This window comes from Pristis pectinata, chromosome 1 (assembly GCF_009764475.1).
Source record: "Pristis pectinata isolate sPriPec2 chromosome 1, sPriPec2.1.pri, whole genome shotgun sequence".
Lineage (NCBI taxonomy): Eukaryota > Metazoa > Chordata > Chondrichthyes > Rhinopristiformes > Pristidae > Pristis > Pristis pectinata.
Window position 1 is genome coordinate 70,264,359 of NC_067405.1, and position 71,933 is coordinate 70,336,291.

Consider the following 71,933-nt stretch of genomic DNA (forward strand, 5'->3'; position numbering starts at 1 on the left):
TGCAAGGTGCTGTTACAGTAAAGAACTTCCCAGACTAATGAGGTCTGTTCACACTGGAGACTCTTATTTAAGGTATTAACGTTATCCCAACATGGAGTCAGGAGCAAAGTGAATCACCTTCTGCTCCAGCACAATAACTTATCTTTCCCTAAGTTATTCCTGGAGGAATAAGCAATGTTTTCCATTTCCCAGTCCATGACCTCCCTACTTTTGTATTCAATTCCCCTTGCAATAAACAATAACATTCTTTTAGCTTTTCTAACCACTTGCTGATTCTGCATACTGGATTTTTGTGAATCATACACTAGGACACCTAGATCCTTCTGCATCTCAGAGCTCTGCAATCTATCCCCATTTAAATGATATGCTTTCTTTCGGAAAAAAATCCTGTCAAAATGGAGAATTTCACATTTTCCCACATCATACTCCCTTTGCCAAGTCTTTGCTCACTCACTTAATCTGTCTATATCCTCTTGTAGCCTCAGGTGAATTCAAAACAATCTTATTGGTACAATTTTAAGTGAAATGATTGAAACTACTTGATTAGTTTACAGTTTTGTAGACAACAATGTTTATTTTACTGTTAAGCTTTCTTTAGGCCTGTTGTAATCTTGATTGTTTTGTTTAGAGACACCAAGCACAACCAGATATAGTTTCTAAGAGAATCCAAGCAATATGTAATTTGTAACCTAGTCTGAATCGTGGAATGTTACCTCAGATCCAGTGTGTTTATTGGCTGTAACTCCCATTGGTAGGACTGCAAAATGGGTTCCAGTTCAGTTTTATTTCCTGGTAAAATGACTGGTTCCATTTTGAACCAGTCTCGTGCTGGCTGCCTTCACTCAATGATGGTGCAATATTGGAGTATGGATTCCGAATATGGAGCCAGCAATGATGGGGATCTTGACTCTGCATTAGAGCAATGTGACTTGTCCAATCTAGAGGCTCTGGCAATAAAACCCCAGTGCAGTGCTAAGGGCATGCTGCATTGACAGAGGTGCTGCCCATTGGATGAGATTTTGAACTTAAATCGATCTGTCCTCACTAGTCAATCTGAATGATCCCAAATCATTATTGTCAGAACAAATGAGTTCTTCCTGCCTGATATTTGACATTAAACCAACTTCACTAAATCGGATTAATCAGTACATTGGTGTTCACTGTTTGCTTGCCACATCGCCTTCACTGCAAGAGTGAATTGGTCCCACATCTGTCTGTTGTGAGTAAGTTGTCTGGGATGTCCTGAGAACATGAAGGAAAAGCCTGTAGTTCTATTGGTCAGCTCTTTAAGGACAGAATAGGTCCAACCAAGGCAAACTGAAGCACTGCCTCCCACAGGACCCCATCTTCATGATCAGGACAACCTCCATTTCCCCACCTACACTTATTTCTCTGGTGGCCCTGCACTCTGAGCCCTCATTTCACAGGGCTGCATCAGGACGTGGCCTTTACACCCATTCTGCTGCTCAACAGTCTGATGTTGGCACCACCACCAGTGCTTCAGGATGGCACCCCTAGAGCAGACAATCAGCTGCTGCACTCAGTTGCTCAAATAGACCCCATTTTGTGAAGCGATCCTTAAATACATGTCTACCTGTAGAATTAGATGAAGTGACACACTCAATGAGCGGCAAAAGAGAGGGTACATCAGAATTGCCAGAAGGAGATCATCAGTGTGAAGCCAAGACCTGCACACTGATGTGACCGAACATGATCCATTCCTTAATTTTGTGCTCACTCTATCTGTGTGCCTATCTGTCCAATAAACCATTTGAATAATCTGCAAAAACACTGGAAATATTCAACAGATTGTGCAACATCCATAGAGAGTTAAACAGTTACACATTTCTTTGCAATATTTTAATATCATTAAAAACATTTGTGTGTGACACAAAATCCCATAAACAAAGACGTCTTCAATTGCAATGTTCCCAGACCAACATGGTTGGGTTTTCTTGTGTCAATTTCAGCGGCACTGCTCTTCCAGTTCCTGGAGAGTGTTGCTGCTTAAAGAACAGAAGCTACAACAATGCAAGGGGTGGGTGGGAGTCTTCCCCTGTGCAGAACAGTGGACAATTGTGTCTGCAGAAGGCATCTACTTTCAGCAAGGGGACACAGACATCGTGCTGGGTTACAGCCAAGTTCTCCTGACAGGAGGTTTCCAGAGAGGTCTCTGTGAGGAGGAAGACTTCATGAATGTAGTCTATGTACACTTGCACTTTGGGAAAGTTACTGTGATAACAAATCCCTGTGTCTGCACTGAGTGTTTCTGTGGGCTGAAAGAAAAGTAGCTGAAGTCTTCTTTCCTTGAGTATGGAGCTTGGTTGGACCTAACTAATGGGCCAGTAGGCAGCAAACAGTGAGATGTGGTGGAGATCAGAAGTGATCCTGAGGCTAGGAAGCTGAGAGCGATTGTAACCTTGCCATCCAGTGGCAGAGCAGCGCAGGCAGACATGAGCCTAAATTTGAGATCGCAAGAGATGATAAATCTGAGTGAGGACAAAGAATGGAGCCCGAGGGCTGATCACTAACACATGGCATGAAATACAAGGGACCTGCAGGACCCAACGCACACAGCACCATGGTATGGATAACCATTCAATCCACATAAGTTGCTTTGCCACTGTCATCTTTCCGATGGACGGCAGCCAAAGGGGATGCCACTGCCTGATTCCAGTTAGTGTCTGACCACCAGACAATGCCTCATCCAAGTCAGTGTCCAACACCTGGGGAGCAGTCAAGATGCCTCGGTACTATGGCAGTCTGCTCTCTCATCTGCACCTGAGCCAACCTGACAAACCAAAGGGCGGCTCCTGGCCAATGAGGACTCTCCCCACACATGGTGTAGTTTATGATTCTATGCACGTGGGCGGCCTGCAAGCTACAAAGGTTGTGTTGCCATGTGGTGGGTGATGGAGCAGACCAATGGTGTACTGAATGCACGACTCTGTGGCTGAGATCACTGCTGTACTCAACAGGAAGGGTTTCCCGGTCTGCTGCACGTCCCCCGCCATTGTGAGGGAACAGGCCTTGTGTGTGAAGAGGAAGCAGTGTCAACTTTGTCACCAGTGACCCCCACCGTACCTTCCCATTGTCTCTCACCACTGTAGGGCCTGTCTGGTCACAGACAGAACAAGAGATTAAAAGAAATTTATATCCCAAAGAATGTGTTGCACAGAATCAACACAGAGACACCTTCTTCCAGTCCCCTAGTGCTTCTGTGATGGTGCAGCACTGGTTGGTGGAGGGAGAGAACCATTGTTGTCCTCCGTACCTCGGGTAGCTCTGGTCTGAGGAGGCCTGCAGTCAGGACAGAGAGAAGGGTGCCTCTCTACCCACACAGGTTCTGCTGCAGACAACGCGGGTGCCAAATATTCTGCGTGCAGCATCGAGGACTGTGGAGGTATGCAGGATCTCTGTGGGTGGAGGGCTTGGGTTGGGACTGCATTGCCTTGTCACGGATGGCAACAATCTGGGCTGGCTGACCAGGAAAAGCAAGGCCACTGCCAGAGTGACAGAGGTGACACCCCGAATGCTGTCATCCTGAGGGAGGAGAACAGAGTCCGTGATGACGTTCCCTGGGAAGTGGGATCCTGTAATCCCAACAATCCCTTCAAGCACATATTACTAATGAGCCCCTTTCCCCACTGGGATCGGGAACAACGATGACAGTGGTGGAGTTTCCAGATGTTGGCTGACTTCTGCTTGTGCTAAGTGGAAGCTGGCAAAATGACCATCAGACCCTGTGATACTGGTCCACAAGTTACTAATGGAGTTGACCCACGTTGGAAAGGATTGGGCTCCAAGCTATAGAGTCCCTGGATTTCCAAGTCACTGATATTCCAAACAGGATTTGCAGCATCTCATTTCTTTGTGGTGGCAAGGAAAACTAGCTGCTCTTGCACTTGCCCTGGCTACAGTCCCCTCCAGCATGGAGTCTCAGTCCATCAGTTAGCTCATTCCTACTTTACGTGCAGTGAGCATTGAATCAAGGGACAGCACCTTCACCCTCTGCTTCCTCTTGCAATACTGCCCGGCGGTCTGACAGGAGAGAGAGTAGGCCTGTGCTGAGAGCAGCAGAGGAACTGGGGAGAGGGAGGTAAGAGGTGTGGGCGTCCTTACCCAAGGGTGAATAAACTAGAGCAAAGGTTCACCAATGATCCCTGGCATGACAGGATTGTCATATGAGGAGAGATTGGGTCAACCAGGCTTGGCCTGTGTTCGGAAGAATGAGAGGAGACCTCATTTAAACATACAAATTTTGACAGGGCTCATCAGACTGAACATAAGGAGGATGTTTCCCAATGCTGGGGTCTCCAGAACCAGGGGACACAGTCTCAAGATACAGGGTAGGACGTTAGGAACGGAAACGAGTGTGGTGAACCTGTGGAATTCACTACCATGGAGGATGGCAGGGCACTAGCCTGAAGGTACTTGACAAGGGGAATGCAGGGAGAGCAGGGATATGGTATTGAAATTGGGGATCGGCCAGGATTGCATTGAATGGTGGAGCAGGAATGTCGGGCTGAATGTATGTTTCTATTTGTTAGTACGAGTCAGCAGTGATAGTGAGGCAAGGGGGAAGAGGGTGTGAGATGTAGGATTGGGTTTAACAATCCCATCACCTTGTATCAGGCTCAGCACAGTCCAGAGGCTCCAGAGAGTTCCAGCCACTCCTGTGCTCCATCAGTCAACCCCTGGTGGCTGCAACTGTCCACCACTGAAGGAATTGTAGCGGTCAGTGGATAAGGCAGGCACGGTAGTGTAGTGGTTGGCATAATGCTATTACAGTGCCAGCGACCCGGGTTTAATTCCCGCCACTGTCTGTAAGGAGCTTGTACGTTCTCCCCATGTGTCTGCGTGGGTTTCCTCCGGGTGCTCCGGTTTCCTCCCACATTCCAAAGACGTACGGGTTAGGAAGTTGTGGGCATGCTATGTTGGCGCCGGAAGCGTGGCGACACTTGCGGGCTGCCCCCAGAACACTCTACGCAAAAGGTGCATTTCACTGTGCGTTTCGATGTACATGTGACTAATAAAGATATCTTATCTTAATGTGCCTGTCATAGCTGAATAGCTTTAAGATCTTTATTAGTCACATGTACATCAAAACGCACAGTGAAATGCACCTTTTGCGTAGAGTGTTCTGGGGGCAGCCCGCAAGTGTCGCCACGCTTCCGGCGCCAACATAGCATGCCCACAACTTCCTAACCCGTACGTCTTTGGAATGTGGGAGGAAACCGGAGCACCCGGAGGAAACCCACGCAGTCACGGGGAGAACGTACAAGCTCCTTACAGACAGTGGCTGGAATTGAACCCGGGTCACTGGTGCTGTAATAGTGTTACGCTAACCGCTACACTACTGTGCCTGCCCTCTACACTACATTATCTGCTACAAGCAATGCTGAGGGTGGGTGAGCCCGTTAATATGATGTACAAATCTGATATTTCCAGGGGTGTGGCGCATTGAGCAGCAACTGCAGTGGATGGAGTCTGGCATCTTAACGTGCATCCACAGACCTGAACTACTTGTGTGAGGCTGCTGCACTTCTTGACACACTGTGTCCAGGTTATCAGACTCTTGGAATTGACCACTCGTCCCTCCCACTGTGTTTGCAAAGAGTTTGCCAGGCTGTCTCCAGCTCTCCACCTCCTCCACCAAGGCCTTCAGAAGATCGGAAAGTCTCCAGATGCTCTTGTCCTCGATGACGCTGCTCTTGGCAATTTCGCAGCTTAACTTCTCATGACCCCTGTCCACCTGCATTGCCCCTCCCCTTTAAGAGGTGCCAGCTGGCTTTAAGTGCTGCGGGCTAACTTTAACTGGTGCTCACCACTGATAAAACTGGCTTCCTTCTGAGGCAAGTGGCAATGCACTGACAGTTAGTGCTCGCTGCGTAGTTGCTTAACATTGCTGCTTAATAACCCACATGACGTTAGCATGCTGCTTGCTTTGGAAGCAAGAGGTGTGGGTCCATCCTGCATCTAATTCCCATGCCCAGTGCTATTGGATTTCACCCCCAGTGAAATCACTATGATCCAAGGTTCAGCATGTTGACCTGGGCCTATTTACTGTCACCTCGAAGTTGTAAATAACAAAAGGGCTGGAGGGCTAGATAACAGACCTGGTGCAGTTTGAAGTATCCAGGCGGAACATGGATTAATGCCTTGTTCAAGGAGGAATGGATGGCAAGTTCTTTCATTTCCGGTGGGTTGTGATTCTTTGGCTTTTCTGCTGACGCAGAAGAGGGAGGGGAGGGGTCGTCTCTCCATAAGCATTCAAAGGGAGATTCTTGGCTGGGGCAGTGATTGCAGCAAGTAGAAATTGAGCAATAGAAATTTGTCCTCTGTCACATCAACATCAGTGGAAATGAATTTCAGAAACTGTGTAACCTGTCTTTACATCTCATGAATTTAGTGACTAAGGACAATCTTCTATTGTTAAAGCTGACACACACAGCTGATGCAGGGTTTCAACCCAAAATGTCGATAACTCCTTTCCTCCCACAGATGCCGCTTGTCCCACTGAGTTCTTCCTGCAGATTGTTTGTTATTGTTAATGTTTGTGTGTTTGACCTCCTGGATTGGATCTGATTCCTGGTGGATTTTTTTTCCCAGAACTCGCCCCCTTGTTGCCCCTAAGTTTTTTCCCATTGTACTTTTTTTAACCTCTCCCAGGACATTGGAGACAAGATGGGGAGAGTGTGGAGGGGGGTTGCCGACCCAGGATGCTCTGACTGTGGGTGTGGGGTAGATGTTGGACCAGCTGCTCTTCAACTACAGGTCAACTTTGTCCATTGCCCCGATTGGCACGATCGATAACGTGCTGCAGTGTTGCGGTTCCAGGTAGGTTGTATGCAGATATCTGGTGACACCTGGGGCACCAATGGGGCTCAGACACCAAAACCCACTGGTTCTTTGCAACTCAAGTTGAAAACCTATAGCACTGTGCTGTAATTGCAGTCCCACGTTACTCATATCTCTGCAGCTTGGCCCATTTAATCCATCTGATATCCTGCAGGACAGAAGTGGTGGGAGGAGAGACAGTAACATATTGAAAAAGGCATACAACGGGCTGTGCATCTGGCGTGATCAGATAATAATTCTTCTGTCAAAACATCACACAAAGAGCAGCAATCATGCTCCGATTTCCATGATGTGCTCCCGGGTGGCATCTCTCTTGAAGAACAGCAGTGTGTCTGGTTGACAGCAAGCAGATTGGAGAACTAGATCTCCATGGAGACACCACATCTTGGATGTCCTGTGCCTCAGTGGAAGCAGAGATCTGCTACGCCATTGGGAGTGTCAATGCTGGTTGCACTGAGATGCATCCCACTTGCAGACAGGAAAGAGGGCATCCTGACCCTTTTTGCTCTTTGGTATCCTTTGCATGCTGTCAGACAGACGATAATGCACCAAGCATTTCCACTTGCATCAGCAGAATGTGTGCTTCCTATTGTAATCCGCACCTGAGCCCTCTGGCACTGATGTGAAATCTCTTTCTCTAAGAAGTTGCCCACTGGATTTCATTTGCCTTTGCTCCAGGAGCCTCAAGGTGTAATGCACATGACTCCAATCCCACCTGTTCAACCCTGATGGTCCCAGCTGGTGCTTGGTAGTGTTGGGAGTCCTCCTCCTCTCTGCAGTGGTGCTCCTGTCCAAAGATGGGTGGCGGTGAGGAGGAGTGATGGGTGGTAGTTGTGTGGTTCCTGGATAGTGGTATTCCTTCAGACTCTTGCAGTGATAAAGATGAAAAGATGAATGTGGTGATGGTGAGTGAATGGCACTGTCGGGAGGACAGTCCAGCAGATATGCTGTCTCAATAACATGCTGCAGATACCTGCTGATCTTCCTTACGTAAAACGTTCTGAACAGCAGCAGGGTCAATGACCTATATCACCCTAATTCCCATACTGAGGAGGGCCCCCTCCTCCAACCTGGTAAGTTAGACAGGCACAAGTTACTGGTCATCTCGTCCTACAAATCAGAGGCAACTACAGTTAATATCAAAGTGTTGTAACTGCATGATTTTCATCCCTCAATAATTGTTCAAATATGTGTTGAGATTGCCTGTGTGTAGTTTGCACGTTCTCTCTGTGACTGTTTTGGTTTCTTCCGGGTGCTCCTGTTTCCTCCTGCTGGAGAGACAATTAAAAATGTTGGGGTGGCTCAGTCCCTGTTGTGATTGCCCAGCACTTCCTCCAGTGAGTTGTGTTTTGTGACTTCCAGCAAAATCTGCACCCACAAAGCAGCATCCCATTAAGAGGGACAGGCCTGGGTTCAATTATTATGGAAGGGGAATAAACTGAGGAATGCCACATTCACCAACAGTGTGTTTGGTCTAAGCTGTCCAATCACAACAATGAGGTCTGAACACACATTTCCTGTTAAACTCCCACCACCTCAAATGGGTACAGTTGATAGGCATATTGTAAGTCTTGTCTCTAAACGCATTACTGAGGTTGGAAAAGCTTATCTGAGAAAACATTATCTTGAGTAAATAATTGCAGGCTGTCTGTTAAACATTAATAATCCAGCTTTCACAAGCTCCGACAAAGATAGGATTCAAGGTGAGGTTTGTCAGGAGGTTTCACTGGGTGGTATTTAAATGCCAAGAGCCCTTCTTACTCTGTCACTGAACTTTCCTAGTTGTTTCCCGGGATGGCTCAGATTTATCACAACATTGGCCGGCTTGCGTGGTTCCTGGTTTGCTTGCAATGGTCTTGGATCCCAGCTGAGAGTGGAAAGCTGCTGACTGTTCCTGTCGACGGGAGTCATTGGCTCAGCATGCAGACTATACTGGAGGAGCTTCACGAGAGAGGACATCAAATTGTTGTCGTTTACCCTGAAAACACTCTGACGATTAAGACATCCCATCACTACACCAGCAAGACTTATTTCATTCCCTTCAGCAATGAAGAAGTGGAGCAGATACACAGAAATCTGATAAAGGTGGCTTTTTTCAATGGGACTGCTTTTGAGCAAGTTTGGAGGACAATGGAGCATATGAATGGGTACAGGCAGTTTGTCCTGTCTAACTGTGAGCATTTCCTGTTCAACGCAGAGTTGATGCAGGAGCTGGCTGAAGAAAAATTTGATGCCCTACTGACAGACCCCTTTTCCCCTTGTGGTGTGATCATTGCTGAGTATCTCTCTCTCCCCACCGTCAACTTACTGCGAGGAATCCCTTGCGGTTTGGAATACTCAGCCACTAAGTGTCCCAGACCACTCTCGTTTGTCCCAAGAACTTTCACAGGGAACACTGATCGAATGACTTTTCTCCAAAGGGTTGGAAACCTGATGATTAGTTTTTTGGATCCATTGATATGTCACTTTGTGTATTCGTCATTTGAAGAGTTGGCCACCAGGTTCCTCCAGAGAGATGTGAGTCTAGTCCAGCTGCTGGGCCAGTCTTCCATCTGGCTACTGCGATACGACTTCATCCTGGAGTACCCGAGACCCCTGATGCCAAACATGGTCCTTGTTGGAGGCGTCAACTGCAACGAGAGGAAACCCTTGCCCCAGGTGGGAGCAGTGCTGGTGTGAATTCACTGAGAGGGCATGTGTCTCTGTGACAAGTGCAAGTACAACAGTGTAAGATGGCAGGTGCACACTTCCTGGGTATGAGAAATGAGTATAATGTTGAATTATTGAATTATTTGAGTTTGTAGGTCATTCAGGTAGCGTTCAATTTAATCTGACAAATTTATCAATGTTGTTTTAATAACCAAACTTATGCATATGATTATGACATTATAAAAATGAAAGTTAGGACAAAGACCCATGTCAGGACATTCCTTCACATTTAAAATGTTACCAGTCTCACCACTATCATCAAACATTTGAGACTTTGGCACCTGTCTGCCTTTCACTCCATTCCATTTGTCGGTTGAGTATTGTAGTTAATGAGAGTCTGTGGTGATATAACACATTGCTCCAGAGCAGATTGCAATTAATTGTGCTGGGAGTATGTGCGTGCAAGTGATGGTGGCATATATTAGCCAGCACTCAGTGACCTTGAGGAAGTGGGGTTCAAATTGGTGCACTTCATGTGGTGAAGACACTCAAAGTCAAAGTCGAGTTAATTGTCATATGCACAAGTACAGGTGCAATGAAAAACTTACTTGCAGCAGCATCACAGGCACATGGCATCAGATAAGCAGCATTCACAATTTACGTACAATTTTTACAAGAAAGAACAAAATAAACAAAATCTGTTTTAGTCGGTGATGAAGAAATTGGGATAAATTACCAGGTAAGGATAGCATGTGAGTTGGAGGATACTGGGAAGGTGGTAGTGTTCCATACGGCTGCTGCCTGGTCCTTGGTAGTGATGTGTGCTTGGGAGATTCTGTCCATTCTTTGGTGACTGGCTGCAGTGCACTCTGTGGATTGTGCACACTGTATACAGTACAGGCTGCAGTCACTGTGCTTGTGCGCCGTGGGGGAATGTGTTCACATAGGTATCCAGCTAAGGTGAATCTAGTAAAACCAAAAAAAGTGCAGATGCTGGAAATGTGCAATAAAAACAGCAAATGCTTGAAACACTCAACAGGTCAGGCAGCATCGATGGAGAGAGAAACAGAGTTAATGTTTCAGATTGAAGACTGGAGGTCAGAACTGGAAAGATCTGGGTGTGTTTGATGTGGTCTGGGGGTAGTATTCTCCCAAGGAAGGAGGAGGTGTGAGACTCTCGATTTCCATTATTCCTTCATCCAGTAGTTTTGTGCAGAACAATTGAGCTCTGATGAAAGGTCATTGACCTGAAACATGGACTCTGTTTCCCTCTCCACAGATTCTGCCTGACCTGCTGGGTCTTTTCAGGACTTTCTCTTATTTTGATCCTCTGGATTTCATTTGGTGCTTTTGCCTTAAAATGCACCTTATTTTCCCTGCCCCCTTCCTCAATTCGCCAGAGTCCTTAAACATTAATCAGATTAAATGAAATAATCAGATTAAATGAACAAAAAGAAACTAGTCTGCATCTCTCCGGGGATTTTGCTCATGCTACTGAGTTCAGAGTTGGGAGTGTGGAGCCCATAGTAAGTGAGGAAGAAATGGGGAGCATGTTATGAGAAGACTTCCCCAGTGCAACTTCTTCCTTTGAATTTTTTTTCTTTCTAGGACCTGGAAGACTTTCTGAACAGTTCTGGAGAACATGGTGCTGTGATCTTCTCCTTAGGATCCATGATTTCTGACATGCCAATCTCAACAGCCAACACGATTGCAGAAGCATTTGGTCAAATTCCTCAGAAGGTGATTACAAATGGAGGCAGACTTTTGCCTGGTCAACACATGCACAACAAATTTACAAGCCGGGTACAGGCCTTTATGCTTTCCGTCCCTTCCAGTGTGTGGCGGCCAGTTGGCCATTGGTCTGGAGACCTTTGATCAGAGCTCTTGCCCGTGGTTAACACTGCTCATTCCAGGCCTGCTTTTGTTTGTGATCCAAGGTCCCTGTTACATGTGTATTCATACAGGAGGCAAGAAAACAAAACACTGCTGGAAATCTGAAGGGATATCAGAAAATGCTGTAAATATTCACAGGTTAGTCAGTGACTGTGGACAGAAAAGCAGAATTAGTTTTCATGTCAATGACTTTCCTTCAGAAACCCTTGACATTTACAAAAGAGAAAATACACAATAAGGAGCATTTGAAGATGCTTTTGTGTGTGACAATGGCCAGAAAGTCCATTCTTAGTGATGTTACTTCAGGGATAAATAATATCCAGGATCACTAGCAGAACTCTCCTGCACTTCTTCAGAACAGTAGCCGTGGGGTCATTTACCTCCACCTGAGGAAGTCTCATTTTACTATCTCACCCAAACAATTACACCTACAACAGTGCTGCACCCCATCTGTAGTGTATCAGATAGGTAAGGCAAGGCTTTCTGCTTTTGCCTCTGGAGTTAAACTTGATCCCAGTGCCCTGCGGGTCAGGTGTGCATGTTCCACATGCTAAGCCACACTGAAACCTCAGGGAACAAGTAAGATTAGGTTGACAGGAGCGAAGGATGCTGAGAGGTGACCTTACAGAAGTTCATAGAATCATGAGGGGCAAAGATAGGGGAGATGGTCACAGTCATCTTCCCAGGGTAGGGGAGCCCAAAATGAGAGGGCACAGGTTTAAGGCGAGAGGGGAAAGATTTAAAGGGGACCTGAGGGACACGTCTTCCCCACAGAGGATGGTGGGAAAATGGAACGAGCTGCCAGAAGAAGTGGAAGTGGTAGAGATGGGTACAATTACAATGTTGAATAGACATTTGGACAGGTACATGGGTAGAAGAGGTTTAGGGGGATATGGGCCAAATGCAGGCAGATGGGGCTAGCTTAGATAGGCATCTTGGTTGGCATGGATGAGTTGGGCTGAAGGGTCTGTTTCCATGCTGTATGAGTCTATGACCCTGCAGCTGACCTTTGCCTCTCTTGTGACAGGTGGTGTGGAGACACAGTGGAGAAAGACCCTCAAAACTGGAACCCAACACCAAGCTGGTGGAATGGCTGCCACAGAACGATTTACTGGGTAAGAGAGCAACATGGGTTGATAATGTCCTCCCCCATTGGTAGTAGGGTGTGAGAACAGGGACCCACAGCCTGTTCACAGGAGGGATGGATGCCTTGATTGAAATACTTGATATATCAAATTGATGTTTGCAGAGTTGTTGTTGAAGTGACCTGCAGTTTTCCTGTTTCCTTATGCTGACCAGTTGTAGCTGTCGCTGAAAAGTGGGTGAATTTGTTGCTAATTTCTTCTAATCATTGCTGAAGGTAATTGATTCAAGTTTCATTGGATAATGGCGGGAATAATTTATTGTTTTCCATCGTTCTGCGGACTAGCACATCCCAAAACACGAGCTTTCCTGACCCATGGAGGGGCACATGGAATCTACGAGGCAATCTGCAATGCTGTACCGATGGTCATGATGCCATTATTTGGAGATCAGATGGATAACACGCTACGTATGATGCGTCATGGGGCTGGGGTTATCTTGAATTTGAAGGATATCACTTCCCGGGATCTTGTGGATGCATTAAACAATGTTATCAATGACATCAGGTCAGTGATTTTCACATCGCTTGGAGATACATGAAATCTTCAAAGTCAAAAGATTTAAAATTGAGCAAAGAAAAATCTTATCCGTTGTTAGACTTCATGGCGTTCCAAAGAAGTTTCTAACCAAATGAGTGCTTTGCCAAACCTACTGCTATAATTTGTGTACGGCAAGATCCTACAAACAGTGCAGTGATAATGAACATATTATCTGTATTAATGATGTTGGTTGAGGGATCGTCAGGGACAAAAAAAACCTCCTGACTCTTTAAAATATTTTATTACCATCCTGAGACAGAGAGTGAAATCTTGGCTGAATACCCTCCCCAAAGATATCAATTCCTACAGTCCAGCAGTCCCTCAGTAGTGCACTGGAATGCATGTCTAGTTTTCTGGAGTGAGACTTGAACTCATGACACAGGGGAAAGAATGATACCTTCAAAGAATTATTGTGTGAAACAAAAACTGGCTCAGAGGCAAAAGAGAGTAATTGTTGCCACATCGCAGTAGATGGATTTATCATCTCCATGGAGCAATGCCATTATTTTGGGTTACTTATTAATGTGATTGATTCCAAACCTTCTGCTTAAATGGCCCAGTGGGCAATTACATTTAGAGGACAAGTAAGGATGGGTAATGACTGCCACATCTCATAAAAGAATAAAAAAAAGGGCTATCGTTTTTGCTTTGTGCTTAGCATAATGCCAGTCTGGGGTTTCATACAATGCCTGTCTACTTCATGCTTTGTGCCTGTTGATTTTAAAGCTGTTAGGTTTAACGCAAGGACACAAGAATTAGGAGCAGGAGTAGACCATCTGGAGCTCGCTCAAGGTCTCAGCTGATCTTTTATATCCACTCCATTTTCCTGCATCACCCTCTTAGCCTTCAATTTCCTCAATATCCAGAAATCTATGCATTTCCGTTTTGAATGAACTCAATGACTGAGGCTCCAAGGCCCCCCGAGATAGAGAGTTCTGAAGGTTCTCCACCTTATGTGTGGAAAATTCTCTCCTGCTCTTTGTCCTAATTCTGAAACTATGACCCCGGTACTAGATTCCTCAGCCAGGGAGACATCCTGCCTGCATCCTATCTGTCAAGCCCGATAAGGGTTTTGCAAGTTTAAATGAAGTCACCTCTCATTCTTCAACTGCCCACCTCAGTCATCAGGATGCCCTCCTGTGACCGATCACTCCTGACATTGTCCGTCCAGGGCTTCTGTCCTCCTCAGCTTTGCCCTTTGTCACATTGAAGAAATGGCAAAAAACCGAGTTGTTGAAATGCAGAAAATGGTTTAATCGATTGGGTGGCACAGTGGCAAAGCTGGTAGAGCTGCTGCCTCCCAGCACCAGAGACAAGGGTTCAGTCCTGACCTCTGATGCTGTCTTGTGCTGATGGTTTAATTAGCCACTGTAAGTTGCCCCTATTGTCTAGGTGATGGCAGAATTTGGAGGGTGAGGAACATTCATAGGAATGTGGGGAGAACAGTTACAAGGAAAGTTGTAAAATGGGATTGCTTTGTGAGTTGGCATAAACATGATGGGCCAAATGGCCTCTTTGTATGCAGTACAAACATTTAGAAATCTGGTTTCAAATCAGCGGAGGGTTAGAAATGTGCTGATGAATAGTGTTGCGAGAGAGAAACCTACAGTGTCCATCTTAGGCAGTACCTTGGGATCAAGGATGACTTGCTCTACCCCAGTTCTATGGGTTTTGTGGAAGTCAATGTGAGACCCACAAACTCTGCCCCAGGTAGATCAGGATATCCCTGATGGGGTGGGCTGTTGGGTAGCTTCTAAGCTGGTACATTCCTCCTGCCATTTATGCAGAGTCTTTGTGAACGTTTGTTGCATGGATTCGTGCTTCTCAATGCTATCCTGAATGCTTTTTTTCCATATTGAGTGGTCATGGGCTTGGGATTCTCACAAAACAGAGAGGAAACTTTGAGAACATCCTCCAATCTTTCCATTGGTCTGCCTGGTAATCTTTTGCTGGGACAGAGTGTTCAGAACAGAGTCCCTGTGACAGGGGTCTGGTGTCAGGCAAGCAAAAGACATGGTGCCCAATGGGACCTACAGTGTAACTCAGGCCTCGATGTTGGGGATGTTGGCTCGGGAGAGGACACTAACATTGGTTCACATATCCTCCCAGTGGATTTGATGGAGTTTGTGGAGATGGTGGTGGTAATACCTTGTCAGAACTTTGAATCTGGTAGTCCAGGGATTTTTTTTTTAGTTCAAAAATATACCTTATTCATAATACATGTAGGAAATATGATCAATACACATCTTTCCCTACATACATTGTACTCTCAATTCAATACATTTTCTTACAATGCACCAACACCACTCATGTTTCCTCTCGAATAATGCACCCCTGAAGGGTTTGAGAGGCTGTTTCACAGGACAAAGCCCCTCAATGTCCAGTGGTGGCAGGTCCTTTGACTGTGGTCCTCCCCCACAGACACTTGTGGTGACTACACCGAGCTTCAGTGCGTCCTTCAGCACATCTTCCCGCATCCTGGAATGTGCCAGTAGACAGCTTTTGTTTATGGACGTCTCCGTACACCTGAAGACCAGCAAGTTCAGGTGGACCAAAGTGCATTTGTCACTGAATTGCTGATCTTCCAGTAGCAATTAATAAACAGCTCTCAGGTCACAGAGTCCACTGTTATGCAACTGCTTGGGGCAAACCTCAACAAGGATCATTGCATCCTTTTCCAAATGTCCTTAGCTAAAGCACACACAACAAGGAGGTGGGCTCTGGTAGTTCATGGATTAGAAGCATTCAGGAGGACAGGGATGACTGCCGTCCAACAGACCACGAGCTTTGTGCCAGGTTCGAGCTCTTGATCTTCAAATGCTCTTTCCCTTAGACTGGCAAAAGTGGTGCACTGGATGTAGTGGTGAAGCTCATCATGAATGCATGAATGACTGAGAGTAGGCTCCCAGGATATGGGAAGTGGTCTATCTTTGTGAGCCCTTATTGTGGGAGGGCAGCATTGTGCAGCAGAGGCAGGTTAGTAGAAGACCTTTGTTCTGTGGACGTTAAGTGTAAGGCCACTTCATACGCTTACGTGAACGAGTCAACAATCAGTTGCAACTTGGCTTCTAAGCGTACACATACACTGCCACCAACTGCGTACAACACTTCAGTGATGAAAGTTGGGGTGACCTTGGTTTGGAAGTGGAGCTGGTGTCAGTCAAACAGTTTCCCATTAGATTAGTTTCACCCCAATGGGAAGCTTTTTAGGGATGAGGCACAGCTTGCAGTGAGAAAGAATGAGAGAAGTGTTAGGCCCGTGACACAGCCTTGCTTGACACCAGTTTGCACAGAATGATGTGTATCTGATAAAGATAGCTGCAGTCAATAGCCACGCTCATCTGCTCCTCCCTTAACCTCACTGGCAGCATTGTTCACTCTTGCTACCAAAGGTGGAACTGCAGGCTGTGACTATCTGCACTCCAGAGTCAATAATGTAGGAGCAAGTACACAGCCCTATTCAACCACATTGGTTAATGGAAAGGGATCTGATTTGCCACAAAGGTATGCATGTTGTGTGAGGTTGGTAAGTTGATCTGAACTTTGGAGGAATGCACCAGAGAGCAGGGGTTCCAACAGAGCCGAACAGCTTACTAAGCTCAACGTAGACAATGCTCTGGGCTGTTTGATGCTCAGCAGTCTTCTCCTCCAACTGGTGTAGGGCAAGAATCATGGCATCAGTTCTGTGTGAGGAATGAAATCCACACTAGGATTCAGGAAGTACATCATCTCTAATGACCTGGAGACCTTACAGAACATCTTACAAAAGAATTTAGCGGCAGTGGAGAGGAGGGAGATCCAGGATCAGTGCTGCAGTCAGCCCTAGTTACCTTGCCCCTATTGACTGCTATAACTTTGCATCTTTGAAATCAAGGCACAAAGCCTCATTTTCTCAGCAGAAATTAAAATAGGTGTAGAAAAGCTCTGGGGAGTAATTAACCTCAAACCTTCCCATTTGCTGTTTTTGTAAGTGTGTTCTTCATCTCAAGTTGAACTCACCTTTTCTAATTGAGTGTATTATTTGATCAACGCACAACTGATGATTGAAGAGGGTTATAAAGTGTCTTTTCCAAATTCCTAATATCATCATGTCCAGTTCTATATTTCTTTACAACAAAGAAGGATTGAGTTGGGACACCAAGAACTCCTTTTGCAGTTATAAAAGCAAGAGTACGCTGGAAACACTCAGCAGATCAGGGAGCATCTGTGGAGAGAGAAACAGGGAAAATATTATACGTCAAAGACCTTTTGTGTGGCACAGTGGCAGAGCTGGCAGAGCTGCTGCCTCACAGTTGCAGAGACTTGGGTTCAATCCTGACCTCTGGCGCTGTCTGTGTGGAGTTTGAATGTTCTCCCTGTGACCGTGTGGGTTTCATTCCAAAGATGTAGATTAATTGGCATTGTAATTGGACCAGGTTAGTAGGTGAGTATAGAATCTGGGGGAAGTTGATAAGAAAGTGGGGAGGATGAAATGGGATTAGTGTAAATGGGGGTTTGATGGCTAGCATGGAATAGGTGGGCTGAAGGGCCTGTTTCTGAGCTGTATGACCCTGACTTCAGAATGTTTCCTGCAATTTTGATTTTACTTCAGATTTCTAACATCTGTAGTATTTTCCTTCGCCTTTAGTTGTTGTTTGCACTTCGGCCCCAACTTAAATGAACAAGTTGCTGCTTGCTGAGAGCTCAATGACTACCAGCCGGTGGTTTCCTAATGCAGGGGAATCTACAACCTTAAAAATAAGGGCTGGCCCCTTTCAGTGAGAGATGAGATGAAATATTTTCTCTTGGAGAATCACGAGTCTCTTCCTCAAAGGACAGTGGAAGCGGAGTCTTTGAATATCAAGAGACACTGGATAAGTAAATTGGTGAAAGGTTACCATATGTCGATGGGAATACAGAGTTCACATTGCAGTCAGATCAACTGTGCTCATGTTAAATGGTGTGGAAGGCTTGAGGGGCTTCTTTTCCTAATTAGTACATTCATTTCTTTATAGGTTTGGCCTTTCTGAGAATGACCTAAAGTAAATTGCCCTTGCTGCATCCATTTTTGGTATCTGTGTTAATAGAGCTGCAGAGAGATACAGGGAGTCCCCAGGTTACGTAAAGGTTACTCTGCTGAGAACTCTCTGTAAACTGAATTTTCTGTAAATTGGAAATAAACAATTTCCCCTAAAATCGCAATGCAAAATCTTTAGCCTTGACAGTCGTTGGGGAATGATTTGTAAAGAGTTTGGGGAAGGTCAGTGTAGGTGAAGGGATTTGTTACCAGTAGGTGAACTGTGTCAGATGTTTGTGTGAATGCAACTGCCCAGGTGGATTGACGGGAGCAGGGGTCGGGGCGGGGGACCTGATCTGCTAATCAGTGAGAAAACTATCGGCAGTTTAATAAAAGGAAGTCTCTGCAAATAAGAGGTGGCTCAGGGTTTGTAATGCTTGATCTTGGAGAAGGGTGATATCTGCATTGTTTGCTGGTGAAGAGATTCGAGTACTATACCCAAGAGCAGAGTCTGGGAGAATTTGCATGAAGTCAGATTTTTGTAAGTCAGGTTTTCCGCAACCCAGGGACACCCTGTACAGCACATAAACAGGCCCTTCAGCCCACTAAGTCTGCCATAGCCATCAACCGCCCCTTTTTTACACTAATCCCACACAAATTCCATTTTATTCTCCCCACATCCTCATCAACACCCCCCAGATTCTACCACTCACCTACACATCGGGAGCCATTTACAGTGACCAATTAACCTATCAACCTGCACGCCTTTGGGATATGGGAGGAAACTCATGCAGTCACTGGGAGAACGTGAACTCCACACAGACAGCACCGGTGGGTCAGGATTGAACCCGGGGGTCTCTAGAGTTGTCAGGCAATGGCTCCATAGCTGTGCCACTGTGCCACCCAAAATGTAAAGAAAACTGAAATAAACAACACAAGTCAATTAGATTTCTGGGATCTTTTGATGAACAGAGACATCTAGGGGTCCAACTCTATAGTTCCCTGAAAGTGGCAACGTAGGTCATTAGGAGAATGAGGTGGAGAAGAAGGCATATGGCATGCTTGCCTTCATAGGTTGGGCATAGAATATAAAGGTTGGGAACTTTACAAAACACTGGTTAGGCCACACTTGGAGTACTGTGTGCATTTCTGGTCACCACACTATAAGAAGGATGTGCTTGCGCTGGAGAGAGTGCAGAGGAGATTTACCAGGATGTTTCCTGGATTGGAGGACTTTAGTCATGGGGAGAGATTGGATGGGCTGGGCTTGTTTTCCCCAGAGAAAAGGAGGCCGAATGGTGACCTGACAGAAGTAGGTACAATCATGAGAAGCATGGAGAGTTTAGATTGTCAAAATCTTTTTTCCGATGGTAGGGGCATCAAAAACAAGAGGCCGTAGGTTTAAGGTAAGAGGAAGGAGTTTGAAAGGAGATCTGAGGGGTAAGTTTTTTACTCACAGAGATAGTTGATATCTGGAATGTGTTTCCAGAGTAGGTGGTGGAATCAGAATCAATCCCTACATTTAGGAGGCATTTAGATGGAGAGTTAAATAGGCGAGACATAGAAGAACACAGTCCTAATGCAGGCAAGTGAGGTTAGTGTAGCTGGGCAAAGAGGTTGGCATGGACGGGATATGGTGAGCCGAAGGGCCTGTTTACGCGCTGGACGACTCTATGATACCAAGGGTATCATGTAAAACTCATTTGTTTGAGTTTGAAGCAGTTGGAAGCTTAAAAAGGAGCCATTACTGTGCTCATTTCGAGGTTCTGAGAGGCAGGAGGCAGAGCAGCAATCATTAGGAGCCTTTATGACTGGCTAAAAGAGCTTTTTGACAAAGCATTTCTTATTGGCTAGCTGTGAGACACATCAGCAAATAAAAGGAAAGCAGGCTCGCGTGGAGTAGCTATTGTGAGAGTGGGCCAGTGTTTGAGTGGTAAGTAAAGAGACTTTGGCTCGTGAGTCTTCAGTGAGCAGAGGCACAGGTAAGGTTCTTTGTGTTTCCTTTTTACTCTTAGAGCATTCAGGATGCAAGTTAGGGCAGTGGCATGCTCCTCCTGCAGGATGTGGGAGATCAGGGAGTCTTCCAGTGCGTCTGAGGACTGCACCTGTGGGAAGTGTGTCCAGCTGCAGCTCCTGACTGATCACATGAAAGAGCTGGAGTTGGAGCTGGATACATTCAGGACCATCTGAGGTGCTGAGAGTATCATAGATAGGAGTTTCAGTGAGGTAGTCGTACCTAACGTACATAAAGTAGTTGGGTGGCTACCAGGAAAGGAAAAGGAAGTAGGCAGAGTGCAGGATTCCCCTGCGGCCATTCCCTTGGAAAACAAATATACCATTTTGGATACTGTTAGTGGGGATGACCATTCAGGAGAAGGCAGCAGTAGCCAGGCCTGTGGCACCAGGACTGGCTCTGAGGCTCAGCACGGAAAGGTGAAGGCGGAAAGGACTCAAGTGATAGGGGACTTGATAGTTGTGGGGGGGGGGGGGGCAAAGGGTGGACAGGAGACTCTGTGGCCACAAAAGTGACTCTGGAATGGTGTGTTGCCTCCATGGTGCCAGGGTCCAGGATGTCCTGGAGCGGTTACAGACCATTGTCAAGGGGGAGGGGGAGCAGCCAGAAGTCGTTGTGCACATTGGCACAAATGACATCAGTACAGAAAGGGATGAGGTCCTGTGGAGTGAATATAGGGAGCTAAGGAAGAAGTTGAAAAGCAGGACTTTGAGGGTAGTAATCTCTGGAAGTTGAGATTGAACTCAATGCCAGTAAGGTCAGTAGACAAGACAGGCAGCAGCTTGACAGGGCGTGAGGAAAGACAGTTGGATTAAGTTACATTTATTTCAATGCAAGAGGTCTGCTAGGTAAAGCAGATGAACTTAGGGCTTGGATAGCTACGTGGTACTGGGATATTATAGCCATTATGGAAACATGGCTAAGGGAGGGACAGGGCTGGCAGCTAAACGTTCTGGGGTACAGTTGCTTTGGCAGGATGGAAGGGAAGAGAGGAGGGGATTTGCATTTTTGATTGAGGGGAATGTCACACCGGTAGTCAGAGGTAAAATTTCTGAGGAATCATCAATGAGGCTTTAAAAAAGGGTGGCAGAGTAGTGTAGCGGTTAGCATAACACTATTATAGCACCAGTGACCTGGGTACAATTCCTGCTGCTGTCTGTAAGGAGTTTGTATGTTCTCCCCATGTCTGTGTGGGTTTCCTCCAGGTGCTCCAGTTTCCTCCCACATTCCAAAGGCATACAGTTTAGGAGCTGTGGACATACTATGTTGGCGCCAGAAGAGTGGCAACACTTGTGGGCTGCCCCCAGCATGTTCTCAGTAATGCAAAAAGGCGCATTTCACTGTGTTTCAATGTACATGTGACTAATAAATAAATATATATCTTTATTGGTGGAGCTGAGAAATAAGAAGGGGATGATCACATTGTTGGGATTGTACTAAAGGCCCCCAAATAGTCAATGGGAACTAAAAGAACAAACATGCAGGGAGATTGTGGAGAGTTGTAAGAATAATAGGGTTGTCACAGTAGGGGATTTTAATTTTCCTAACAGACACTGGGAATGCCATAATCTTAAGGGCTTAGATGGGGTGAAGTTTTTTAAGTGTTCAGAAAATGTTCCTTGGGCAATATATATAGAGGGCCCCACTAGGTAGAGGGCAAAGCTGGACCTACTCTTGGGTAATAGGGTGGGGCGTGACAGTGGAGGAACACTTGGGGACCAGTGACCACTGTTCTGTTAGTTTTAAATAGTTATGGAAAAGGACAGAACTGGTCCACAGGTTCAAGTTCTAAATGTGGGCAAGGTAAATCTTGACGGCATGAGACAAGAACTTGTGAAGGCTGAATGGAGAAGGTTATTTGTGGGCAAAGGGATCACAGACAAGTGGGAGGCTTTTGACGGTGAGATAATGAGAGCTCAAGGTCTGCATTTTCCTGTTAGCGTGAAGGGCAAGGCTGGTAGGAGTAGGGAACCCTGGATGATGAGGGATATTGAGGCCCTGGTCAGGAAAAAGGGGTCAATGGTCAGGTACAGGAAGCAGGGATCAAGTGAATCTCTGGAGGAGTATAGGGGATGCTGGAATGTGCTCAAGAAGGAAATTAGGAGGGCTAAAAGGGAGTATGAAATAACTTTGGCAGGTAGATTGTAAGGACAAGAGTCCATCTTATCATACTAAGGGAACAGAGACTAGACTTATAACAGTAGGATAGAAGCTGTCCTTGAGCCTGGTGGTATGTGCTTTCAGGCTGCTGTATTTTCTGCCTGATGGGAGGGGGGGTAAAGAGAGAATGTCCAGGGTGGTTGGGGTCTTTGATTATGCTGGCTGCTCTACAAGGCAGTGAGAAGTGTAGACAGTCGATGGAGGGGAGGCTAGTTTCTGTGATGTGCTGAGCTCCTTGCAGTTTCTTGTGGTCATGGGCAAAGCAGTTGCTACATCAAGCCATGATGCATCGATTAAAAATTGGTGAGGGTCAAAGAGGACATGCCAAATTTCTTTAGCCTCCTGAGGAAAGAGGCACAGGTGAGCTTTCTTTCTTGAGGCATCTACGTGGTTGGACCAGGACAGGCTGTTGGTGATGTTCTCTTCTAGGAACTTGAAGCTCTCAAGGTTGTTATCAAAAATTACAGGGGGATCTTGATCAGCTGAGTAAGTGGGCCGAGGAATGGCAAATGGAGTTTAATTTGGATAAGTGTGAGGTGTTGTATTTTGGAAAGTCAAATCCAGGTAGGAATTTCACAGAGGGACCTTGGAGTACATGGTTCCCTGAAAGTGGAGTCACATGTAGACAGGGTGGTGAAGAAGGCTTTTGGCATTGCTGGCCTTCATCAGTCAGGGCTTTGAGTATAAAAGTTGGGAGGTCATGGTACAGTTCTACAAGACGCTGGTGAGGCCACACTTGGAGCATTGTGTTCAGTTTTGGTCGGCCTGCTATAGGAAAGATGTTCTTAAACTGGAAAGAGTGCAGAAAACATTTACAGGGATGCTGTCAGGACTTGGGGGACTGAGGCATAGGGAGAGGTTGGACAGACTAAGACTATTCCTTAGAGCATAGGAGACTGAGAGCTGATCTTATAGAAGTGTATATAATCATGAGGGGCATAGATAGGGTGAATGTACTCAGTTTTTTTCCCAGCGTTGGGAAATCAAGAACTAGAGATCATAGGTTTAAGGTGAGACTGGAAAGATTTAATAGGAGCTTGAGGGCAACTTTTTATACAAAGGGTGGTACCTATGTGGAATCAGCTGCCAGAGGAAGTGGTTGAAGCAGGTAGAATAACTGTTAAAAGACAGTTGGACAGGTACATAGGTTGGAAAGGTTTAGAAGGTTATGGGCCAAATGCTGGCAAATGGGACAAGTTTGGATGGGGCACTTTGGTCAGCATGGACCAGTTGGGCCAAAGGGCCTGTTTCTGTGCTGTATAACGCTATGACTCTATTTCAAGGAAATGAGTGGGGTCAAAGGAGAGATGATTCAGTGTGAGCACCTGTCCGGTTGTGTGGAGGGGAGCGGTAGAGGGGGTCCGGTTGGGTTTGCAAGGAAGAAGCAGCTGGCTTGCAGAACATCCCAGTGGGAGATGAGAAGGGACTGGAGGTCCATGGTGAGAAGGAGACAGTTGGGATAAATAAACTGGGGTATGTTTTACTGGTGGAAGGCCCTGGAAGAGATGTGGAGATGGGCTGGAATAAGTATCCTCTTGTGGCAGAGATTCCTCTTTCACAAAGTAAAATGCAAACAAAAAATAGATTGGTGATGCAGTGTGTAGTGCAGCTGCCTCACAGCCCCCCAGCCCTGGTTACCCCCTAACGTTGGGTGCTGTCCATATGGAGACTTCACATTTCCCCCGGCTGTTCCTGTTTCTCCCACATCCCAAAGGTATGCTAGTAGGTTAACTAGCTGCTGAAGATTACCCCTGTTGTAGGTAAGTGGGAAAAGAATGAAAAGGGAATTTGATGGGCAAGTGAGACAGGATTAATTGCAAGGCTCCAAGGAACTAAAAGGAGGAATGGGTTTGTTCTGGGAGCCAGTATGGACCCAATTGGCCAACTGAGCTGCTACTGTGCTGTAATAATTAAGTTAAGCAGCTCAGGCAGTGTCAGTTCAAAGGGATTTTAACATCAATTATGATCTGTTTATCTTTCCACAGATGCTGCCTGACTTGCTGAGTGTTTCCAGCATTTTCTGTTTTTATTCCACTTTTACATCTGCTGTGTCCACAACTGTGGCATCAGTTTGAGTGTGGCACATAGGCTGCATCATAACTGCAGCACCAGGACCAGTCAGCCCATCAATAATGCTGCATTGGCTGGTTACATCCAATGGGGTCTTCCTGCTTCAGGGACTGATTACATCTAGTTTTGGGAGCTCTTCAACGGGGACCACTGTCTTAACAGTGCAACAACTTTATGTTTCAGATACAAGGAAGCCATGATGAGGTTGTCTTCACTGCACAAGGATCGCCTGGTAGAGCCCCTGGAGCTCTCTGTCTATTGGCTGGAGTTTGTGATGAAGCACAGAGGTGCCAAACATTTGCAGACTGCAGCACATGATCTGAACTGGATCCAGTACCACTGCCTGGATGTCATCGGCACCCTTCTTGCTGTGGCCCTGCTGCTTGTCTACCTGGTGATCAAGTGCTGCTCAGTCTGTCTACGCAAAGTGAAGGGCCACAGAAAGAACAAACTTGACTGAAGAACCTTCTTGAGATGAGGCTTCCCCTGGTCATCTGATTGTCTGATGGACTAAACCTTACCTCCAGAGTCGTATGACTGACTCAAACCACAGTGGCCACTGCTACCTCTTGCCAATCTTCACATCCTTTCCCCTTCCATTGGTGGTTGTGCCTTCAGCATCTAAGTTCTGCTCTGCATTTCTCTCCCAAAACGCCTCTGCCTCTCCCTCCTCCTCTAGACTTTCCTTTCCTCTTTGACCAATTTTTGGAGACCTCCCTGAATATTTACTAATGTAGCTCATTGTGGATTGTTGTTTGTAACTGCAGCTGTGAAGCTCCTTTAGATATTTGATAATGTTTAATATACCATTTAAATGCAAGATGCTGCTATAGTAGAGAACTTTGCAGACAAATGAGGCCAGTTAATTCTGGAGATTTTCACTTAAGGTATAGAGTGTTGGCAATAACATAATCCCAACATGGAGTCAGGAGCAAAGTGAATCACCTTCTGCTCCAGCACAATAACTTATCTTTCCCAAAGTTATTCCTGGTGGATCAAGCAATGTTCTCCATTTCCCAGTCCCTAGCTCACTTGATTGTCAACCACTGTCCGATTAGGGTGGATATCAGTGGGAATTAAATATCCAAGGGTATCAGGTAATACGGAAGGAGAGGCAGGAAGGTAAGGGAGGTGGGGTAGTGCTCTTAATTAAGAATGAGATCAGGACGATAGTGAGAGATGATATAAGATCCAAAGAGCAGAATGTTGAGTCCATCTGGGTAGAGATTAGGAATAGTAAAGGAAAAACACTGGTGGGAGTTGTCTATAGGCCACCAAATAATAACATTGCAGTGGCACAGGCAATAAACCAAGAAATATTTGATGCATGTAAGAATGGAATGGCACTTGTCATGGGGGACTTAAACTTCCACATAGATCGGGCAAAACAAGTTGGTTGAGGCAGTCTTGAGAAGGACTTCACAGAATGTATCTGTGATACCTTTCTATGAAGCTATGAACCTACAAGGGAAAATGCTATCTTAGATCTGGTCCTGTGCAATGAGACAGGTAAAATTAATGATCTTGTAGTTAGGGATCCTCTTGGAAAGAGTGATCATAGCATGATTGAATTTCTCATGCAAATGGACGGTGCAATAGTTCAATCTAAAACCAGTGTATTATGTCTAAACAAGGGAGAATACAACAGGATGAGGGAGGAGTTGGCTTGTGTAGACTGGGAACACAGGCTATATGGTGGGACAGTTGAGGAACTGTGGAAGACTTTCAAAGATTTTCCATGGTGCTCAACAAAAGTATATTCCAGTTAAAAGCAACGACGGTAAGGGTGGGGAAAGCCAGCCTTGGATAACTAAGGAAATAAAAAGGTGGCATCAAGCTAAATTTTCATGCATGCTAAGTCACCAAGAGTAGTGGGAAACTGGAAGACTGGGAAAAATTTAAAAAGCAACAAAGAACCACTAAGCAAGCAATAAAGAAAGGGAAGATAGATTATGAAAGTAAACTAGCACAAAATACAAAAACAGATAGTAAAATTTTACTAATTATATAAAGCAGAAAAGGGTGGCTAAAGTGAACATAGGTCCCTTGGAAGATGAGAAGGGGAAATTAATATTGGGTAATGTGGAAGTGGCTGAGGCCTTGAATGACCATTTTGTGTTAGTCTTCACAGAGGAGGACACATCTAACATGCCAAAGAGATGTAATGGATGTGATGGGAGGTGAGTACCTTGATACAATTGCTGTCACTAAAGAGGTAGTGATGAGCAAACTAGTGGGCCTAAAGGTAGACAAGTCCCCTGGTCCTGATGGGATGCATCCCAGGTACTGAAAGGAATGGCGGAAGTTAAGGTAGAGCGTTTGTGATAATTTACCAAAATTCTCTGGACTCTGGGCAGGTCCTGCCAGAGTGGAAGACAGCGACTGTCACACCACTGTTTAAAAAAAGATGTAGGCAAAAGGTAGGTAACTATAGGGGGTTAGCTTAATGCCTATAGTCAGGGAAATGCTTGAAACTATCATTAAGGAAGAAGTAGTGAGACATCTGGATAGAAGTGGTTCCATCAGGCAGACACAGCATGGATTCAGGGAGGGCAAATACTGTTTGACAAACTTACTGGAGTTCTTGGAGGACATAATGAGCACTGTGGATTGAGGGGAACAGGTGGATGTTGTATACTTGGATTTCCAGAAGGCCTTTGATGAGGAGCCGCATAAAAGACATCCATAAGATATGGATGCATGGAGTTGGGGGTAATGTATTAGCATGGATAGAGGATTGGTTAACCAATAGAAGGCAGAGTGTTGGGATAAATGGGTGTTTCTCTGGTTGGCAATCAGTGGTGAGCGGGTTGCTGCAGGGATCGGTGCTGGGCCCACAACTGTTCACAATATGTTAACAATTTGGAAGAGGGGACCGAGTGTAGTGTATCTAAGTTTGCTGATGACACTAAATTGAGTGGAAAAGCAAATTCCACAGAGGATGTGGAGAGTCTGCTGAGAGATATAGATAGGTTAAGTGAGTGTGCAAGGGTCTGGCAGGTGGAGTACAATGATGGTAAATGCAAAGCCATCCACTTTGGAAGGAAAAATAGAAGATCAGATTATTATTTAAATGCTGAAGGATTGCAGCATGCTGTTGTGCAGAGGGACTTGGGAGTGCTTGTGCATGAATTGCAAAAGGTTGGTTTGCAGGTGCAACAGGTTATCAAGAAGGCAAATAGAATGTTGGCCATTGCTAGAGGGATTGAATTTAAGAGCAGGGCGGTTATGCTGCAACTGTACAGGGTACTGGTGAGGCTGCGCCTGGAGTACTGTGTGTAGTTCTGGTCTCCGTACTTGAGAAGGATATACTGACTTTGGGGGTGGTGCAGAGGAGGTTCACCAGGTTAATTCTGGAGATGAGGGGGTAGCCTATGAGTCACCTGGGACTATACTTGCTGGAATTCAGAAGAATGAGAGGAGATCTTATAGAAACATATAAAATTATGAAAGGGATAGATAAGATAGAGGCAGGAAGGTTGCTTCCACTGGTAGGTGAGAGTAGAACTAGGGAACATAGCCTCAAGATTCGGGGAATAGATTTAGGATGGAGATGATGAGAAACTGCTTTTCCCAAAGAGTAGTTATTCTGTGGAATTCTCTGCCCAGGGAAGCAGCAGAGGCTACCTCATTAAATATATTTAAGACACAGTTAGATTTTTGCATAGTAGGAGAATTAAGGATTATGGGGCAAAGGCAGGTAGGTGGATCTGTGTCCACAGCCGGATCAGCCATGATCATATTGAACGGTGGAGCAGGCTTGATGGGACAGACGGCCTACTCCTGCTCCTATTTCTTATGTTCTTAAGTCCTGAACTCTCTGTAGGAGGTAGGTTAAGATTGCTCATTCTGTTGTGACCAAGGTCCCTATAAATTGGTATGTACATAATTCCAATATGTGGAGTCAGTAACAAAGTGAATCACCTTCTACTCCTATCCCATAACCCAATAGCCAATTGCATTTATCAGTTAAAAGCAAAAAAATTAAGAGCAAAATATATGGTCAAGACTATGAACAATCTGTATGACTAAAGCTCCATATTCCTTGGACCTGACGTGCCTACCCTGAGAATGACCAGAAGATGGTACCAAATGTGGACGATTCAAGTTAATTTGGAAATATTGGGGCTGAATTGAAATTATAAAGATGAGTTACTAAATTAACATTTTCTATGATTATCGTTCGACTTTGAAAACATTTGCAGCAGATCCTGTCAAATTTCTGGTCAGCAGTGACCAACAGGACGTTGATGGCAGGCGACTCGATAATGGTATTTCCATTGAATGTCAAGGGTGGGTGGCTGGACTCTCTCTTGTTGGAGTTGTTCATTGCCTGTCATTTTTTTGTGTAAATGTTACTTGTCTAGATCTTGCTGTGCACAGACAGGGACTTCCACTTACTGAGATGTTGCTATTGACACCAACCATTGAGCAATCTTCAGTTTGCATCCCATTTTTGACCTTATTGACGGCAGGAAGGTTGGCTGAAGATGATTGGGTGTAGAACCTTGCACTGAGGATGTCCTGGGGCTGGGATGATTGACCTCCAACAAGCACAACCATCTTCCTTTGTGCAAGGTGTAACTCCAGCCACTAGGTATTTTCCCATTTACTTAAGTTTCATAAGATATCTTTATTAGTCACATGTACATCAAAACACAGTGAAATGCAACTTTTGCATACAGTGTTCTGGGGGCAGCCTGCAAGTGTCACCACACTTCTGGCACCAATATAGCATGCCCACAACTTCCTAACCCATACGTCTTTGGAATGTGGGAGGAAACCGGAGCACCTGGAGGAAACCCACGCAGACACGGGGAGAAAGTACAAACGCCTTACAGACAGTGGCCGGAATTGAACCTGGGTCGGTGGTGCGGTAATAGCGTTATGCTAACCGCTACACTACCATGTCTGCCCTTGATACCATACTTGGTCAAGTGTTGCCTTGATGTAAAGGGCAGTCACTCTCACCTCACCTCTGCAATTCGCCTCTTTGGTTTGAGCAATCATGAGGACCTTGGTGAAGAGTCTAAGCCATGTCAGAGGAGGAAGTTAGTGACTCCTTTGTGTTTCCTGCTGTCTATCCCCAAGCCTTCAAGAGGGAGCTGTGCTGATTCCTGGCTGTGGGGAAGACTGTGGTAAATAGAAGGTAAGTGGTGGAAAGTTGTCCTGTTACATCAACTTAAGTGGAACTGAATTTCGGAACCTGTACACGCTGCCGTGTGACTAGATTGTGTATTTGGTGCTAATGACCAAGGATAAATCTCCATCATTCACTGCTTTTCCATAGTTCCATCTGAAGGAGGTCATTTCAGGCTTTCAAGTCCATGCCATCACACTTCCCCAAGGATTTTTCCTGTAAACTCTTCTCCCAACATTCTCATCAACACACCCCAGATTGTACCCCTCACTTGCACACTGGAGCAAATTACATTGGCCAATTACCCTACTAATCCACACATCTTTGGGATGTGGGAGGAAACCAGAGCACTCAGGGGAAACCCATGCAGTCCTAAACCTGGGACTCAACACCTCCCTCTGCAACTGCATCCTTGACTTTCTGACCAACAGACCGTAATCAGTGAGGATAGGCAGCAACACCCCCAGCACAATTATTCTCAACACTGGTGCCCCACAAGGCTGCATCCTCAGCTCCCTATATATTCATGACTACATGGCCAGATACTGCTCTAATTCCATCTACAAGTTTGCAGATGATACCACCATAATAGGCCGTATCTCAAATAATGATATGTCAGTACAGGAAGGAGATAGAGAGCTTAGTGACATGGTGTCATGACAACAACCTTTCCCTCAATGTCAGCAAAACAAAAGAGCGTGTCATTGACTTCAGGAAAGGGGGCATGTACATGTACCTGTCTACATCAATGGTGCTGAGGTCGAGAGGGTTGTGAGCTTCAAGTTCCAAGGAGTGAACATCACTAATAGCCTGTCCTAGTCCAACCACATAGATGCCATGGCCAAGAAAGCTCACCAGTGCCTCTACTTCCACAGGAAGCTAAAGAAATTTAGCACGTCCTATCGACCTTTACCAACACCTCTGACACCTCATGTCTCCTCTGACACTCAACAACTCTTATCGATGCACCATAGAAAGCATCCTACCTGGACACATCATGGCTTGGTATGGCAACTAGCCCTCCCTGGGACCACAAGAGACTGCAGACAGTTGTGGACACAGCTCAGCACAACACGAAAACCAGCCTCTCCTCCATGGACTCTGTCTATACCTCTTGCTGCCTTGGTGAAGCAGCCAGCAAAATCAAAGACCCCACCGACCTGGGCCATTCCCTCTTCTCCCCCCCCCCCTCCTCTCCCATCAGGCAGAAGATATAGAAGCCTGAGGACACATACCACCAGGCTCAAGGACAGCTTCTATCCCACGGTGATAAGACTATTGAACAGTTCCCTTCTATGATGAGATGGACCCTTGACCTCTTCATGATCTTGCACCTTATTGTCTACCTGCACTGCACTTTCTCTGTAGCTGTGACACTTTATTCTGCGTTCTGTTATTGTTTTACCTTGTCCTACCTCAATGCACTGTGTAATGAATTGATCTGTACGAATGGTATGCAAGACAAGTTTTTCACTGTACCTGGGTACAAGTGACTATAATAAACCAATACCAATACTAATACCACAGGGAGAACTTGCAAACTCCGCACAGACAGCACCCGAGGTCAGGATCAAACCTGGGATGCTGGAGCTGTGAGATGGTGGCTCTACCACTGGGTGGCACTTGTGCTTGACCTCCTGGACTGGATCTGATTCCTGATGAAGACGGGGGAGTTTTTTCCCAGAACTCTTCCGCTTGTTGTCCCTGGAGTTTTCCATTGTCTTTCCACCTCTCCCAGAAGGTTGGAGGATAAGGTGGGGATAGGGTGGAGGGGGGGCTGCCTACCCAGGATGCTCTAGCTGTGGGAATGGGGCAGACAACTTAGTCCATTGCTCTTTCCAACACTGGCTTTCACCAACATACTCTAGCGCTGTGGTTCCTGATGGGTTGTGTGCAAATGTGTGACCACATATGTGGCACCAGTGGGGTTCACACACCAATGCTCGCTGGTTCTTTACAACTCGAGTTGAAAACCCGTAACACCCTGCAGTAACTGCAGTCCCACTTCACTTTTATCTCCTTGTTTCTTGGCACAGCTAATCCATATCAAAATTTACAGCATAAAAAATGCCATTTGGCCCACAGGCTCTTTAAAAGAGCCATTCTATCAGTCCTATCCCTACATTTTTTTCTTCTTGCCCTTAATAATTTTTCCTTTCCAAATGTATATATTTTTTAATTTCCCATTTTACCTTGAATGTATTGCCAATGACCTTAAACTTGTCGTGTCTTGTTACCTGCCCACTCACCAGTGCATCCCATCTATTTTCTCAAAGCCTTTCAGGATTTTTAGAGTTTACAGTAAAAGTCCAATAATCTGGCATCCCATTATTCTGAAATCTCGATGGTTTGGACTCTAGCTGCTCATTACTCCGTAATGTGAGCCAGGGGGTCCAGAGTGCAAGTGGATTGTGTGACCAGGACTAGGGGTCGAGAGTGCAGGTGGGACCGGGGTCTGGACCATGAGATGGGTGGGTGGCCGGGACCAGGGTTGGTGTCTAGAGTACAGGGAGCCAGGAAAGTGGGTGGGTTTGTTGCTAGAGTCGGGGTCTGGAGTGCTTGTATATTTCCCGCTCTCCTTAAATTCATTGGGCTCACTGGAAGTTTTAGTATACCATTGTGTAATATGTAAAAAAAAGATGAAATTGAAGTATGTTTGGGTAAGAATTGGATTAGCATCCGATAGACTGGAAAAATTGCTAGTCCAGCGCCACCCAAAGGCCAAAGGATGCTGCCAGATTATCAGAGGTTTACTGTTCTTGTTAAACATTCAAGTAACAATGTTTAGTACATTCTGTCACAAACTCTAATAAAAACCACAGATAATGTTATTTTGTTCCACACGTCAACTTTTTCAGTTTGAGTTGAATCATCAATGTGTGGAGCTACCTTCTGGACATTTAGAGAGAAATTGCGTCAGATCCAGGGGATCCTCGCTGACTGAATCGTTACACAGACAGCTGGTGATGTAAGCACCCAAGTGCACGCATATTTAGGGCTTCAATTTTTCACTTTTAATTGATAAAAATTATAAAGCACCTCAGAAAGCCTTCTGGGAAATAATATTCTTTCACAGATGAAACTACTTGACAAAAATAAATGACTACCATGCAGAAATTACAGTTTGTCTGCAGAATACCACTTGTGGCACATTCAGACGACTGCTCAATTCCATGAGTCTATGGGATGCACGTGATGGTGGTGACAAAAAAGAAAAGTAGAAGTGGGTAAAGCATCCAAAAGTTGCATGACTTGTGAGAGCAAAAGGGTTTTACTGAAGTTGTTCTGCTTTCCAGAATTATAAGGAGATACTGCACAGAAACAAGCCCTTTGGCCCACCTGGGCCATGCCAAACACTGATTCTACCCTGACCCATTTTATTCTCTGCTCATTCTCATCAACTTCCCCTAGATTCTACCACTCACCTACACCCTAGGAGCAATTTACAGCGGCCAATTAATCTACCAATCTGCATGTCTTCAGGATGTGTGAGGAAATAGGAACACCCGGAGGGAAACCCACGCAGTCACAGGGAGAACATGTAAACTCCACACAGACAGCACCCGAGGTCAGGATTGAACCTGGGTCTCTTGAACTCTACTCACCGTGCCACTGTGCAGCTCTTTTCCACTTTCACTCCAGGGTTTCTGTTGCCCAGGAGAGATTCTGTGATGTCTTTGCAAATGCAATGAAACACTGTTTTTAATAGTTTATTTACTAAACAACATACTTAAGCTACTTGCGTGCTGAGTGGTTTAACTATTGGTGCTGACTGAATGCCTTCCTGTGACCCTGTGACATTGTTGCGAAGCAAACTCGCTGTATTAATCTGCTCAATCGGATCACCTCATAAGTACACTCATGGATAGGGAGAGAACAGCAAGTCCACGCTTAGTTGCACATTGCACAGTTCTCCTTTCATTAAATAGCAACAGTGAGATACAAGTAACTTCTCTGTATAAACAATTAATGTAGCATAAGTACTGTTGGTTTTGAGTGCTGAAGCAACTTTTGTACCTGAGTTCAATTTATTTTGGGCTCCTCAGTCCTGGAGGGTGTAGGGGCTGCACTCATCCAAGCAAGTGGAGAATATTCTATCATGCCTCTTACCTGTGCCTTGTAGATGATGGAAAGGCTTGGGGTGTCAGGGGATGAGTCACCTGCCGCAGGATGCCCTACAACAGTATTCATGCGGCTGTCTAGTTGAGCATCTACTCACAGGTGACCCCTCAGGATGTTAACAGAGGAGAACTCAGCTACTGAATGTCAAGGACGGGTGGTTAGCCTCTCTGGTCGTTGCTCTGTATTCTGGTGGTGTGAGTGCTATCTGTCACTTGTATGCCTGAAAGTTGTCCAGGTCTTGCAGCGTGCAGGTACGGGCTGCCTCATTTGCTGAGGAGTTGCAAATGTAACTGAAGATTATGCAGCCATCAGCCACTACTGACCTTACGACAGAAGGAATGTCATTGATAAAGGAGCTAAAGATGGTTGAGCCTAGACACTGCCCTGAAGAACTCCTGAATGATATCCCAGGGCTGGGATGATTGACCTCCATTAACTACAACCATCTTGCTTTGTGGTGGATGATTCCAGCTACTGGAGTGTTCTCCTTTTGACGTCCAATGACTTCAGGTTACTGGGACTCCTTGCAGTTGCTCTCAACTCACCTCTGGAATCTAGTTCGTTAGTCCATGTTTATCTAAGGCTGCGGTGAGGTTTGGAGCAGAGTGGTCCTGGCAAAAGGGCACGCATTATTGTTGAGTAAATGCTGCTTGAAACATTGTTGATGACACTTTCTATCACTTTGCCGATGATTGAGAGCGGACTGATTGATCGCCTATTTTGATTTGCCTTGCTTAGTGTGGATAGTCATACTTGGGCAATTTTCCACATTGTCCGGTAGGTGGCGGTGGTGTAACTGTTCTGGAACAGCTTGGCAAGAGGCACGTCTAGTTCTGGAGCACCAGTTCTCTCTACCACAGCCAGGATGTTGCCTGGTCCCATAAACTTTGCTGTGTCCAGAGTGATTTGAATTGGCTGGAGGCTGGCTTCTCTCATGTGGGGATCTCAGGAGGAAGCCATCTTTGAGTTCAAAACCAGAAGGAAGACAAGATGGGTCATTTACTGGCTGAACAGGATTGTGAATGCCATAGAGTTTACAGAGCCATACAGCTCAGATACAGCCTCTTCAACCACCATGTCCACCAACTATCAACCATCCATTTACACTAATTCTTATTCTCCCCACATTCCCATCAACTGCCCCCAGATTCCACCACTCACTTGCACGCTACGAGTGATTTACAGCAACCAATTAACCAACCCACACATCTTTAGGATGTGGGAGCACCCAGAGGAAACCCATACAGCCACAGGGAGAACGTGCAAACTCCACACACAGTGTCAGAGGTCAAAACCGAACCTGGGTCTCTGGCGCTGGATGGCAGCGGCTCTACCAGCTGTGCCACTGCTTCAGACTCATCTATAATGAGCTGGGCACCACCATCGTTGAGGATGGGGGCGGAACATTTCCTATTAGCAGTTTAATCATCCACCACCATTCATTACTAGAAGTGACAGGACTGCAGAGCTTCAATCTGCCCCATTGATTATAAGGTTATTTAGCTTTATCTATTGTGTGCTGTGTTTTACTGTTTCGCCTGCAGCTTTCCCAGATTGGCATATCATTTATAGGTGTGCTTGCTGCTGTTCCCAATGAACCAGGTTGATCCTTTAGTTTGATTGTAAAGGCAGAAGGAGTGATATATCAGGTTCTGGATGTAAGCTCTAAGTTCTTCCCGGCTCATCTCTAGATTGATGATCAATTCAAACCTTGTCACCAGTTTCAACCACAAGCCTCTGCTTTAGCTCCTACCTCCCGAAAGCATGAGCTCAATTTGTCACCTGGGCTAAAAATATGAATGCACTCCTTCTTCTTGATCTGTGTCAGTGTGATACTTGGTCCCAGTTCTATTCAACTCTAGAAGCCAAGTTTGGTGGAACAAGGCTTGAGTGTGTTCTGTGTCTTGGCAGTGAAGTGTGGTGTTGTTTTGTATTTCAGCCTGCAATTGGCCAAGAGATGTTTGAATATACCTACAACCCTCGAGAGCTCCCTTACCTATCCTGAATGACTTTTGATCCTGGTAACACCACATACGAGTCTGTTGAATGAATTAGTAGATATTGTTTGTCACTCAACTGGAATCTTTAGACCATTAAGACTAGTCTGGCTTGCAATAGATCAACTTTATATTAGGGTGTGATATGTATGTGCCATTATATTGTACCATGTTATGTCATTGTAGATATCTCCGAACATGTTGTCATTCCTTTCCAACAGGTCAAGGTGTAACTTTGAAGCATCACTGCTGAAAACGTTCTTCCAATCCTTTCCCATTAAAGTTGCCCTGTTTTCATTAATTTCTCTGCTGTTGGGTAGCTGTCCTTATTGTCCATTGTGTTGGACTCCATTTGTCCCAATGTCTGTCAAACATTCTTTAAAATGTGACACTGGTTTTCTTCAACAGTTTCTGGCAGAACATGCTAGAGCTAGTTCCTAGACTCATTCACAAATGGTCTGTAGCAATGTCTATATTAACTAATGCGTCAATGCACCGGTTGTTAATCAACACTTGCTGAATGGCCCATCCAGTTGTTACTGTTACTGTTGCACAATTCCAGTTCCTTATTGCCTGAACTGACTTCTGAACTGTGACATGCTCCTTTCTGATTTTGTTTCAAATTACCACTGCACTTGCTTTTGTTTCTTGTTTGTCATCATGCCTTGGAGCTGCATACTGTCAAAATGTGACCTTTCTTTTAGCCACTGAAATATCTGGTTGCCCTAAGCAATGAAGGTGTGGTGAGTGATAGCTGTTGCAATGACAGGAACTGGCCTTATCAATGTACTTCAAACTCAGTTTCACACGCAGACTGACTGAATTGCAGTAAAATTTTTGATTTGGTAGTTCACTTCCTGAGGTGAACACAAACATGTCATTATCATGTGGTTCACCATCCATACTTGGTGGACTAAATTCTCCATTATTCTTGGATGTCATTTCTTTTAACACAACAATTTTACATGCAAGTTCATTTGTTAACTTTTACATGCTCAACAGCTGTGATTGAATTTGTTTGTATACCAATGTGCACACAAACCTATTGTGTAATGCACCATCTAAAAAGGCAGCAAGATTGAAGTGCAGAGATTGACCTGGGTTCAGTCCTGATCTCCAGTGTTGTCTGTGTGGATTTCCTTCGGGTGCTCCGGTTTCTTCCCACCTCCCAAAAACGTGCAGGTTGGTAGGTTAATTGGTCACTGAAAATTGACCCTGGGGTGTAGGTGAGTGGTGGAATCTGGGGGGAGCTGATGTGAATGTGTGGGGAAGAAAATGGGATTAATGTAGGTTTAGTGTAAATGGGAGGGTGATGGTTTGCATGGACTCAGTGAGCCACAGGGATTGTTTCTGTGCTATATCTCTCTACAACTCTATGAAACAATGCACTCACTCATTATCTCACCATGATTTTGGCTTCTAATGGCTTCCAGCTTCTGCATAACATCTTTAAACAAGATATCTTTTGCAATATATGGTCTGAGAATATTTGCTATCATACCAAATGCTTCTGACCCAATCACTAACAGCAGTATTGCTTTTTTACACTTGCACTGTTCGGGCTTTTGTGTTATTATCTAATCCTTCAACCAGTATCTTCTTTGCGTCGAAGAAGATGCTATTAGTTTGATGTGCGCTGTTTTAGGAGGCGGTGTGTTTTGTCACGATGTTCTGTTCAGGCACAGGAGCTAAAGTAAACCAGTTTTGCAGTTAGTCAGAAAATGAATTTAACACTGAAGGTGATCCCATCAGTCACAGAAGGAAATGTCTGAGAAAGGGCAGAGAGAAGGAGTGATTCAATGACAAAATGAATGATGGCATGAGACAAACAGAAGGTAAAAAAGAAGAGGACACAAACATAGACAAAAATCTTTTCACACAGAACAACAACTTCGGCCAGTTAATATCTATTGCATTCACACCAGCCATAAGCCTTTGTCTTCTGCAAGAAGAGGACGAAAACTTAAACTAACTCAGAGCGAAATCTTCATGATGATATACTGTTCCCATTGACCCCACTCCTACTTGGGGTTCCGCTGAGGTTAGACAAACAGATGAGCAAGTATTGTTTCACTGTTTTGTCTGCAGCAATGCAGCAGCCCTTTAAGTATTGCACAAAGTATGAAACTAGCAGGTGATCTCTTGAAGGTGATGGTGGGATCTTCCATGTTCAGTAAGGTTTTAATCCATCTCATCTTTTACACAACGTCTTAGAGCTATACAGCACGGAAACAGACCCTTCGGCCCACCGAGTCTGCATCAACTATAAAGCATCCATTTACACTAATCCTGTTTTATTCTCCCCTCATTCCTATTGACTCTCTCCAGATTCTACCTCCCACCTACACTGGGGGCAAATTACAGCAGCCATTTAACCTACCAACCTGCACATCTTTGAGATGTGTGAGGAAACTAGAGCACCTGGCGGAAATCCACGTACTCCCAGGGAGAATGTGCAAACTCCATGCAGGCAGCACCGGAAGTTGGAATTGAACAAGGTGAACACAAAAATTTGGGGGCGAGAGAGAAAATTGAAAGTGTGGAAGGATGAGACGGAGAGAAGAAGGAAGGAGAAAGGGGAGGGGGACAAGGTTGGTGATTGGAGGAGTGGGGGGGTGAAAATTAGATAAAAAGAGAAGGAAAACTCAAGGGCAAGGCAGGATTGTGAACAGTAAAGAGAGCAAAACAGATCTGGAGCAAGGGAGGGGAAGGGAAGGTGAAGGGTAAAGGTGTAAAAGAACAAGGTTCTGAATACTTCACAGATGCTCCAAGCTGCTGTAATAACTACAAATCCATATGCAGGCGAGATGACCACAATGTTTCAACCCAAGACAATGATGAAGGGAATGAACAAATCTCATGTTAAGTGCTTCTTCTACTTCTACATCTAAATGCCTGAAGTATGTGGATTGTGTAATCTATTTGTGATCACTTCCTGCAGTTGAGAATGATGGCTTTGAAGGGAGATGCGAGAGAGGATCTGATTAGGTTTTATCATTTTTTAAAATGTCTTCATTTTTAAAAGCATTTAGAATTTGAATGAGTTTGTTATGTCGTTAGCATACTCTCTGTATCTTCTACGCTCAGAGGGGATTAGATTTGGATTTGAATAACAACACTTGTGCTGTTCACTCTAGGTCAAGGAAGTAACAGCACAACTTGGTCTACAGGTATAACTGGTGTTGCAAACACTGCAGGCCCCTGTACAATGCTTTATCGGTTAACATGTGTTTTAGGGGGTTTCCATACTATATATAGAATGTTGGTACTCAGTCTTTATTTTAGTAAAGTAAGATCTGGTATGTGCTGACAGAACAGACAATAAAAGCAAATTCCAGGGCAAGGTTGAAATGAGAAATAAATAGATCTTTGAAAAGAAGATATTTTCAAAGCTATGGGGAAAGAGTAGGTGAGTCATGAGTCATACAACAAGGAAACCGGTCCTTCAGCCTAATGGATATGTCCATTGACCACTCATCTACACTAATCCCATTTTATTCTCCCCACGTTTCAATCAACTTCCCCCAGATTCTACCGCTCACCTACACACTAGGGGAATTTTATAGCAGCCAATTAACCTACCAACCCTCAGGTCTTAGGGATGTGGGAGGAGACTGCAGCACTCAGGGGAAACCCATGAGGTCACAGAGAGAACGTGCAAACTCCACACAGACAGAACCCAGGGCAGGATTGAACCCGGGCCTCTGGTGCTGTGAGGCAGCTGCTCTACCACACGCGCCACTGTGACTGATTGGATAGTTCTTTCAAAGAGCGGCACCAACAAGATGTTCTGTGTGGCATCCTTCTCAACTCTAGGATTCTACAAAAATCAAAACACTGCAGAAGTTGGACATATGAAGTAAAAACAGAAAATGCCGGAAAAACTCAACTGCTCAGATCTGAAGCATTGACTCTGTTTCTCTCCCCACAGAGTGCCTGACCTGGTGAGGGGCTAGGTCCTGGGTAACAGCGTCTTAAATAATTCACGGGTGCTTTGCTAAAAGAGGAAACCAAAGGGTGTTAATGCTTTATAAGAGTATGTATTGATTTTATAGCACAATGAATATAAAGAAGGATGTGCACTGATTGGATCTACTGTGTATATTTTTAATGAATAAAATACCGTGATGAAATAAAAAAATCTTATTTTTAATACAACCAGGAATGATCCTGTTCAGAGTATTGAACAAGGCAGAATTTTAAAGTAAGATAAAAGTAAGCATGTTCAAACCCCTCCAGTGTCTCAGCTTCCTCTATCTATATAACCTCTCCAACTCTACAGGACTCTGAGAATGCTGCATGTTCTGGCCTCTCATGCATCCTTATTTTTTGCTTTACTGTTGGCATGCATGCCCTCAGTCCCTAGGGTCCTGAGTTCCAGAATTCCATCCCTAAACCTCTCCATTTTATCCTCCTCAGTCCATCCTGAAAAACCAACCCCTTTGAAAAGCTCTTGGTAACCAGTTGGGATATTTCCTTACGTAAATTGATGTCAAATTCTGTCTGGTAATCACTCCTGTGAAATCCAGTCCTTTCTCAACTTTTTCCTGGAAGTGTTAGCTCATACAGGTGATGTACCACTGGGAAATGAGTATCTTGCTCTCCTCTGAGGGGCCATTCTTTGTTTGCTGATATCGATCGGATAGCAATGTTGAGTCAGCACATTTCATTGTTGTAAATGGGAAGTGAGCAAAAGAAAATACAGAATATTCCCACCAATGTATACAAGTGGGACATTGCTAACTTGCATTTAACAGGAAATCACCTTGCTACAGGAAAGTAGAAAGGAGAGGAGGAAGAAGTCCCCAGTTATTATTCTCAAACTATCAGAATTGTGGACTAACTCAACCTCCTCCTCCACTTGGCATCTGTGTGATAACTCCCTTTTGCAATATGCTTGGAGGGTTTATACCTACTCTTGTAGGAACTTACGGTTTAAGCAACAAACACTTTTGCTTGGAAATTGGCCCCAGTTGGGTCTGCGATTTATGCGTAAATCTTGCACAAGAGCGCAATTTTGCACAGGTTTTGACATGTTTGCAACATTTTCTGTTGTAGATCAGCCCGTTGGGAAATTGGACCAGAAACCATGTTGCCGTGGAAACCACTGTGAACTGCAGGTATCTGAGATAGCTACAGATATTTCTAAATTGTGGGTGCTGGCGATTGGTACAAATTAGTGTCATTACCTGAAAGCCAGTCCGTAAAAAGGTTTTTTGAAAGAAATATACAATACCATAAATTAGAAAAATACTTTGCTTGGACACTTAGTCTTGTGACTTAACTCTTGAATGCTTTCTAGTGTCCTAACAAGCCATAGCATTGTACCATTCCAGACATATTCCGGCAGAGAAAGAATAAAGAAACCAAAATGACCACCTGACATCAGATTAGGCACCATATTCATACATGCCAATGTTATTCCTCGCCCAAGTCCTCACAAACCTCAGAGGCCTGCGTATAAATTAGGAGGTCTGTCCCACAAACTAGTCAAGCAAGAGGCTGATATAGTCATAGTCATACCTTACAGATGATGTGCAGACTGCTCCATTACAATCCCTAGGTACATTGTGTCCCATCAGAAGGACATACCCGCCAAAGATGGTGGTACAGTGGCGTACAGGTTGGAGGGAGTAACCCTTGGAGTATTCAACATTGACTCCATACCTCATGATGTTTCAGGTCGTCAGCTCAAACACGAGCAGGGAAACCTCTTCCGAGTTACAACCCACCGTCCTTCCTCAACACTTGGAGGAAGCACTGAAAGTAGTAAGGACACCGAATGTACTCTGGGTGGGGACTTCAATGTCCACCATCAAGAATGGCTTGATAGCACCACCACTGACTGAGCTGCACATGTCCTGAAGGATACGGCTGACAGTCTGGGTCTGGGGTGGGTAGTGAGTGAACCAACATGTGGAATTAACCAACTTTATCACTTCCTCACCGCTCTGCCTGTGGTAGATCCACCTGACCATAATAACATTGACAGAAGTGACCACTGCACAATCGCTGTGGCGACAAAGTCCCGTCATCACACCAGGGGTACCCTCCATCGTGTTGTGTGACACTACAGTCAGGCTCAATGGTAAAGGCTCAGAACAGACCTGGCAGCTCGAAACCGAACACCCGTGAGGTGCTGTGGACCATCAGCAGCAGCAGAATCTGTCCCTACCACAGGCTGTAACCTCACGGCCTGGCAATCCGGAGGGACTGCCGCAAGTCGAGGAAATGACTCTCCACCACCTCCTCAAGGGCAATTATGGATGCCAGTAATGCCCATATCCTGGAAATAAATAGGCCAGGAATAGGCTATAGACGAGTAGTTCAAACTGGAGTTTTAATGCAGGCTGTTTACCAACTCCAGGGTCAGCAGTACATCCCTGGTCTCCCTGTGACTGTGTGTGTTTCCTACGGGTGCTCTGGTTTCATCCCACATCCCAAAGACATGTGATTTACTAGATTAATTAGAGCAACTGTAAATTGCTCCCTAATGTGTAAGTAGGTGGTAGAATCTGCTGGGGAGGGGCGCAGGGGGAGTTGATGGGAATGTGGGGAGAATAAAATGAGTTAGGGTGGTGTTAATGTACGAAAGGTGGTTAATGGTCAGCATGGACTCAGTGGACTGAAGGGCCTGTTTCTGAGCTGTATCTCTCTATGACTTTATAAATGTATGTGTTTTTTTATTTCCATCATGTATTGCAAAGGAGGTACAAGAAACTGCAGATGCTGGAATCTGGGACAAAAAAAACAAACTGCTGGAGGAATCTGCTTGACCAGCTGAGTTCCTCCAGCACATTGTATATATTGCAAAGGGCCACATGCAGGAGTTAAGCAGAGCACAAGTGCCAAGTAGCAAAAGCAGCTGGAGCAGCTTCCATAGAGGTCATCCTCAAAACAACCAGGAATAAAAGCAATGAATGGGCAACATAACTGGAAGGTCTACAGGGAACAGGCAGGAGATCTATCTAATTCTCCTAATTCAGAATAAATACCAAACTGTACAATCCTGATGATCTGACTATTAGAGCAAATAATGTCTTATGAGGATAGGTTGAGCAAGCTAGGGCTTTTCTCTTTGGAGAGAAGGAGGATGAGAGGTGACTTCATAGAGGTGTACAAGATGATAAGAGGCATAGATCGAGTGGACAGTCAGAGACTTTTTCCCAGGGTGACAATGACTAACACGAGGGGACATAATTTTAAGGTGATTGGAGGAAGGTATAAGGGGGATGTCAGAGGTAGTTTTTACACGGTGAGTGGTGGGTGCGTGGAATGCACTGCCGGCAGATGTTGTGGGGGCAGATACATTAGGGACATTTAAGAGACTCCTAGATAGACACATGAATGATAGAGAAATGGAGGGCTATGGGTTAGATAGATCTTAGAGCAGGATAAAATGTCAGCACAACATCGTGGACCAAAGGGCCTGTACTGCACTGTAATGTTCTATGTTCTATAATCAAAGGCACAGCATTAATTCTGGGAGGATCTGATGCCATGACCCATTCCAAAAATATAACAGTTTTTGAAACTTTTATTTGGTGAATTTTCCAGTATGTTGCAATTTACAATCAACCCGGGCAATGCATTTCTTTCATCAAAAAGGGACATTTACTCAAAACATTGACAAATATTCCTGTTCCAAGTTGGGAATAAATACCCTCCTTTATATTCAAAATCTTTTAATGTAATTACAATGCCAAACCAATTATTGAATGGGAAAAATGAAACTATGCATCTCTTCAAAAACTGTAACAATAAACAAGTGAGTTGAAGACTTTTACTTTTGATCAGAAGATCATTCTAGTCAAAGCTAGGCAATAAATTTGGAAGTTCATTCCCAGGAAAATATGAGGAAAACAAGAAGAAAACATAGGAAGACATTCTTCTGCTCAAAGGTCCAATTTTTTAATTAAAATGATTAACTCTGGTTAATTTTAAATAATTTTGTACTAGACAAGGGCTAACATTTGTTGACCCAGTTTCCATGCCCAGAGTTGTAATTCCACAGTCCTCTCTCCCCACAACCACCCCCCCTCCCCCACTCCCCACAGCTTGGCTCAGCTGTTCCATTGCAAAGGGTCAACCTTGCCCACAGCTGGGTGGTAGGCTTGGTGGTGATAGAGGGAGGGGGGGAAGGAGCCAGATATTGGTGGGGGTTGTACGAACAAAGCTGAAGCTGCTCGAAACTTTGACAGCTGGTAAATCTGTGTCCCCAGTTTTTCCAGCTGTAAAAGCTACGAGGGATTTTTTTAATTTTTAAAAAACTATTAAAATTGAAATAAAAATGTTAAAATTAAAACAATTTAAAACATTAAACTAAGATGAATTATAGTTTTAAAAATATAACTTACCTCCCTCTCTGTTACCTAATCTGTAGCCCTACAATCCCCATTGAAATCCATGAGATATTGGATTCACTGATCCAGTTCTGGATGCAAAGGGTAACAGCCTGGGGAACTTCAGCCAGACTCAGTTCCACCGACAGCGGCAGAGCAAACTGACAGATTCTGCCTCTGGAATCCAGCGGCCTAGCTAGGTCTCCTGCATGAAACTGTACGGGAATCCTAGACCTACTGCTGCTTAAAAGGCTAAAGACTAGCTGTGACATCTGGCCCAAGATGTCTTCGGGATTGCAACAAACATTTTGGCACAGCTTCTACAGATGACTCGAACCCATCTGATTCCAGATCACTGACACCCCTTCCAACCCTCCTCAATTCAAGGAACCCCTCTTTCTCCCTCACTTCTACCTTTCCCTCTCTGTTCCTGCTCTCATACCCTCACCTTCCTGGTATACCCTGGTATCTCTGGGCATTAAACACTGTGGCAGACAACTCCCGAGAAACTTCCCCAGGGCACTAAAACAAACTGTGCTTTCTTAGTTCTTTGAACAGTTTTACTTTTTTTTTCAGGAAGAAAAAATATTGCAGATGGAAGATAAAATCAAATATTGTCCAAACAGGTGAAGAGAGTCCATTTATTTGCTGAGTATGGTTGGAAAGCTGGGAGAGACATGTTCAGCAGTTGATGATGGGGATGTGGCAGTCGATAGGGTGAGGCTGTGTGATGGGTTGGGGGAAGATGGGGTGGGGGCAGCCTCAATGCAGGAATACATCAAAGCAGAATGACAACCCTGGTATCCCTCCTCTGACCCAACTGTGCCCACTGGCTACTCTATCGCTCCCTTCAGCCTAACCTCTGTCTCTTCCCATCCATGCACCACACCCCCACAGTCATTGATCCCATCCATGCGCCACACCCCCACAGTCATTGCTTCTCCCTTGTCAATGTTGGCATTCTCTGCTTTAACAGATCCTCTCACCACCAGAGTAGTTCCTGTGAGCAATGACATCAGATGCATATTAATATGGAGGCCTCAGGAAGCAAGGGCACTGCTCGAGATATTTCCCATCATTTACAGCTAAGGAATGCATACCCCCTCTTGGTTTATGGCATTGGTGAGAGCAAGGGAGGGCAATGAAATGCCAGAAAGCTGGCATTCTGCAATGCAATTGATAGCAGGATAATCAAACCCATTATCAGGACCAGACTCTTGGGCGCAGCAACAATGGATTATCATGACCGCAAACCCAATTCACCAAGTCCCCCCTTCCCTTCACCTGTGGCTGATGCCTCAGTTGCTGTGAGTTAGGACAGGGGACATTCAAATATTTAAATCTCCTGCTCCCAGGGAATGGGCCTTGGCCACAGCCACTCAAGGTAGTGGGGGTTCTATCTTTGAGTTAACAGGTTCAAATCTGATGCTAGCTCTTGACCACGGATTCTTCCACTCAGTCCCACTGGTGCACTGCATTGTCAGAAGCGCTTCCTTCCAAATGGGACCAAGCTCCCACATCCGTGCCCAGCTGGATATTAAAAATCTTGTGACAAGTTTCACAGAAGAGCAAGTAGTTCTCCTAATTCCCTAATTTCCACCCTAGCCATAACCATCATGTCATTAACTGTTCTTTTTACCATTTGAGAAATTTTGTGTGAAAATTCACAGCTCAATTTGCCTGCCAAACAAACCGTAAATCCACTCCAAAAGTAACTTGTGTGGCACAGGTGACAGGTCCTCAGAGATGACTGATGTAAACACAGGTGTGGCAGGCTACACATGGAAAACTATAGGAATGGGACACTGCCTTCAATGGGGTATGTGCTCCAAAGATATTGTACTGGCCACAGAGTTCCCCAGTGCAATGTCCTGATCACTGGCCTTTTCAGTTCCTACTGTGCCCCTTGAATACTGGAGCATTTGCACAGTGAAACTATTTTGTGCAATGATCTGCTCAATCTCTATTGCTTCCTTGTGTAATGTACTATCCAGCCAACTACAAATTCCCTGCAAAATCATTGCTTCAGCCATTCACCTATCTGTCATAATATACAATGAAGGTCACACAGAATTGGATCAGGAATTCTCCTGGATTTCCCAGGAATTACAGATTAACCTCCTGAGCACTGCTCCTCTTGAAACCCAAGAGAAAAATCACAGAAAGAATCAAAAAGAAATGGACTTCATTTGTATAGTAATTACTTAAAGATTGAAGATGGGGATGAATGGTGTTTGGAGGTGGTACAACCAGCAAGAGTTGGCAACGCTAAAACTACAGAGCTTATGGATAGTGCAAACCCTCCATTTAACACAGTCTTCAGCTGAGTTAAAATCACTCTTTACATGGCAGACAGGTACTATGGAATTAAACAGATATAAGATCAACATTTAGAACATATTGTTCTACATTCAGCATCCATAATATACAGCTTGTGAAATTCATGCCTTTAAATGTCAGTTAATCATCACTCCATCAGGCCAACAAACTGCTCTTGCTCTGTCTCAGTCCATTAGGATTCAAGATCCAGAAATTGTCTTTTCCTTTTCCTATGTGTTCCACTGCCCGTCTTTGGAAATGTTTCCGTGCCTGCTGAACTGCGCTGCTCCTGTGTTTGACCTTCGTGTCCCAGTGAGTCCCAATAGCTCTCATCGTCTGAAATGTCCTCAAGTTCCAGTAGCATCTGCAAGTTGACCTGCTCAGGCTTCAGATCATAAAAGGAGTGATTGTTGGTGAATCTGTGAGGGATACTGGGAGTTTCAGCATGGAGCGAAGAGAGTGACTTCTTCGCCAGTGTCAGTTTAACACTTGGGGCATGTTCTGTTTCTAATTCCGAGGAGCCAGACTTTCCTTCCTTTGACAAGTGACCCTCAGGAATTCTTTTACTTGTGTCTTTCTGATTGTTCTCATTCCTCACTTTGTTTTGCACATGAAAACCTTGATCCTGCTCAGTAATCTGACCATTTAACTTTGGGTTGTCGAAGAGTTCAAAGTCAAACATCATCACCGCATCTTCAAACGTCAGCATCATTAACTTCTTCTCACATTCCTCGTTTTGGTCAACTGGGTGGACGCCACTACTCTTTTCACAGCTTGCCTTAATTTCTTGGCTGGAGCTTTGAACCGGGTTCAGACTGACATGATATTGTTTGCCATCCTCTTGCAACCGATTGCCATTGCACGACATAGAGTTCAGAACTGGGTCCGTATTAGTATTGGAGCCAAGTGCCTTAGTCTCAGGGGTGATATCAGAATCATATTGCATTGAAGCAAAATTTTGATGCTGTTGTTTGCTGAGTGCTTGTGTGACTTCAGGTTGAAATCCTTGTATGATCTGAACTTCTTGAGACTGCCACTGTTGTTTCTGCTTACAGTTATACCGCTGCACTTGCTGTATGGATGCACAATGTGTATCCGCACTGCCCTGAGAGGGCGTGGATGTCTGTGGTTGAATCAGTTGGCTGCCAGAGGACGTGGTGGGCCGTGGAGTGTAAACTGCATTCCGTACTTGAATCGGCAGAGTGGTGTAGAATGTTTGACTGCCTTCATAGAGAGTTACAGGGGGCTGCTGGAAGTGAATGCTATGCTCATGTGGTGGTAGCAGCACGTAGAGGGAAAAATGAAAATCAGGTGTCTGGGGCGTCTGTGCCGTCATGTTCTGAAGAGTGAAGGGCACTGGATTTGAATACTGGGGCACTTCCATTCTAGAACTGGGCTGATCTAAGCTATTCATTTGCCCCAGATCATAGAAATAATCAACTGGATGCAAAAGCGGCCCTGTGGAGGTAAAGGAAAAGGAACTTTACCATTCCAATGTGCAGATAAATGATCTTACCTAAAGATGGAAGGATATGAGAATTAGCTTCTTATGTCTTTACTTCATTAGTAAATCTGCAAGGAATTGAGTGTTCTACCAACCTCCCAAATTATAAACCAATGGTTGGGAGTTTTGTATCCAATTCTTGGAACGATAACAATGCCTTGGACGATTCCCAGAGCAGATTCATTAGTGTTGTAACAGGGATGGTACTTCTGTTATGCGGAGATAATAAAAATGCTTCCATTATTCTTTGTGGGGAAGAGAAGGTTAAGGAGAGATTGGATAGGGAGTGTTCAAAATTATGAAAGTTTTGATAAAGTAATTAGGGAGAAGCTGTCAGGAGGATCAATCCACAGAGGGGAAAGTGAAGATAATTAACAAAAGAATAAATTAACTATTATTTTTATGGAGCAAGTTGTGATTTGGAATGTAATGCTGCAACAGACTGTGGAATCAGTCTGTTAAAAAGGGAAATGCATTCGTATTTGAAAAGGGATCAAGTTTAGGGCTCTGGGGGAAGAACCAGTAGAGTGGGGCTAATTGGTTCCCTCTTTCAAAAAGGTGGCAAAGGTACAACTTAAGGAAGGCTTCTTACAGTGCAGAAGTAGGCAATGATTTTATGGAAGGATTTGTAATGTAACAGGGAATTTGTGCCATTGATAAATGCAAGAACAGCCAGTTTTGATGTATCAAATTCAGATTTATGGTCTGAATTAAGAAGATAAGATGAACATTGACAGATATAAATACTTGATTTCACAAATTCTTTCAAATTCCCAGAAATTCCATAATTTTGAGCATAATATATTTTTATAGTGATTAACAACAAAGGAATGGTGTAGCATGACAGGAAAATTTGGATGACAGCAACTTTAATTATATTGAAAACAATTTACGATGTTGAAAAAAGCAATTAAAACGATAAAAATGTTGGGTAACAAAGAAAATAAATGAAGGATAAACATTAGGTGTGAACAAAATCAAATAAATGAGTAAGATTACGAAGCCAAAATAACTTGAGGAAAGAAACCTCATGGGTAAACTAAACTCACAATAAAGGCTCATTAAGCCAACCCTCCAATTCTGGCTCATTAAAATTCCCTTCAGGGAACTCCCTTCCTGAGAGCAGAGTGTGGTAAATTCCCCATCCAGACAGCAGTGGTTCTAGAGACAGCTCACCACCACCTCCTCAAGAGCCATTCCGTGTGTGCACGTGATTCTGGCCTTACAATTGGCGCTCCATATTCCATGAAGGAATTTTAAAGATCCACAGGTAGCAATATATTTGCTGCATGTACCCGTGATCAGACAGTTTTATCCACAATAGTGTATGCTTGCAAAGCATTCTACAAACCCAATGATGTTAGCATCAGCTTTGACCGTACAATATACATGATAAATCTCTCTTCCCAGTTTTAAAAGTTTAAAGTCTTTCTATAATTTGAGAAAGCATACTACAATAAAGCAGAGGTGGTTGTCATGACAGAAGTTTTATAGGTTCAACTGATTAAGACCAACTCACTTGGTAACAGCAACAGTTCTTCCAACCCCTCAAACCTGGCCTTCCAATTAGTTACATTGTGGCTGATCTGCAGCTTAACTCCACTGACCTGCTGCTAGTACCTCAACAAGAACCATCAACCCAACCTTTAAAATTTCATAGGCGAATGAGAAATGGAAGCAGGAGTAGACCATTCAGATCTTCACACCTCCTCCACCATTTAATAAGATTATGCTGATCTTTTAACTCAGCATCACTTCCCTGTACTAATTCTATATCCCTTCACATCCAAAAATCCATCATTCCCTGCCTTCAATACACCCAGTGACTGGGAAGAGAATTCCAAATATTTACCACCCTCTGAATGGAGAATTTTCTTCTCATCTCTGTCCTGAATAGCTCACCCTTTATTGTGAGACCATAACTCTTAGTTCTGCATACCCTGCCAGGGGTAATATCAACTCTGCAACTGCCCTATCAAATCCTGTAAGAACTTTGTATGTTTCAATGAGATCTTCTCATTCTTCTGAGCTCTCTAGGCCCAGTCTGCCTAATATCTCCCTACATGACAAACTCCTTTCCCATCCTAAGAATCAACCTGGTAAATCTTTGCTGCACTCCCATTTCCTTAGGTATTCCAAGCAAACTCATCACTGAACTCTGAGACCTGGGACTCAACACCTCCATCTGCAACTGGATCCTTGACTTCCTCACCAACAGACCGCAATCAGTGAGGATAGGCAGCAACACCTCCGGCACGATTATTCTCAACACTGGTGCCCCACAAGGCTACGTCCTCAGCCCCCTACTCTACTCCCTATTCACTCATGACTGTGTGGCCAGATTCTGCTCTAACTCCATCTACAAGTTTGCAGATGATACCACTGTTGAAGGCCGTGTCTCAAATAACAATGAGTCAGTGTGCAGAAGGAGATAGAGAGCCTAGTGGCATAGTGGCATGACAACATTTCCCTCAGTGTCAGCAAAACAAAAGAGCAGGTCATTGACTTCAGGAAGGGGGATGGTGCACATGGTCCTGTCTACACCAACAGTGCTAGGGTCGAGAGGGTTGAGAACTTCAAGTTCTGAGGAGTGAACATCACCAATAGCCTGTCATGGTCCAACCATGTAGATTCCACAGCCATGAAAGTTCACCAGCGCCTCTACTTCCTCAGGAGTCTAAAGAAATTTAGCGTGTCCTATCGACCTTTACCAATTTTTATCGATGCACCATAGAAAGCATCCTATCTGGATGCATCCCGGCTTGGTATGGCAACTGCTCTGCCTGTTACCACAAGAAACTGCAGAGAGTTGTGGACACAGCTCAGCACATCACAGAAAACCAGCCTCCCCTCCATGGACTCAATCTACACTTCTCACTGCCTCGGTAAAGCAGCAGCAGCATAATCAAAGACCCCACCCACCCCAGACATTCTCTCTTCTCCCCCCTCCCATCAGGCAGAAGATACAGAAGCCTGAAAGCATATACCACCAGGCTCAAGGACAGTTTCTACCCCGCTGTCGTAAGACTATTGAATGGTTCTCTAGTACGATAAGATGGACTCTTGACCTCACAATCTACCTCATTATGACCTTGCACCTTACTGTCAACCTGCACTGCACTTTCTCTGTAGTTGTTACACTTTATTCTGCATTGTTATTGTTTTACCCTGTACTACCTCAATGCACTGTGTAATGAATTGATCTGTATGAATGGTACGCAAGACAAGTTTTTCACTTACCTTGGTACATGTGACGATAATAAACTAATTCTAATTCCAATTCCAGGGACACCAGACCTGTGCACAACATTTCAGGTCTCACCAGGATCCTATAATTCCAGTAATTTCAAATTAACTCCAGCATTAACAGCATTTTGAGAGACGGATCTGCCATTAACTCTTTTGCTTTCCTTCCAACTTGCTTACTTCTGACATTATGAATGTACCCTCATTAAGCATTTCTCTACCTTTTCTGTGTATCCAACTCACGGTACCTCCAAATTGTTTTAAAGATCTATAATGTATCATTCCTTGGCTTTCTAAACCCAAGAACAGTTTATGCAAGTGCCCCCATTATATATCCCTTTGATCCCTGGGATGTTTCTGGTGGACCCAGTGCTGCACTCCTTGCCTGTATCCCTGGAGCTGAAGCCAGTGTTGCAAGCACACCAAGGGAGTTATTTCCTCACTTTTGAATTCCAGTCCTCTGGTAACCATGGCTAACATCCCATTATCCTATTAGACTGCTTTTGGTATTTATATACCTGCTGTTAGTGATATTTTTGTATGTTATCCAGTTTGCATGTTTGAATTCTCTGTCATTGCTTTTGTTTCCTCCAAGCAGTGGTCTCTAAAGAGGAGTTCCTTCCTCTTTGAATGATTCCCAGCATTCGATCAAATCCCTACTGGCCCCGGGAAAGAGTGGCTCCCGGGAGGGAAGGTGGGGGAGGAAGAGATACATTAAACTGCTAACCTTGAGCAGTTGCAGGGAGAGAGTGGTGGTGCAGGACAGACGTGACCATGGGTCGATTTGACTGGCGAATTGGGAGCGATCGCCTCGCTTGTTGGCCTGGATCTTGATGCAGGAGGCTTGCTCTTATTGCCGGGTCTGGATGCTGTGGTAAACTGGACACGCCAGCTGCTGGAGATTGTTGCTGGTGTATGCCAGCTCTACCCGGCGCCTGGTTGACCTGGGACAGACCGTTTGGGTTCACAATGATGATGTTATGGGTGTGACCCGCTCCGAAGTGCGGCAGCCGCTGCATTCTACTTCCAGGGTCGGATGGGAGAACGAGTGGCTCGTCTTGGTGAGCAGGGGAGCGGTGCAATGATCTCAGCTGAAGATAAGTTAACTCGGAGAAGACGCGTCCCCATGGGAACTTGGAGTTCGGTCAGCGTCTGAGCGGCGTGTAATGGGCCAGACATTGTCCCATTATGACGCCGGGACTTTAAGTTTAATGTCATCGCAGGAAGGTGGAGATTAAACTGCAGCCTGAAACTGACCGACTGAAACCAACCAGCAATCGGCGGAGACAGCTGGAGAGCGCCAACAGGTTCCCTCTTAGCACTCGAGGACACATTGCAGCTCTTAAAAGGGCAACTCTTAGCAGGAATTCGTGGGGCAAATGGGGGCTGGAGACGCGCGGCGGTACTGAGCAAGAGCAAAGCTTCATCCAATTCCAGCTTCAACTGGACAAGAGAAGTGAGCAGATGCCACTGACACCTCCTCTTCCCCGCCACTGGGGAACAGTTCGCCAAAAACAAAAAAAAATCAGCTTAATGTTGCACCATCAAAATGGAAAACATGAATCCCCCTTGTCCCTTCCCCGCAAAGATGCCATCAAACTAGTGGGTTCGTGAGCTCTCACACCAAGCAGATCAGAAGCTGAGGTAGTTCTGGGCCCTTGCATTTCAGGAAATGGGACAGTGAGTTGGGACAGTCCCGTTAGATCTGCAATCCTTTTTTCTCTCTGCTGCAAATTTTTGGACCATTTCTTCAAAACGTGGATGTAAAAACATAGTGTGGTTAGCAAAAGAGCCTGTGGAGAGTGAGATAAATGTTTTTAAGGCGGAGTTAAAATTTGGAACTCAGTTTCCAAAATGAGCAGAATCTGTGAAGGTCCAAGTAGCAAGTGGATGTCCACTTGAAGAGGGAAACTGTGTAAGGGTTTGTGTAGAGGGCAGGGAGTGGCATTGCTTGGACAGTTCTTGCAAAGAAGCAGCTCACAGCTGAGGGGTTGACAAACCTCTCTCCATGCTGTCTGATCCTAGACCATGTCAATGAACAGTGCTGTATTGGAGCGGAATGGACTGTTGCCATGGTTTTGTGGTTTGGCAGATGCATTCCACTTTAGCTGACTGACCCAATTGTTTTTGGCTATTTAAGGCCCTCATTGGTTACCCATATAGGTAAGAAAAGTTTCATGATTGAACACTACCCATTTATCCTGATCCAGCTGAGATTAACCTACGTCTAATGGCTGGGGGTATTATAAATGACCTCAGTGCAGCTGGGGTTGAGATGGGGCAAATTCAGCTCTGTTATTTGGTTAGCCCCATTTGGAAATAACTTATTTACAGTGGCTTGGTAAGAAAAAGTAGGGCAACACCTATTGCCAACATATGCACATCAATGATGGGTATTTTGACCAGATACAAGATACCTGTGCCCAGGAACTATACTCAGCCAGGAGGCAACAGCTTCTAATTGGTAGAGGGGGAAATAAAAGATACCTCACTGTTTCCACACATGTCGAGATATTTGGTGCAGCACAGTGGCGCAGTTGGTAGAGCTGCTTGCTCAGAGACCCAGGTTCAATCCCAACCACAGAAGCTGTCTGTATGGAGGTTGCATGTTCTCCATGTAACTGCGAGGGTTTCCCCCGCGTGCTCTAGTTTCTTCCCACATCCCAAAGATGTGTGGGTTGGTAGGTTGATTGCTCACCTAGTGAGTAGGTGAGCAGTAGAAAGTGGGGGGAGAATGTGAGGAGAATAATAAAAAAGATTAATGTAGGATTAGTGTAAGTGAGTGGTTGATGTTCAACACGGATTCGGTGAGCTGAAGGGCTGTTTCCATATGTCTCTATATTTCAAAAGCCACTCTTGAAACCTATGAATCATATGCTTTTTATGTCCTTTATTGGATGAGTCTTCACAAGAACTCATGAACAAACATTGATGAAACGTCAATAGTAATAATTCGGCAAAAGAAACTAAATCAAGTGTAAGGAAGTGTGACTATAGGTCACACATCATTCACTGTTAGTGCACAATAACTTCAATACACCACACTGACAGACTTCAGTAACTTCATCACAAGATTCACAATGATTTTTGACGAACATGTTATTCAGGAATTTTTGTCCCAACGCCTCGCATTAAACAAAAATCCTCCCATTTCAGCAAGAAAAGTTAATCTGGATAAGGAAAGCTTCAAAGCTGTCTAAAGAGTAGCAAGGAATCTCTCTCACTTTAATATCTGTAATTATAACCAGAACCTTACAGCACTTAAAATATAAGGTGGTTTGCATTATCTATGTGCTTGGTTTGCTTATCTGTAATGCAAAAGAGATAAGCTTACTTTTTGGAGACACAAGAGACTGCACATGCTGGAATCTGTTGTGAAAAGCAAACTGCTGGAGGAGCTCAGAGGGTCAGGCAGCATCTGTGTGGGGAGAGGAATTGTCGATGTTTCGGGTGAAAACGCTGCATCGTGACTGAAACGTGGTCATTTCTTCTCCCCCTATAGATGCTGCTTAACCTGCTGAGCTCCTCCAACAGTTTGTTTCTGCCTTGCGGTCATGTCTTACTTATAACATATATTCTTGCTGAAATTTATCATAAATGTACTTGACGTCTTCATGAAATTTATATTGCGGTAAGTTTTCAGGGTAATTGTACAACTAAGTGGTTATCATGTGTTGAAATTATTAATGTAACTTCCTCTGCCCCTTTCTACTTAAAATATTTGCTGATAATAGTCTTTGCTATTTGAAGGGAACATGTTGTTGGGATGCATATTTTCTATCCTCCCTTTTAACGCACAGCCAAACATTCTCAAGAATCTCAGAAGGAGAGTAAGCAACTGATGCTTGTTACAGGGGTAATGTCAGAATGAGAGAAAGAGGGGTGTCCCCAAAGCTTGCTTACAGAATCAAAAACTTGATGGGAAATGGGCAAATTTGTTGACAATACTAAACTCCAAGGACCAGTATAATGAAAGGAGGGAGCTCTCAAATTACAAAACAAACAAAATACCTTGGTAGTCTAGACGAAGGAAAATCAAATTTAATTAGTTAGGATTGCAGAAAAGGAGTTGTCAGTAACATATGCAAGCAACATAGGTATTGCATCAAATGTGTTGCAAGAACTGAAGTAGGTTAAAGAGACTATGGAGTCTTCAAGGTATCCCACCAATGGAATTATCAAAGCCAGTTGAAGACTGAACTGCAGGGACAAGACAGTAAAAAAAAGTTAGAGGAAATTTTGCTTAAGTTGCTTACATCTTCAGTAAGCCCATTTTATCTTGTGCAACACAAAAAAAAGCTGGAGGAACTCAGCGGGTCAGGCAGCTTCTATGGAGGGAACTGGACAGTCGACATTTTGGGTCGAGACCCTTCATCGGGACTGGAAAGAGAGGGGAGATTCCCAGTATAAAAAGGTGAGGGGAGGGGTGAAGCAAGAGCTGGTGGGTGATAGGTTGATCCATGCGAGGGGGGGTGTTAGGCAGATGGGGGAATGGGGAGAGTGGGAATGATATAAGAAGCTGGAAAGTGATGGGTGGAAGTGACAAAGGGCTGAAGAAGATGGAATCTGCTAGGACAGGATAGTGGACCATGGAATAGAGGGAAGGAGGTGAGGAGCAGAACTGGTGGGAGGAATGTCCATCTCCCTCCACAGATGCTGCCTGACCCACTGAATTCCTCCAGCTTTTTGTGTGTTGCTGCAGATTTGCAGCATCTGCAGTCTCCTGTGTCTCCATTTTGTCTTCTGTCTAGATTTTATCACCTGCTAACTAGGAGTTAATGCAGCTACAGAACAATGCATGGAGGTAACATGGGTTTAGTGTTCTGAGTGTGTGAGTTATCACTGAAGAGGCTTGGGCAGTTCTACCTGGAAATTATGGCAATAGTGTTATGGCAAAGGATCATTCAAAATAACTCTTTAAATTGTGGGAAGTGGACATGGTAACACCAGTTTAAACTCGGGACGGATGTGCATTGTACATACCATGGCAATGTTTGGAATAGGCTTTCAGGCAAACACTCTGGAATCCTGATACAACAGGCAGAGGTAGCAAAGAGAACGCGGCACATGGAATACTGTAAATGTAGAGCCGCTGATGGTGGAAAATGAAAATAGACCAGAAGGCTTTCCTCATCCATTATTATCGTTTGATCCGTTCCCCACAGATACATTGGTGACCACTTTCTGATTCCACGCACCTTCTGCAGCCACACTAGAAGCTGGCACAGAGAGAGACCAAAACGTCCTTTTCCCATTTCAAGGTGGAATGTTAAGTTCTAATCCTGAGGATAAAGGTGTGGATGATTCATCACAAGATGTAAGGCGAAGAAAGATTTGCAGTCACATCTAGTTCTTAACATGGTAAGTTCACGTTGAGGTCAGTTTTCTGCTTATCCACAGTGTTTCATTTTATACAGTAGTGAAGGAGAACTTTTGGCCCTTCAAGTTGGTGCAAACTTTTTGAAACATCTATCCTATTAATCCCACTTCCATGCACTTTCCCCATATTCTACATTTTCCTTTTTCAAATAAACCCAGTTCACTTGTCATGGACACTATTAAGTCCACTTTCACCTATTTTTCAGACAGTGCCAAACAGCTCACTCCAGGAAAAGACTCACCTTACCTCCCCTCAGCTTTCCTTTACCAATTCCCTTAAATCCATCCTTCATCCTGTGAATTTACTCCATTAAAACCCTTTATAATGTTCAACAACTCAGTTAGAGCCTCCCCTTTACCTTTGGGGAACAATCCCAGTTTCTCCACTTTCTCACTCTTGGTGTAGTTATGGTAAACATCTGCACCCTCCCCGTGGCTTTGACGTCCTTTCTAATGTGTAGTGCACAGAATGAAACCTGATGGCAGAATGGCGGTAGGGTGGTGCAGCTCGTAGAGCCAGTGACTCACAGCTCCAGAGACCCACGCTCAAGCCCAACCTTGGGTTCTATCTGTGTGGAGTTTGTATGTTCTCTCCTAGACCTCATGGGTTTCCTCTGGGTGCTCTGGTTTCCAAAGAGGTGTGGCTTGTTAGGTTAACTAGCTGCAGTAAATTGCCCCTTATGTGTGGGTGAGTGGTAGGATCTGGGGGGAGTTGATGAGAATGTGGGGAGAATAAAATGGGATCAACATAGGATTGTAAATGGATGCTTAATACTTGGCATGAACTCCTTGGGTTGTAGGTCCCTTTTCTGTGCTGTACCTCTCTATGACTATGAAACACAATACTCCTGTTGAGGCCTAAACAATGATTTATAAAGGTTTGTAATGACTTAACTGCTTTTGACTTTGTTGATACATAGCCTCGTTCTCCCTGGTATAAAAAGAAAAAATGTTGGAAACACTACCTGCTGAATATTTCCAGCTCTTTCTGTTTTAACGTCGAAAACACTCAGCGGGTGAGGCAGCATTAGAATCAGAATCAGGTTTATTGTCACTATCTTATATGACGTGCGGCAGCAGTACAGTGCAAAGACATAAGTTACTGCAGATTACAAAATAAATAAATAGTGCAAATAAAAAAGGAAGAATGAGGTAGTGTTCATGGGTTCATGGACCGTTCAGAAATCTGATGATGGAGGGGAAGAAACTGCTTCTGAATCATTGAGTGTGGGTCTTCAGGCTCCTGTACCTCCTCCCTGATGGTAGTAATGAGAAGAGGGCATGTCCCAGATCATGAGGGTCCTTAATGATGGATGCCGCTTTCTTGAGACACCGCCTCTTGAAGATGTCCTCGATGGTGGGGAGGGCTGTGCCCCTGATGGAGCTGGCTGAGTCTACAATCCTCTGCAGCCTCTTGCGATGCTGTACATTGGAGCCTCCATACCAGGCTGTGATGCAACCAGTCAGAATGCTCTCTACTGTACATCTGTAGAAATTTGCAAGAGTCTTTGGTGACACACCGAACCTCCTCATGCTCCTAATGACGTAGAGCCGCTGGCGTGCCTTCTTCATGATTGCATCAATGTGTTGGGCCCAGGACAGATCCTCGGAGATGTTGATGCCCAGGAACTTGAAGCTGCTCACTCTTTCCACCGCTGACCCCTCAATGAAGACTGGTGTGTGTTCTCTCGACTTCCCCTTCCTAAAGTCCACAATCAGTTCCTTGGTCTTGCTGACGTTGTGTGAGGTTGTTGCAAGGCCGCTCAACCAGCCGATCTCACCTCTGTACGCTTCCTCATCGCCATCTGAGATTTTACCAACAACAGTGGTGTCATCTGCGAACTTATTAAAGCCGTTTGAGCTGTGCTTAGCCACACAGTCATGGGTGTAGACAGAGAGCAGAGCAGTGGGCTAAGCACGCATCCTTGAGGTGCGCCTGTGTTGCTTGTCAGCGGGGAGGAGACATTATCACCGATCCGCACTGACTGTGGTCTCCCAATGAGGAAGTCAAGGATCCAGTTGCAGAGGGAGGTGCAGAGGCCCAGGTTTAGAAGCTTGGTGATTAATACTGAGGGGATGATGGTTTTGAACACCGAGCTGTGGAAAGAGAAACAAAGTTAACGTTTCAGGTTGAAGACTCTTCATCTGACCTGCTGAGTATTTCAGTATTTTCTGTTGTTGTTTCAGATTTTCAGCATCTGCAAGTTTTTTGATGATTTACTTAGCAACCAACATCACTAAAGCAGACAGTTGAATCATTTGTCTCATTCCTGTGAGATAAATCAGTACGCTGATTGACAGCCATGATTCCCATAACTACACTCCAATAGTATAAAAATTCTCCGATAATCCGGTATCTGATTGTTTGGAAATCTTAATGATTCAGCATCTGACTCATTCATTAGTCTGGAATGTAGGCTAGCGGTCCAGAGTGCAAGAGAGTGCGTTGCCAGAGCCAGGGTTGGGATCCAGAACACCAGGGATCAGGAATGCGAGTAGGTTTGTGGCCAGGCCTGAGGTTTGGGTTGCTTGTACATTCCCTGCTCCCTTTAAACCCATTGTGTTTGTTGAGAAGTTCATTATGCTCCTGTGTAACATGAAAGAAGTGAAATAGGAGTGTGTTTGGGTATTCAAAGGAGTGACATCCAATAGCCCAGAAAATCTGCTAGTCAAAGTCCTGAGGATGCCACATTATAGGAGTTTTACTGACTTTTGTTGTCTGAATGCCCATTTGGAAAGGGCATTTGAATGCAAATTTCCCTCTTTGTCCTGCCTGTGAGAAGGGTCTCTGTAATAATTCCCTGAAAGCAACATCGAGGTTTTCTGAAGATGGGATCCAGATCAGTGTGACTAAAGATAGGGCGGCACGGAGCGCGACGCTATTACAGCGCCAGTGATCAGGGTTCAGTTCCCATCGCTGTCTGTAAGGAGTTTGTACGTTCTCCCGTGTCTGTGTGGGTTTCCTTCGGGTGCTCCGGTTTCCTCCCACATTGCAAAGATGTACGGGTAGGTTAATTTGGGTTTAAAATGGGCAGCGCAGACTCATTGGGCCGGAGGGGCCTGTTACCACGCTGTAAATAAAATTTTTTAAAAAAGGATGTGTTCTGATGTGGCAAAAAGTTCTCAATAACATCAGTAGCAGGAGAATCCATATTTGGGCCAATTTTGTCTGCATCAAAAGATACAATGTTGCTTATTCAGGTTTTTCCTTCTCCTCATTCTTATTGGTTATAGGTTCAAGAGCCCCACAGGCCTCCAGTTGCTTGGCCAATCAATTGTCTTCCCTGTGACATTATGCCCAATAGGCTATCTGACCTCTCAGTCATTTCGTCATTCAATCATCCAGTCACCCAATCCCTTGACTCCTGAATTACTCTTAGTCTTAGTTAGACTTCTTTTCTCAACTGTCCTGCCCCAAGTATGCAAGTGTTGGGACTGGTGTTTTGTTCTGAAGGTGTTTTTCTTTTAGAGATGGAGGTGGAGAATTATTCGTGAGTGCAGCATTACTAAAACAGTCGAAACATTGGGCAGGCACTACTATCCTTTCTCATTCAACCCAGAAGGATCCACAGATACACCCATCAAACTGGAACAAAAGAAGTACCCCCAAAACCTTTGCGTTTCCACATTGTCCTTGGTATTAGTTAGAATGAATAACCTCTCTGTTGTGTCCCAAACATGCAATATACACCAGTCAGCTCCCAGTATACACAGCTGACTCCCAGCCAAGTATCATCCTTGGGTATTAAGTCACCTAATAAAGAAAACTATGTTAAAACCTTACATAACAAGTAAGATGGATAAAGAGTTCATGTGACTTCTTTAGATATTTCGTTCTCTTTGGTTGTGGAATGCAAGTGGGATGGGTTCCCTAAAGTGAGATTGATATTGTTGTCTCCATACAAGTGATTATTTCTCAAGATTGTAACATAATAATCTAATGTTATGTTACTCCAAGTAGATGAGTTGCATTCCACAAGGTGACATTCCTTTGGCTTCAACAGTTCAGAACTAAAACAGCTATCTAACACATCCCTCCAGCCCCAAAGTATGGGTGTGGGTGTTTCTGTTTCTTAGTGAAGGTTCTTTGCCTGGGTGTGGAGCGGTTCAGTGGAAAGGGCAAAACATATACACTGGGTACACAACTGCTGTGATTGGCACAGTGAACTGAGTATCGATGGTTAATTACCAGGGTTGCTTGAGTGTCAGTATTGCAAGAGTATTTAGCGACATCCCTACCACAGTTTTAACTCAAAATACCAGAAGCCACATTCCATTGTTTATGTAATCCAGTAGCAGAGTTTTACTAGACTGGCCTTGAAAATTGATCTAACAACATGACTGGTGGAAGGGGGCTTGAGAGCAACGTAAACCAGCTTTTAGGCACTTGGAGAGTGACTTTGAATGCCTTGCTGTAGGTGTGCAGTCTGTGCCTGCGTAAGACATGCACGTCATTTGCATGTGTTCAGGATGAATGGGTCTGTTTGCAGATGTGTCACGGAGATTTGAAAGTGCAGTTTTCACCCTCTCAGAGGGACTTGGGTTTTTTTCACTTTTAATCTCTGAGAGGAATTTTTCAGTTTGTTTTCCCCCTTACTGGCCTCTGTCTTTTCCCTTCTCTGTCGAATCCTGGATGGTGATGGGAGTGGGGAAGGAGGAGCTGGCTGGTCATGGTGATCCATCCATTGTGGTGTGGGGCAGATTTAATGGGGCAGCAGGTCTTTGCCTACCTATCAGTTCTGTATGCAAATCCATGTACATACTCTGTGTGCTTTTGAATATACTCCAGACAGCCAATTAGAGTCAAACAGCATGGGAACAGGCCATTTGGCCAGTGGGCATCCATCCACATTAATCCCATCTTCCAGCACTTGGCCTGTAGCCTTCTATACCGAGGTGATTCAAGTGTAAATTTAGAAACTTTTTAAATGCTGTCAGCGATTCTGCTTACACCACTCTCTCGGGCATCACATACCAGGTACTCAACACTCTCTGGATGAAAAAGGTCCCCCACGGATCTTTCTACATTTTAAATGCTGAGTGCATGACTCAGATAATTTGGAATACTGTGGTGTTTCTTCAATGCATCAAAGGGCAGGCGCTGTGATCCTTCTGTTTTCTGGGTAATTTTGTTGATGTGGCATATTATTTATTTAATAGCATCAGGGAGTTATAGAGAGATACAGCAGGGAAACAGGCCCTTCAGCCCACAAACTCCACGCTAACCATCAAACACCCATTTATACTAGTCCTATACCAATCCCATTTTTTTTATTCCCTCCCTATTCCCATCAACTCCCCCCAAATTCTACGCACTAGGGGCAACTTACAGCGGCCAATTAACCTTCCAACCCGCATATCTTTGGGATGTGGGAGGAAACCGGAGCATCTGGAGGAAACATGTGGTCATAGGGAGAATGTGCAAACTCCACAGAGACAGTACCTGAGGTCAGGATTGAACCTGGGACTCTAGCGCTGTGAGGCGGCGGCTCTACTAGCTGCACTTCTGTGCAGCCTAGCTGGAATTTTAGACAAGATCTGCCACAACTATTTCTTACTGATTTTGCCATTCTGTTGTTTGGATGTACATAAACCTACCGTATTGCTAATCCGGGTGGTGCATACTTCTTCCTGTGTATCCCTAACCTGGATGGTTTGTGGATATTCTCTACCATGCTTTAGTATAGCCCTAATGCATTATTGAGTCAAGGCACAGGTTAGGAGTAGGTCAAGGTAGAGCAGGAATAAGGAATTGTCGTTTGAATTTCATTGCTTAATTTATTAATGGATAGTTATCAAGGCTTTCCAAGGTAAAAAGTCAGATGTTATTACATTGAATGGAATTCTGTTCCTTTAGAAAAAAAGCCTCAGTTTAAAAAATGACCAGAACAACATGTACAAGAACCAAACCAATGGGCAGCATGGTGGGTGAGCACTGCTGCCTCAGAGAGCCAGAAACCCGGGTGTGATCCGGGTGCGGTCTATGAGGAGTTTCCCTCATTCCTCCCAGTGACCATATGGTTTACCTACAGGTGCTCCAGTTTTCTTCCATGTTCGAAAGACATGCCAGCCGGTAGGTTAGTTGGCTACTGCAAATTGTCCCCAGTGTGTGGGTGTGTGGTAGAATCTGGGGGGGGGGGGGGAGGGGTGTTGATGGGAAATTGGGGAGAATAGGTTACAAGTAAAATTAGTGGGGAATGGGATTGCTCTATGTGCTGGCATCGACTTGATGGGCTGAAATAGCATCTATTGTTGTGAGGAAATATGGTAAATTGCGAGACTATAGGAAAAATCAGTTGGAGGGGTGAAATGGGAATGGGACATGAGATTGCTCTGTTGAAAGCCAGCATGGATCCAATGGCCTCCGCCTGTGTTGTAGCATCAGCCATGGCAGCACTCCAAGTTGTAGGTTTAAGCTCTCAGCCTTAGGGGAAGATGTATATGATGGAGGGGTGGTGTGGTGAGGGGAAATGTCTTTGATTCAAATCACACTTGGAGTACTGTGTGCAGTTCTGGTTGCCACATTATAGGAAGGATGTGGTTGCACTGGAGAGAGTGCAGAGGAGCTTCATCAGGATATTACCTGGATTGGAGGACTTTAGTAATGGGGAGAGATTGGACAGACTGGGCTTCTTTTCCCTGGAGAGAAGGAGGCTGAAAGGTGACCTAACAGAAGTATTTAAGATTATGAGAGGCATAGATAGGGCAGATAGAATTTTTTTTCCCATAGTAGGGGTTTCAAAAGGTGAGGGCAGAGGTTTAAGGTGAGAAGAAGGAGTTTTAAAAGGGATCTGAGGGATAAGTTTTTTACACAGAAAGTGGTTTATATCTGGAAAGCAATGTCAGATATCAACTGTGTTGAAGAGGCATTTAGACAGACACTTAAATTGGCAAGGTATCTAGGGATACAGTCCTAATGTGGGCAAAAGGGATTTGTGTAGATGGGCAAAAAGGTCAGTATGGACATAGTGGACTGAAGGGCCTGGTTCTGTGTTGTACGACTATGTATGTGCTAACCATGTGCAGAAAAGTAGTTTCCAATTGTTTTGGACTTCCTTGACATTGGACCTGAGCCTTGGTCTGTCAAGCCTGTGTGATAGCTGGTGTGCAATGGCCACCCCTGGTTAAACGATTCACACACCAGCATCTTCTGCTTCTCATAATTGTGCTGTGGGAGAAAGTCATCCTCATACCCAAGGGACTGCTCAAGAAGGAAAAGGCTGTGCTGTTGTGACTGCCAATTTGTAAAGGCCAAGGACAGGATAAGCTGATACTTTGTAAGTAGATGTTGACTGGTATTGACACTGAGGAGAACTCCCCTGCTTTTTTTGAAGATAGTGCCTTGGGAATTGCCTCCAACCCTGCCCCCATTGCCTGCTAGATGGAATCATAAGCGTACACTCGCATTTCCAACACACCGGGGGAGCTCCCCGACCCACGTGACTGGCCCGGCCAAGCGCTGGGCGCCTACGAGCGCGCGGGCGCGCGCTCGACCCAATCATCCCCGCCGCTGCCCGCGCGTCGATTTCCACACCCCGGCAGGCTGCAGGGTGCGCGCACGTAGACCGCTGTGGGCCGCACCCAGAGCGTGATGACATCATAGTGCCGTCGCTGCTCAGGCTGTTGTCGAAACTCGGGAGAGGCTACGAGTGGGAGCTGAGCTGAGGTGAGGAGATTGGAGGGGAAATGGGGAGGGGAGGGGAAATGGGGAGGGGAGGGGAGGGGGAGCGAGCGAGCCGGGGGGGGGAATGGGAGGGTGGGAGGGAGGAAGCCCGGGGGGGGCGAATGGGGAGGGAGCCCGGGGCCGGGGAGGGGGGGGGAGGGAAATGGGGAGGGAGCCCGGGGCCGGGGGGGGGGAGGAGGAGGGAAATGGGGAGGTAGCCCGGGGCCGGGGGGGGAGGGAGGGAAATGGGGAGGTAGCCCGGGGCCGGGGGGGGAGGGAGGGAAATGGGGAGGGAGCCCGGGGCCGGGGGGGGAAATGGGGAGGGAGCCCGGGGCCGGGGGGGGGAAATGGGGAGGGAGCCCGGGGCCGGGGGGGGGAAATGGGGAGGGAGCCCGGGGCCGGGGAAATGGGGAGGGAGGGAGCCTGGGGAAATGGGGAGGGAGGGAGCGAGGGAGGGAGGCTGGGGGAATGGGGACGGAGGGAGGGAGGGAGGGAGCCCGGGGTGGGGTGGGGTGGAATGGGGAGGGGGGGAGAATGGGGGGGGAATGCGGGGGGGCCGAGGCGGTAATGGGGGGGAATGGGGGGCTGAGGGCGGGGGGAATGGAGGGGGAGGGGGAGGGGGAAGTGGGGAGGGATGAGCTGGGTGAGTGGAGGGGAGGACAGGGATTGGGGTGTCTGGTATCGTTGGGAGAGGGAGAGGATCGGGGTGGGAAGTGGGTAGGGAAAGGGGATTCTGAATTCACAGACATCAATTAAGGAAAGGGGAGAAAAACTAAAGCAAGTGTAAACCTGGTTGGAGGTTACAGGAACGATTTAGTCGTGGAGTGTGAGTTTGAAGGCACAGTAGAAAAGTAAGGGACAACCTATTGTCCGTGAATAAAAATCGGTGCTCGTGAGAAAGACTGATACCTAATCTAATTTAGAAAAAAGTAATGTCATCTTAGCTTGAACAATTGGACATTGCAAAAGAAAGCTACTTTAGAGAACTAAAGTTGTGTCATAGTGGGCAAAGGTGGGTTAAAAGACAGAAAACACACTCCCCTGCTCAGAGTGTTTAGTGTTTGCGTTGATTTGCATACATTCCGTTTGAAAGGAGTAGTAAGTTATTATTTGATATCGGGGTCTTGCTATTCTGTCAAATAGTTGATGTAGCGACTTTTAAAATTTTCTCTTGCTTTATGTGGATTTTTCCTGAAGCGGTCAAAACATGTATAATTTAAAGGCTGAGGATGCAAGAAAGCTGCGGTTATTAACTTCATATTTTCAGATGGATTGTACACAAAAAAAATACAATAATGAAAAGTGCAGGAAATATGAGTTTTGCTATGTATTGAATCTCCATTTGTATACCAGTGGGAGAATATCAGCAGATCAAACTCTAAACATGAGTGTCCAGTTTGTATGCAGCTGGAAGCTACAATTATAACTTCTTGACAGAAAAAAAATTTTTTTTTGTAGTTTCTTTCCAGTTGTTTTAAGGTGTTAGAACCGGTATATAATCCTATAGGTAGGCACCATCATAGAGCTTATTCAGACAGTCATTCTTAATGTGTTGTCGGTAGGATGCATTCTTGTTTTTGGGCCAGAAGGTTGTACGGTCAAACCCCACCTCAGTGATTTGACTCGGAACTCTGGGCTGTTGGTCCAGGTGAAGCTCGTCTTTCAGGGGAAATGTTATACAAAGACATTAGACTGAATTGAATGGATGTAAAAGGTCCCATGGTACTGTTCTGGAGAAGACTTCTCCCCAGGGTTGTTCCTTCTGCCATTGTGTGGCAGATTATCTCCACATTATTGTCTGTAATCCAGTTTTGCATTTCCTACATTACAACACTGACTGTATAACAACTTCCTTGTCTGTAAACCAGTTATGCTGTATAAATACTGTAGAATTTTGATTTTGCCAGCTAAGGCAGTGAAACCACCAGGCTAATTTGTAACAGCGATATCTCCACAGATCAGAGTAAACCTCTGATCTCCTGGCCTAGGTAATTCAGTATCGTGCTGGATGATCTATCTCCTTATTACCCTTTTTAGACAAGGGGTATTTCCTTGGGGATATCATTTAAAATGCTTTCCCTTCAGATATTTCTGTCAGGGTCAACAGTGTATTGTTTGACTAAAAAATGATTTTTAGATAGTATTAAACTTAAAAAGTGTATAATTGAACAATGTCAAGTGACAAATTAGAAGATCATACAGAATATTTTTAAAAAAGGAATGATTACAACAGCAACATTTAAGAGCCATTTAGACAGGCAGGGAATGGAAGGATATAGACTGTGTAGGCAGATGGGATTAGTTTGACTGCATCATGGCTTGCACAGACATGGTGGGGTGAACTGTTCTGTTCTATGTTTGCCGCTAATTGCATTCAATTGGAGTAATCTGGTGCTAGTAGTTTAGTTCCTTTTTGAACACTTACAGATGTAATGCAAGGTGAATCATCTAAGCTTATTGGAAGCATCAGTAAAAAGCAAAAAGATGGTGGAGCTGCTGCCTTATAGTGCCAGAGACCCGTTCAAACCTGACCTTGGGTGCTGTATGTGTGGAGCTTGCACCTTCTCCCTGTAACCACATGGGTTTCTTCCAGGTGCTCTGGTTCCCTCCCACATTCCAAAAAAACGTGCAGGTTGGTAGGTTAATTGTCCCTAGTGTTTCGGTGAGTGGTAGAATCCTTGGAGCTGATGAGAATGTGGGGTGAATATATTTTTTTAAAAATGTAGGATGTGTGAATGGATGGTTGTTGGCTGGCAAGGACTCAGTGGGCCAAAGGGCCTGTTTCTATGCTCTATAATCATGTTCAACATGGCCACTTTACTTTTGTATTCTCTGCTTCTATTTATGAAACTTAAAATTCTAAGTGCTTTATTGATCACATTCTCAACCTGCCCTACTACTTTCAAAGATATCTTCACATATACATATGTCTCTTTATTCCTGAACCCAATTTTGGATTGTGCCATTTAGTCTATATTGGCCCTCTTTTGCCATAATATATCATTTTGCACTTCTCTGCATTAAATTTCATGTCTGCCCGTTCCATCATCTCTGCATTACTATCTTCCAAGTGGTATCCAAGATCATCACCACTAGTCACGTTCATTTGCTTCTGACTTAACCATCCACTCAGTAAATGGCTGAGAACCACACTCCTACATCACTGAAATAGGGGTCAGGAAGGGTGGGGGGGAGACAGCACAGCTGGGAGCAAGGGTGTGTGCTCAGGGACAGAGGAGGGTGTAAGGGTTGGAGGGTGGGGATGAGGAAGTGTGGGAGGATATCAGAGGGCAGGGTGGAAATTTATTGTTATTGCCAGCTTAGATGTATAGGATCAGGTTTTGAATTGAGACTTCAACTTGTGATTCTTGATTTGGAGGAGAGTTCTACCAAGAGTTCAGCCGCAAGAGAGATTTTAAATTGCTAGTTGTGTGTTTGTGGTTGCAATGCTTTAAATATATCAGTAGTCCATTCCTTGTGATTCTGATGTTACCTTTCAATTTTCAGGGCTTGAAGTTGCACCATTGAACACTTGAGATTCGCCGAGGAACAGGATGGCACTACGCATTTGGCTGCTGGGAATTACAGGAATTCTTTGTGGATTGACCCTTCGAGCCGGAGGAGCTACTTCAGAATCTATTCCCAGTAAGAACTATTAATCATGTATTGTAAGGCTGAAAGCTCTAATAAAGCAGCTAAATATAGCAGGAAATAAAGCAGCTAAAGTGACTTCTCAGTACTCAGTATCTTTGCTTTATCGCAATTCTATATTACTTGTAGTAATTTAGCACTATTTGTTTAATTGTCATTTGAACCCCTACATCACACCCTAAAGGATTGTCAAAGTGAATCTCGTTCAACTGCATCTTATCTTAAAAACTGATAAGAGACTGCATTTTTCTCTTCCTCAATGTATCTGAGATATAAGCCTTGGGTGGTTACTAGGCATAGTTACAAATAAACTTGGCTCACTTGGTAACATAAAGAGTATCAATTCAATAATGCACCCCTCCAGGACTAAGGTAGATAAAACCAAAGGTGACACTTTGGCTATTGATGGGTCAATATTGGATGTTTGAGTTGGTATAACTGTGCTTATTGTTTGAGAGTTCTGCTGAACTTGACTGCTAAATTGGACTTACTATAAACAAACTTTGTAGACTGATTAAATGGAGAGAGAATGCAGAACTCTGAGATAGAGGACACCCAGATCCCCTAATGCATGATTCACTAATGATTAGTGTACAGGTCCTGCATTTAATTAGGAAAGCTAACAGAATTTATTGCTTATTGCTAAATAAATTGAATGGAAAATTGGAAGGTCATGTTTCAGTTTTATTGGGTTTTGGTGAGACCACATCAGGAGTAGAATGTGCAGTGCTGGTCTGTTTATTTAGGAAAAGCTATTAATGTGCTGGAAACAGTTAAAAGAAGGTTTACTAGACTAATACCTGGAAAGCAAAGGTTGTCTTATAAGGAAGTGTTGGGCAGTCTATGCTTGTAATTGCCAAAATTCAGAAAAGATCTAGAACAATCTTGACAGGGTAAAAGTGAAGAGGTTGATTCCTCATTTGAGGCAATCTAGAACCAGTAATCACTGTTTAAACATAAGGGGTTACCTATTTAATACAGACATGAGGATATTTTATTCCTCTCAGGAGATTGCATGACTTTATAACTAAAAGGGTGTGGAAGCAGCGTATTCAAGGCAGAGGTGATGGATACTTGGTAAGCAAGGAGGTGAAAAGTTACCACAGGTACAGGCAAATGTAAAGTTGAGGTTACAGTCTGATCTACTGTGATTTTAGTTGGTTTAGCAGGTTTCAAGGGCCGAGTGAGCAACTCCTGCTCTTAATTCAAATGTTCACGTGAACTTCTATTGACTTTTGAATTTTACCTCGAGTGTTACAGTTACACGTGCTTAAATGGAGTACTGTACCTTTACAGTGGACTTGTGGAGGAATGTTGCAACAGTTCTCAAACATTTTATTTCACAATCAGTTTACATTTTGGATTAAAATATCTTTAATGTATTATAAATATCTGTGAATTAGAGCACTTTGTGCAGACAGATTCTTTTTTGCCATGCTTTGTTTGCTTAATGTTATTGAGTACATTGTGTCTGTGTGACTTTTCTATTTGTGTAAACTGTTTACCAATCTGTGATGTCCACCCATTGATAGCTACAGATTATTGGCAAAAAAATTGGCAGGAAGTGACTCATTGTCATTGTTGTGTGATTGTATGTGAGAAGATCAGTTTTCTAGAAGTATATATTACAGGTGATTGTAGCTGTGAGTCTGGTGCAGTAGCTTATAAAAATATACATGATGCATTGACCTTTGAGAAGATGGATTCAAACACTTAGGGCTCCATGTCATTTTTCATAATGTGCTCGTTGTTCAGAGATTTACTGAAAGATTGCCTGGTGATCATTCTCCAAATAATTGGAGGACGTATCTCAGTCGAGTTGAAGCCTAACCCAGTCAGATGAATTTGTGTTCCATCTCATTTCTACCTCATTTTCTCTGCTTCTCTTTACCTCTTTCAGATGTGGGTTTATCTGCGTCTCATTTCTTTCAATGTCTATGCGCTGCACCAAGGTGATTCTTAATGCAACAAGTTGCATGCATGTACCTATTTTAGTTTTCTGAACAGTTCACACATTTCTAAGTTATTATCAGTGGGTGGCAGTTGGAAAATTGCACTCATTGTTTTGAATTTGTGATTTTGTTTATGGGGAATTTTTTTTAAATGTCAATTTGCAGGATCCAGGTGTTACTGGCTAAGCCAGCATTTATTTCCTACCCTTAATGCCTCTTGAGAGGGTGGTAGTGAGCTGCCACCTTGAACCATTGTAATTCTTCTGGTTAAGGTGCTCCCACAGCACTGTTGGGTAGGGACTTCCAGCATTTAGACACAGCGACAATGAAGGACTGGAGATATATTTGAAAATGTGAATTGAGGGAACTGTGTGTGTATCCATGTGGCTGCTGCCTTTCTTGGTATTAACGATCACAGGTTTAAGAGGTGCTTTTGGAGTGACCTAAGTGAGTAACTGTAGTGTGTTTTATAGATCATAGTCAAGTGGTTTGTCCTGGGTGATATTGAGAGTTGTTGGAGCTGCATCCATGCAGGTAAATGGGGAGTATTCCATCACACTCCTGAATTGTGCCCTGTAGATGTTGGAAAGGCTTTGGGGTGTCAGGAGGTCACTTGCTCTTGTAGCTAGAGTAATTATGTGGCCAGCCCAGTTGAGTTTCTGATCAATGGTGACTCCCAGGATGTGGATGGTTGCATCTATGATGTAATGCTATTGAAGGTCATGGATGGTTTGACTCTTGTTGGAGATGCTTATTGCTTGGCACTTTAGTGTGTAATTGTTACTTGCCACTCGGGCCTGAATGTTGTCTAGATCTTGTTGCATGCAGTCATGGGCTGTTTCATTTGCTGAGGAGTTGTAAATGGAAGTGAAGATTGCATTATCATCAGCAAACATCTCCACTTCTGATGGATGGTCATTGATGAAGCAGCTGAAGATGGTTGGGCCTCAGACACTACCTTGAGGAACTCCTGCAGTGATGTCCTGGAGTTTATTTGATTGACCTCTGATATCCACAGCCATCTTGCTTTTGTGTGAAGTGTGACTCCAGTCACTGGCGTTTTGTCCCATTATCTTTAGTTTTACCAGGGCTCCTCAATGCCACATTCAGTTAAATGCAGCCTCAATGTCAAGGCCAGTCACTCTCACCTCACCACTGGAATTCAGCCCTTTGGATCATATTTGGAACAACACTGTGATCCTGGTGAAACCCAAACTGGGCATTGGTTAGTAAGTTATTGGTTAATATGTGCTGCTTGGTAGCACTATTGATGATGCCTTCTATCACTTACAGAATGATTTAGAATAGACTAGGTAGTAATTAGCCAGATTGGATTTGTCCTGCATTTTGTGAAGAGGACGTACATGTGTAATTTTCCCACAATTTCAGGTAAATTATATTGTTGTAATTGCACTGGAGAGTTTGGCTAGAGGTACAGCCAATGCTGGAGTGTAGATCTTCAGTACTAGAATTAGGATGTTGTCTGGTTTCATAGCCTTTGCTGTATCCATTGGTCTCAGCTGTGTCTTGATATGTCTTGTCCATGCCTTGTGGAGTGAGTGAAATTGGCTGAAGACCAGCTTCTCCATTGGTGGGGATTTCAGGTGAAAGTTGAGATCATGTATTCAGCACCTCTGGCTGAACATGGTTGTGAATGCTTCAGCCTTCCTTGAAGCACTTGCATGTTGGGCCCTGCTATTGTTGAACATGAGTGGTCAAGCAGCTTCCTCCTCTCAGTGGCTTTTTAATTGTCCACCACCTTTCACAGCTGTGCTGAGGTTCCATCTGATCCTTTGGTACTAAGATCACTTAGCTCTGTCTTTTGCATGTTGTTTCTGCAGCTTTACTAGGCTGGCACCTCATTTTTAGCAATGACTGGTAGTGCCATGCCATTTTGCAGTCTTGATATTTGACCCCCCAGCTTGATGGTAGAGTGAGGGATATGCCAGGCGCGAGGTTACAGATTGTGGTGGGGTACATTCTGCTGGTAGTCCATGGATGTCTGGTTTTGAACTGCCAGGTCTATTCTAAGTCTCCCCCATTTGGCATGATTGTAGCTCTATACCTCATTCTGGAGGGTATTCTCTGTTCAAAGACAAAGCTTTGTCTTCACAAAGACTGTATGGTGGACACTTTTACCAATGTTGTCATGGGCAGATAGGTTTATCCCATGTGTTGATTCACTCACTACCTGCTGCCGACCTGAACTGGTGACTATGTCTGTCAGGATCCGGCCAGCTGGATTAGTAGTGGTGCTACCAAGCCACTCTTGGTGTTAGGCTTTGAAATGCCC

The 71,933-nt window shown here is 44.7% G+C and overlaps 3 protein-coding genes and 1 long non-coding RNA gene across 4 annotated transcripts in view; all 4 read left to right on the forward strand.

The window, feature by feature from the left end:
- LOC127573211 (UDP-glucuronosyltransferase 1A1-like) overlaps positions 1–1,133 on the forward strand; it is a 24,413-nt gene extending 23,280 nt beyond the window's left edge. The window contains exon 6 of the mRNA XM_052021217.1: positions 1–1,133. This exon is cut by the window's left edge and continues 629 nt beyond it. The gene's annotated coding sequence lies outside the window, so the exon portion shown is untranslated.
- Positions 1,134–8,571: 7,438 nt separating this feature from the next.
- LOC127573229 (UDP-glucuronosyltransferase 1A1-like) lies at positions 8,572–25,145 on the forward strand. Its single transcript, XM_052021253.1, has 5 exons — positions 8,572–9,519; positions 11,119–11,250; positions 12,431–12,518; positions 12,833–13,052; positions 24,509–25,145. The coding sequence occupies exons 1-5, from the start codon at positions 8,656–8,658 to the stop codon at positions 24,783–24,785; spliced, it is 1,581 nt and encodes a 526-aa protein (XP_051877213.1). The 5' UTR covers positions 8,572–8,655; the 3' UTR covers positions 24,786–25,145.
- Positions 25,146–36,255: 11,110 nt separating this feature from the next.
- LOC127577099 (uncharacterized) lies at positions 36,256–56,181 on the forward strand. The gene is made up of 3 exons (XR_007957323.1): positions 36,256–36,322; positions 40,643–40,704; positions 56,161–56,181. It is a non-coding gene; the product is annotated as an uncharacterized LOC127577099 (long non-coding RNA).
- Positions 56,182–63,940: 7,759 nt separating this feature from the next.
- The window catches only part of LOC127577092 (pituitary tumor-transforming gene 1 protein-interacting protein-like), a 21,037-nt gene continuing 13,044 nt past the window's right edge, over positions 63,941–71,933 (forward strand). Inside the window, exons 1-2 of the mRNA XM_052027973.1 lie at positions 63,941–64,040; positions 67,545–67,682. Coding sequence (XP_051883933.1) covers positions 67,592–67,682 — 91 coding nt within the window. The 5' untranslated portion in view covers positions 63,941–64,040; positions 67,545–67,591. The remainder of the gene's footprint in view (positions 64,041–67,544; positions 67,683–71,933) is intronic.

Coding starts and splice junctions, on each gene's coding strand:
- LOC127573229 (XM_052021253.1), top strand. CDS start 8,656: ATGGCTCAGATTTATCACAACATTGGCCGGCTTGCGTGGTTCCTGGTT. Junction 11,251..12,430: donor TTGGTCAAATTCCTCAGAAG/GTGATTACAAAT, acceptor CTCTTGTGACAG/GTGGTGTGGAGACACAGTGG. Junction 12,519..12,832: donor GCCACAGAACGATTTACTGG/GTAAGAGAGCAA, acceptor TCTGCGGACTAG/CACATCCCAAAACACGAGCT.